The following is a 60,948-nucleotide window of genomic DNA, read 5'->3' as shown; positions in this document are numbered from 1 at the left end:
ACAGTCATCTTGCCATTAGTTTATTTACAGCTAATGTGTATATACATAGAACTGAGGATATTATTTTACTGCAACACCCTGTATATAGAGGTTATGCAACTAAAAAATATATATTTTGTATCAAGAGTACTTAATATTTGTAAATATTAAGAAACAAACATTCCCTTTCAAAACCTCTAGCTGCTGTTTGCTCACTATTTTCAATTTCATCTTTTATTTATGCATAAATATATTTAGAAATGTGTCTATATCATAAATAACAGATTTCACACACTGAACAGGCCTGAGTGACCAATGACCAGACATAGACAGAATATTTTAGCACCCAGAAACTCCTTCCATACTCACTTATTACCTACACAAGTTTCTGTTTTATTTTATTTTGTAGTCATTGTAGGTGTCCTTTTTTGGGAGGTGGGAGGTGGGAATGCTTACTATTTTTTAAGGTGAAGGTTTCTGTTTCTCATTTATGCAATGCTGAGCAGATTCACGTGCTCCCACTACCGCCTTAAGCAAGCAATTTGTTCTTTGGGCATTATCACCTCCTCAGTCTGGGTATTTCCTGAGCACCCTCTCAGAGGGGCTCACTCCCAGGCAGTTCTCATATCAAGATTTGAGAATGACTTTAGAGTAATTGTTCAGATTTGGAGGCCGAGCTGACTTCAAATTTATGTTGTATACCGTATTTTTAAAATCAACCCTGGTCTCCCCTCTATGCTTTCCATAACTGGGGGAGGAAGTGTGTGTGTGTTTGTGGTGCGACTAGAGTAAGTACAGTGCTAGCACTTGCTGGGGAGCCACAGGAGCAGGTTTAGAATTGCAGCTTGCCTTAGAAGGTTCTCTTCTCATGACACCTTAAAGCTAAGAACGGAGGAAAGAGCATTGAGGCAGAACTGATGGAATCTCAAAATTATTAACAATACCACGTGTCAGGCATTATGCTGCTACTCCTTATCAAATCGAAATGTCCTTTAGCTCTTTCTGTTCTATAATGTAAGTTGGCCCCAAGTGCCCTGTATTTCCTTTCCCTTTCTTCCTGCCCCTTGGCTTGGCCGGTCTCATTATCTGCTGCATCGTTTGTTCCTTGACTCATCAAAGGCACAGAGGTGGCACAAGAGAGAATACTACCCTGTGTTTAGTCCATTAAACTTGCTATAATAACAGGAGCTAAAAAGGAAAATAAAAAAAGAGACCAGAGATTAAGCAGAGACTTGTCATCCAGAAACTTGGGGCTATTGATAATTATGAAGAGAGATGACCATTAAGTATCATTCTAAAGAGCTTAAAATTTGCATATGTAAACTAAAGGTTTGCCTTCCCTCATAGGGCTCATTTAAATTCTTTTTTTAAATGTAATTTTAAAAAATTGTTGTTCTATTACAGTTGTCCCAATTTTCCCCCATTGCTCCCACTGCCTTGCACCCTACTCCCACAGTCAATCCTCTGTCGTCCATGACCCTGGGACATTTATACTAGTTCCTTGACTAGACCCTTTCCCCTTCTTTCCCCCGTCCTTCCTGTGTGTTCATTAAGTTGTCCATCTTGAGTGATGATATCAGTATCTTCATTCAAGATCTTCTAGGCTCAGCTTCTAGGAACCTGTGAGGATGGTCTCTGCCATTACAAAGACAGTTCCTAAAAGGCAGGCTTCACTCTCATTTGAGAAAAAATGGCATTACACACAGTACTGGCATGGAGAGTTTGTGATTATTGGTATAAAACAATGATAGTTGTCAAAACTGAGAGAAATATTAGAGGAAAGTATCCATGGTAATGACTTCCTGAAGAAAATGTGATCCGACCTTCAACTGCTGGGTAAATTACTTTCATTTTTGAGATGTATTGAGAAACTACGTTGATATCTTGGTCACCTAGAAAAATAAAGATATTATTTTAATTACAGAGGAGGAATCATTTAACAGTAAGATTGGGGAAAACCAATATATTTCTCTGAAGTTCTTTGTAATTACAAGGGGGAAGATAACCTATTCATCAGCAGAGATAAAGTGTCACAGAAAAGAAGTAGTGATTACAATGCAAAAAATTTGGTTGCTTTCTTGTGCTTGAGGTGTGAATGTGCCCATTGGTTACTATTGGATAACTGAGGGAATAGTCAGCTCTGAGATGACTCAGGAAAGAGGTTGTTCACACCATTGCCTTGAAACCACTCCAGAACAAGGGCCTGAGGAAACTGGATCAAGAGAAAATAGTTAAGACATACAATGACTTCCTTTTGCTTGCCTGCTCCAGAATCATTTTCACAAAATTGCTGCACAGACAATGGAGACTTCATTTCCAAAAGAAGAAAGCTGATAAAGAAATACTAATTGCCTATAACTACAACAAACACATAGGAACCTGGCAAAATTTTATTTTAAAAATACCACTCTGGGCCTACAACCAAGAATACTCTACCCAGCAAGGCTCTCATTCAAAATGGAAGGTGAAATAACGAGTTTCCAAGACAAAAGAAGGCGAAAAGAATACATCTCCACCAAACCAGCATTGCAAGAGATGCTAAAGGGTCTGCTTTAAGAAGATGAAGAAACAGAGAGAGACAGAGAGGAACACGAGTACAAAGGGGGAAAATGACAATGAATAAGTACTGAAAGAAAGAAGGAACTTCTGCCATTTGCAACAACATGATTGGAACTGGAGAGAATTGTGCTTGGCGAAATGAGCCAGGCAACAAAAGAAAATTACCTTATGCTATCACCTTTTGCAGGAAACTGATGAACAACACAAACAAATGAGCGAAATTGAACCAGAGGTATGTGAACAAGGAGTAGACTAACGGTGACGGGGGGGGGGGGGGGGGAGATGGGAGGGGGAGAAGGGGTAAGAAGGGGAAGGGTCTAGTCAAAGAACATGTGTGGATGACCCATGGACATGGACAGCTGGGTGGAGACTGGATGTGGGGGGGGGCAGGGTACAGGGAAGCAGGAGGGGGAAAAAAAGTAAGACAACTGTAATGGAAAAACAAAAAAAAATTTTTTAGTGGGGGGAAAAAATGAAAATATAAAGAATGGAAATGCAAGTTCAGTGAATATTAGAAGGACAAGGATTTTCCTTCCGATAAGACAGTCCTACAGATTTAGAGACATGTATGTGGGTTATGTTACATAAATTAACATGTATTTTCTGTTTTCAAAGGGCTTAAGCCTACGATCTCATTACCTGAGTGATTGTACGTATAGGCCTCACTTAATGCTGTCTGCATTGCTGCCTCCTGAGACTCAATGCTTTGGCTGAACTAAGTGGCTGGGTTGGTGAAGAATGGGGTGGTTTGTGGGCTTCACTTTAAAACTGGTTTCTCTTTTCTATCCTAATGGCTTGGACAGAAAGAGCCCAGAGGCCTGAGAGGGGGGAAACCTAAAATATTTCCCTCAGTCCAAACTAAGTATAATGGGCAAAAGGGTTTTGGACAGGTGAGAAGTACCTGGCATACCTTCCTCCAAAGAAGCCCTTATTTTCCCTAATGTGGGACATTGAAAAATTAATACCTGTCTTTTGTCATCTAGTGGTTACGGATTGAATGATATCCTTTAACCCTGTTGTCCCCAGAATACAACAAGGATGCCAACCTGTTAAACCAAGCATGCTGTTGTCCAGAGACAGCTAACCAACCTGGAGTCTGCACGATCCTTCCCCATGTGGGAAGGCCACCCTCCCCTCCACACCCCCACTCTTATTAGGGATTTCTTGACCCACGGGTAGGTAGGACGACGACCTTGTCCAGCTTGAAGCAGCTAGAGGAGCTCGAGACCTTCGTCCATTGTCCTTTATAAGATTGTAAAGGGTCTTAAGTCTGAGAGGGAGGGATTGTTATTTTTTATTGTTAAAATATTTAACTAATTAATTAATTATTTTTAAAAAAAGAAGAGGAAGAATATATGAAAGGGTGAGGCGGGAGAGCTTGTATGTACGACCCATGGGCATGGACTTGGAGAGGGGATTGTTGGGGAGGGGGGGTGCTGGGCGGAGGGGAGCAAAGGGGAAAAAAAATTGGAACTATTGTAACAATATAATCAATAAAATATACTTAAAAAAAAAAAATACCACTCTGGTCCTGGCTGGTATGGCTCAGTGGATTGAGCATTGGCCTGCGGACTGAGAGGTTGCCAGTTCAATTCCCGATCAGGGCACATGCCTGGGTTAGGGGCCAAGTCCCCAGTTGCGGGTGTGTGAGAGGCAATCAGTCTATGTTTCTCCTGCACATGTTTCTCTCGTCTTTCTTCTTCCTTTCCCCCCTCTCTAAAAATAAGTAAATAAATAAAATATTTTAAAAGTACCCCTCTGTAACTCATATATCTCATAAAGGGGGTATATATATATATATATATATATATATATATATATATATATCTCATACAACTCAGTAAAATTTTTTTGATTTAAAATTGAGCAGAAGATTTGAATAGACATTTTTCCAAAGAAGACATACAGATGGCCAACAGGCACAAGGAAAGATGCTCAGTATCACTAATCATGGAAATGCCAATCAAAATGACAATGAGGTATCACCTCACATCTGTTAGAATGGCTAGCACCAAAAAGACAAGGAGTAAGTTGGTGAGGATGTGGAAAAGGGAAGTCTTTTGCATTGCTGGTGGGAATATAAATTGGAAAGCCACTATGGAAACCTTATGGAGGTTCCTCAAAAAGTTAAAAAATAGAACTGCCCTGTGATCCAGTAATTCCACTTGCAAGTATTTATCCAAAGAAAACAAAAACACTAATTCAAAAAATATGCACTCCTGTGTACAATGCAACATTATTTTCAGTAGCCAAGATAAAAAAGTAATCTCAGTATCCATCAATGGATAAATGGATAAAGAAATTGTGATTATACATATTATAGCATATATATATTCACATACACACAGAGTGGGGCAAAGGTAGGTTTACAGTTTGTGTGGAAAATGATACATACAATAATAAGTAATAATACAAGAATAAACTGATTCAAAGCATACAACTGTAAACCTACTTTTGCCTCAGTCTGTGTTTACACACTTCATCCATTAAGAAAAATAAAATCTTGCTATTTGGAACAACATGGATGGATCTTGAGAGCATTATGCTAAGTGGAATAAGTAAAAAAAAAAAAAAATACCATATGATTTCACTTATATGTGGGATTCAACAACAAAACCAACCTAACATATTGAGAACAGATTGGTGGTTACCAGAGGCAGGGGGCTGAGGGGTGAGAGACATGGGTAAAGGGGATCAAAAGGTAAAAACTTCCACTTGTAAAATAAGCCTTGGGAATGTAAGGTACAGTATGGTGACTATAGTTAATATTGCATTGTATATTGAAAATCACTACGAGAGTAGATTGTAAAAGTCCTCATCACAAGAAAAATATTTTTTGCAATTATGTATGGTGATGGATGTTAACTGGACTTATTGTGGTGATTTCACAATGTATATACAAAGATCAAATAATTCTGTTTTACATCTGAAACTAACACTGTCAATAAAATCTCAATAAAAAATATCACTAATACTTAAAAAAGAACTCTCTGGTCTCACCCCTGAATATACCTGAGAATCACTGGAAAAGGCTTTTCTTCAAATCCAGTTAAATTAGAATCTTAAAAGTTGGGGCCAAGGTATTGGTATTTAATTTAAAATGCTCCCCTAGTGATTCTAATGTATATCCAGGGTTGAGAAGCCTTAGGGCCAAGGCTCCCTGAGCCTTCAGTGTGAGCTCCTTCTCTCCCACACCCATCAGTCTGGGCTTGGGTGCTGCACAGCCTCACCCTCTTTATCTCATGGGGGGGCTGATGGCTGTCGGGCTACAGAGAACGCTTTGTTAAGCTTGTCCTTACATTTTCTATCATGGAATGGACAGAAGCAGCTAGTGCCCTCTTCCCAGGAAGGGCTGCCTCCTTTGCCGACTCCGCTCTCCACTTTTCTTGGATAAGTGGTTAGAAAGGCAGGTCTACCATAGTAAGGCTGTAAGGCTGAGGAAGAAGCCAGCTGAACTCCATCCCACAGATTCAGAAAAGCTGTGCATGTGTCTTCTGCCCTGGAGAAGAGGACAGGGTGGTATAGTCTCTCAGTGGACTTTATGCACATAGATTTTTTAAAAAGATTTTGCTTACATATTTTTAGAGAGAGGGGAAGGAAAGGAGAAAGAAAGCCAGAGAAATACGTGAGATCGATTGGTTGCCTCTCACACACCCTCAACTGGAGATTTGGCCCACAACCCAGGCATGTGTTCTAACTGGGAATCAAACCTGCAGCCTTCCAGTTTGCAGACTGGTGCTCAATCCACCGAGCGACACAAGCCAGGGCTCAAATAGATTTTTAAAAGGTCGGGGTCTAATGACCCTCAATGCTGACAAAAATATAAAAATATTGACTGGGTCAAGTGTGGTTCCCATAACTTGGTCTACAAATGCACTGTGTTGAAGAGGTGTGGTCATATCCCATGCACCCCTCGACCCATTCACACTAAAAGCTTCTTTAAGTTGAGATGATTTACTATGGTGATTTTCCACATTCAACCTAAAGTTCTAGAGGAATGTTTTCTCTGTAAGTGCAAAATGCATTTTTCACAATTTAAACAGCTGTTTATATGTACATAAAAGTTTTAAAATATTTTTGATTTAAAAATGTGTTTTCCCTGGGCTTGGATGGATGGGCATGTGTGCTGGGAAGGGACAAGGCAGGAGGGAGTTGGTCGCATGGGGCAGGCTCTGGTTTCTGGCCTCGCTGTCCTGGCATCATGAGCAACTTCCCTCTTCAGACCAGTACTGTTGTTCTTGAGTACCTTCGGGACGTGGAGAGGAATGGGCACTTGTGCTTACCTGAGTTATGTTGTAATGCTTCTTCTTTTAACATCTGGTATCCATCACCACCATTGACAAGGAAGCTCGGGAGAACCACGTTATATACCCCCTCTGTTCTGAGAGGCTCGTACCTGGGGACTCGACACTGGGTGCAAAGAACATCTAATTTGACTACCCTGTCCCCAGGGTGTCGGGAAAGATCATACACCACGTGAATTCCTAGAAAAGAAATGAGTCTGTATGTTTTCACTGGATTCAAATGAAAATTTCTCTTTTCTAAGAAAGATTTTTGGCCAAAACCTAGAATTGGGATGCTGGGCTTAGTTTTCATATAGTTTGTGCTTGAGTAGAATTTCAGCAAGAAAGTTGAGGTGACATTGCGGCTTCCCTTTCTTGGTTAAGTGGAGTCAGAGCCACTGGGAGGAAAAGGGGCTCTGGCCCAGAATGGGCAAGGAACCACTCTGGGGAGAAACCACATCTTTTTAAAATCCTGAATGTTTTGGTCCAGCAACTCAGTTCAGCAGTTTTGGAAAAAAAGGCATAGATGAGAGGAGGCAAGCGTTTGCTACAATTCTGAAGCCTACAAAATGGTAACAATTGGGACTTGGGCAACTTCCACAAAACATACAGCTACCCAGCACCGTGTTGGAGCGTCAAAGCCTGGCTCTTCCCTCCACTCTCTCCTGGAAAATCGCGAAATCTTTGGGTTACCCCACAGGAAGCAGGCCCCAGCCTCACCACCTTCTGCAGCCCCTCTGCCCTGACAGGGTTCTGCAGAGGGAGAACCCCACAAACTGTCATACCCATCGAGTGGGGGCCCACCATCTACAGTCAAAGGACTGAAGACATGATATGGTTTTAGAATCAAATAAGAATATTAATTTAAAGGTTAATTTATTGGACTGTAGAATTGACAAAAGTGCTTCAGAAGTCCTTTGCATTTTGGGAAGCATTTATTTTCATTCCATTTTCTCTGGAATCTGTGAGATAAGCAGGACAGGTTTTCTCTGCATTCAGAGAACTCGAAGACTTGCCCCAGGTCATGATGGAATCAGAACCACTGTGAGGGTGAGGCTAGGGTTGTATCCTGCTCTGCCCAATTGGAATCCCTTTGCTTCAATAATCAGGGATGTCTACAGAGCAGGGCGCCCCCCACCAATAAATAATTAATTAAAAATAAATAATCAGGGATGTCTACTCAGCAGACTGCCCCTCCCAGGAGTCATCATGTTAATAACTGATAGACACTGCATGCCTTTGACCTGCATGGTTCTAGACAATATACATTTTTTTTCAGTTAAAGAATTGATTTATTCAAGTATCTGAAAACATTCTACAATGTAAACTGTTACTAGGTGCTGCTTGTACTGTGCTATGAACTATGCACATACTGCCATACTGTTTTCAGAAGACTTGAAACGGCACTGATAGTTTTAAAACTACACCTGCTGGAGAAGTGAGGAAGACAATTTAATGTTTCATCTGGACCCAGATTTGGAACACAGGAGGGATATATATATATATATATATACTTTTTTTTTACAGGGTATTGAATGACTAAACATCTAAGATTTTAATTGAAATGATTTCAGTGCAGCTGACCTGCTTAGTTTGGAGGGCTAGTTACTGCAGAGGGCCCATCTGATGTCCAAGTCAGACTCGGCAAATACTGCTCATTGCCAGGGCCTTGGGGCTTTGACACTGACCTAGTCTCAGTGGTCTGGGAGTCCAGGGCCATTAAAAGACTACGCACTGGTGTTGGCTTGTGGAAACCTGAGCAAACTTGGCCACAGAGGTCCTGGTGAAGAGGGAGCTAGGCCTACTAGCCGGAAATCCCACTTCACCTGGGAGTGTGACTTACCGCCCACCTGCAGGAACTCTCCAGAGGACTGGCCATAGCGGTGCACACTATGCTCGAAGGCTTTCTTCAGGGTGGAGCCTTTTAATTGGATAAGGTCAAATGTGCCTCCAAAGGGTAACACAGCAGCCAGGCTTTCCCATGTAATTGTGCCTGAGGGTAGTCACAGATGAGGCAAGAAGGAAAATATCTTGAGAACAAGCTTACCCCAAAACCAGTTTTTTTTTTTTTTTTAGGACTAGTAGAGGAGATGAAAAGGACATGAGACCACGAGAGGCTGTTAGATCAGCATCAGCTGTGCCTAAGTGCCTTCTGACACTTTGGGAGGGAATAGGTTCCAAGAGGCTCAGCTGTACCCTCTACCACTGAGCAAGACAAGCAGGAGCTGTGGCTACAAAGTCACCTGTGCCCTGCCCTGGATCTCCTTGCTTGAGGCTGGATCTTCAGTGGGTGTTAAGCATTGCTCAGGTCCTCCAGACAGGCGGTATTCCCTGCTGCCTGTCCCTGATAAACACAATGAGATGAGCTTGGAGCTTACACCAAAGCTGAGTGGTTTTGACAGTATATCGGGGAAGACAGCAACAATGTCTTGAGTATCTGTCTAGTTGGTTTATTTTATCATGTAACATAATCCTGGATTTCTGTAAATGCACTAAAAGAATGTAATCCAGTGGTATGTTCTCCCGTACAGAAGACAATTTTGACTTTCTCCTTCCAGAGATCAGGGTGGAGGCTGTCAATATTTTGCATAAATCGGCAACAATTTCTCTTTAACTTGTGAATCAGAAGTTTAGATCAAGCTTGGGTTCCACCAACCTTAACCTGCTGCCGCTGTGTGCAAATACACATGAGAACCCATATGTAAGTGTGTGCCCTTTGGACAAGGCACTGCCTGAGCAGTGGTTAACTCAAGCTGAAGGACTGACACTGTGGTACAGGGTCGGCAGCAGCGATCAGCTGGGGCTGCTCATGCACATGCTCCAAGAGAGGACTCTGAGCTGAGGACGCGGAGCCTGGGGAGCATACCATTGTTCCGCTCGTCGATGGGAGACCGAATGCCGCCACCATTTATAATGCACATGGACACGTGGTTCCAGGACATTTCATCCAAGTGTCTAAGGTTGTTGTTAATCTGCAACAGTAGCATGAATTTACATTACTTCTTCTGAGTCTTCTACCTTAGGATCAGTTCTAGGAATTTGATTGGCTCTATGAGGAAACAGAGCTGCTTTCCCCTGCTTCTGGGTTCCCAGAGATTTCTCAAGTATAATTAGAACTAGTTTTATGCTCTGAGAAGCAAAAATAAACACTGTGACCTGTCCTATGCTCTGAGCCCCCACTCCTAAGATGCCTGTGACCTCAGTGGCCCTCAGTGAAACTGGCTCTTCTGGTGTCAGGATGCAGCCTCCATACAGACTGGCCTGTGGTGCTGTTCCTCCAGGGCAGGCCCCACACTTGCTCCTGAAGGCAGGAGCTGCAAGCCTTTCAACTCCAGGCTTCATGCCAACAGGAAGCCTGGTCTTACCCTGACTGGTGTGGCTCAGTTAGTTGGGCATTGTCCTGCAAAGCAAAGAGTCTCCTGTTCAATTTCTGGTCAGGGCACGTGCCTGGGTTGTGGGTTTGAACCTCATTTGGGGCATGCGCGAGAGGCAACCGATCAATGTTTCTCTTTTACATTGATGTGTCTCTTTCTCTTTCTCCCTCACTCTCCCTCTCTATAAAAATAAATAAAATCTTTAAAACAAACAAACTCACCATCAACAAAAAACCCCTGGCCTTCATGTCTGAGTCACAAATAGGCAATTTTGAAGGCACAGAGACAGCCTACTAAAACTGGGGAGAATCAGCAGCATTCTTACTTTTATTTTACAAAACATATATTTAGTTACAAGAAATAAAATGAATACATTCTCATTTGAAAAAGAAATAGTGCAAACCTGAAAATTTTTTTATACTTGCCCCAGTCTATTAATAGAGAGGAAGCACTCCTTGTAGACTGGAGGGTTTCCTTCAGGACCTTTCTCTAAACATTCACACATACTGACGTCTCTTTAACTACTTTTCTTGCATCGGTCAGTCTTACCTTGGAAAGCGTGAATATTGTCCCTGTCATTTTTTACTTGGCAGACATTTATTGAGTGTGGCTATGTCCCAGGCACCATGCAGAGCACAGACCAAGAAACAGACCCTTGGGTACAGGCTTTGAGCCTGAGCTGGGAGATCTTGGCTCAGCACAGCCCCAGAGGGCTTCCACCCAGTCTTCCCACAGACGGGTGGACGGAGGCGTGCTTTTTCATGGCCAATGTTGCTCAGCCACAGAACTTATTATCATCATTATAAATGTGTGGTGTAATTCTCTGCTTGTGAAGGAGGTTCCAGTCACATGAGGCCTAGATCTCTGGAGCCAAGTTAGACCCAAGTAGATGTGTTTTATGTCTACATCTTCATAGTAGTAGAGTTTGTGTATTCAGATCACTTTACAGGAAAAGCAACACCCAAAATTCACACATCCAAAAATGAACACCCTAAAATAAAGGCTTCGGTTCTTGCAGATCAATAGAATGATGGTCAGCTGGTCTAGTTCACGTACCTTACCAAAGTGCTCAGTATGAATCCATGCCAAGCTCTAGATTGGGCACTAATTTCTTTTTAAATGTTCAGTTCTAACTATCATGTTGTCCCTCCAGCATCATTTCTCCTTCCTTCCTTCTCTCTCTCCTCCTCCCTAGGCCTAGCCCCTGCATTCCTGTGGACAACTCACCATAGCATCACAAATCAGGTTGCCCATGTTGCATTCTTTGAAGCGGCATGATTGAGTGGAGCCATCCAGGTAGACAATTGTTTTCCCCAATTCCTGGGAAGAATAATTATCTAGTTTTATCCGCCATTTGTTAATTTCTGCTTTTATGTTTGGATCTAGAAGAAAGCAAAATAAATAACAACAACAACAAAAAAACCAGTCTGCCTTTAAAACACATCTTTCAGTGACCTAGATTTTGGAAAAAGAATCAAGCATCATTTAGCCTACCTGTGTGAGTATACATTTCTTTACTATACTTCTGTACATTTTGATTTTGACTATGACATTTCCTTAGGAGCCTCTATTCTGTTTACTGGTACTAAGACCTGAAGTGGATTCTAATTGGAAGACATACTGAGTACCTGAACATCAATTCATCACATCTATAGGAGTACCTGTTGGCCCACTTGGGATAGCATTGGTGGTTGTGCTGGGTGATGAAAGGCCCAAGGGCAAGCACAAAGGGCCTGCTGAGGTCCTGCTGTCTGGGTGGTCCTGGCCCCTCTCTCTGGCTCTTGAGAGGTGTGTGTTGAGGCCATCACCCTTCAGGGCCCCTCACTGTTCATCCTTCCCTGACCTGATCATCCTAAGTAGTAAATGTCAGGTGAGGAGATGTGCAGGAGTGTGTTTATGTATACTAGATGAAAATGGATGACATAAAATATATATTTACTCTGAGTCCCAGACCAAGAAGGGAGAAAGACACTCTTTCATTTGATAAACAAAGAAACTGAAGCCCATGAGACTGGGCAATTTGCCATAGGCACACTGCTGCTGGGGGTAGGGCCAGGGTAGGAGCCTTGCTCTGCCCAAGGTGAACCCCTTTGTGTCAATCATCATCTCTCCTCTGGACCTGAGCTGAGAGTGGCCTTCTCATGCCAGGGCTAAGTTTGAAAAGCACAAGAGACAGTGGCAGTGTCTGATGCTAAAAGGACCTGAAGAAGCAAATAGGGCCTTGTGGCATTTGGGTGTGTTTTAAATCTCTTTATCCATGAAAATGATAAACTCAGGGAGAAACCCAATTCTTCAAAGGTATTATAGTCTTGTCCTGAAACATTAACAAAAAAGAAAAAGGAGGAAAAATTCAGCCATTGAATTTTTGGATTAGTGGAAAATTGCCCTGAGTTTCACATACCTTCAGGAATGCTGCTGTTAAGAAGAATGGGATTTCCATGTGAACTGATGACATTTCCTTTTGCATCAAACTCAACCTTCAAATAGCCTAAGTATTTGCCAAAAGCATAGGCCTGGACCACAGGAACCTTCCGTCCATCTTCAGAGGTGACTATGAATGGGTAGTCCCCAGCTGGCACCTCTTTGGAAGGTGGGTTGCCTAAAATAAAAGGGCCAAAATCGATCAAGTCAGCCTTGCCTGCAGGCCAGCAGGCCACTGGCCACTTGACAGTGAATTCTGAAATGATGACTTGCCAGCTGCTGCTCTACACAGCTGGACTTTCAGAGCTCCACTCGGACACCTGCCCGTGTTTCCAAATGCCCTTTTGCAAAGGAATCCTTAACATTCTCAACTTTCAGCAGGCACTTGCTAAATTGTTCCTGAGTCCAGGGCACCACGCCTGGTGCTGTGGGGGACACAAAAATGCAATACTACTCAGATTATCCTACATCCTTCATCCTGACCCTCGCCTCATTCTCACTGGCCAGGAATAGCCTCTTCACTACTTCAGTTTTCTCACCTGTAATATGGATGAAATAATTCCTAGTTCATAGGGCTGCTGAGATAATTAAATGACTAAACTCCCAAGCATAGTGCAAGGCACATGGTTGGTACTCAATAAAGGTGTATTTCCTTCTTTTATGAGGTGATGGTAACCTCTAGAAACACTAGACACACCCTTTCAGAGGTTAGAATCTATAACGAGACATGAACGGAAATGACAAAGGGCTGTTTTCAGGTTTTGCTACTAAATCTTGTGTCCCCTCAGGTGACTTGGAAGAGCCACATTCACCCTGCTGGCTGACCCACACTACCCACCCCAGCCAGACCTCACATATGAGGTTCTGCTGACCTATCTGAAAGGGGCCCTGGAGACAGCATCCAGCCATTCATCACCCAGAGGCTGAGGCCCACCCCAACACTGCGTCTCGGACACATGAGTGCATGAGGATGGGGAGCCTGGCCACGGAGCCTGGGCCCTGTCTCATCACCTGGCATGTTTCAGTTCTGTAACTGTACGCCTCCTACATGCACGCTGCAGTTCCCATCTTACCTCCTCAGAGACAATGACCTAGTGTGGGTTGTTTTGATAGAACAGACACTCTTGACCCACTATGTTTTTATCACCTGCCTCACTGCACCCATGAGCAGTCCTTCCTGTCAGAGATTCAGGGGGCTCAGGGAACTTCAGCACGGGTTGCTTACTTACCTGAACCAGTTATTAGAGTCAAATAAGAGCCAGGTCTGGGCTATATCTCATTTAATTCTCCAAGAATCTCATGAGACAGATCCCATTATTATCCCCAGTCTTCAAACTAGTAGACTGACTGTCATAGGCAACATGCCCTAGGTCACACAGCTAGTATGTGAAGAAGGGCCCACTGAAAAGCAGGACTGAGAGGCATTGGAACTTATCTCCTCTCTACCACCCAACACAGGCTACGATGTATTGTTCTCTTAAAGTCTGTAAGAGCTGGTTGTCGAAGGCCACTTGCCAAGTCAGTTGCAAGCCTGGGGTGGTACTGCGGTGCCCTACGCTGTTTCGGGGCTTGTCTCTACACTTGAGACAAGTGTAGTGAGTGTAAGGGAATGCCCCTCCTGCCCCCCCCCCCCTCTACTCCTGTTCAAGAACAACCTCCTCCAGTTCAATAACCACAGAGCAGAAGTGCTCCAAATGCCGGCACTTTATAAGAAGGAAGGAGCTGTTGCCAACCTTAATACCCCATTTTCTTACTCCTGCTGGAAAAAAAAAGAAAGAAAAAGAAAAGCCTTGTAACTTTATTCTTACAAAAACACCTGATTTGAGATGCCGTGCAGACCTTATCCCATCTGCGGCGTACAGCTTTATGGGCTATGGCGGCTGTAGATGACCTGAAGCACTGCATCTCCTCCTTCTGTTCTGTGCTGGTCCTCCTCTGGGCAAGCCTGGAACCCGCTATTTACCTTAGGAGACCAAGGGACCAGCTGGGGATATAGTAGTAGGTAGTGGTTCTCTGAGCCCAGAGAAGCTTGGGGAGGTGCAGTTCCCAATACATCCACAAGATGGCGGAGAACACACGTCCAGAAGGAAGCAGCATTAGTTTAGTTTCAGAAAGGAAGTCTGACAGTTTCCTGGAAATCCAAGAGAAGAACGAGCCTGACTTTTTTTAGCCTGTATTTTTCTGCCTTCCATAGACATAGATGAACTCCAACAGAATGCAAAAGTTAGCAATCTAACAATTGGTCAAATGCCTCATCAGATCAGCATGCACTCTACAAACAGGAGCTATGAATCCCAGCTCCCACCTGACAGGAACATCCTCCAGTACTGACAGTCGGTGATGCTCCTTTTCTTAGAACAAAAGACATGTCATCTGTGTCTTAAATGAACTTAACCATGTACCAGGAGGATACTTTCCATGTGGCTAATCTCCGTTTCCTCCACAGCTGAGCCCTCTCTGCCCTACCACCCTCAACTTGGCAACCCAGAAACCACAAGAGAAAACAACCCAGGGCTTCAGATTTTCCACACCATTCTGTCTTCTGCCAAAGATACCCACGTCTCACATATTCTCCCCACATGGAGCCACACATCTGGCTTTAGAAACCCAACTTGTCATCTTGGCAGGAGAGAAGTTATTCACTAGAACTCTGTTCCAGTCATCTGAGAACCAAACCTGGAGAAGCCGTGAGGTTGTGGGCTGACATTTAGGGCTGGTAAATGGGGCATTTTCTAGCAGAGCGGGTGCCTGAGTGAACCGAACAGGGAGGGCTGTGCCCCGGGAAACTGACCACACCAGCTCAGGAGTGTGGTGGGTCCTAGGCCAGACAGTGCCGCCAGGGTGGATTACATGGTGTCAGAGGTGCCAGGAAGCAGACCTTTGACCTGGTTTTCAATAGACTGAATGAATTACAGAATATTTTGACATAGTACATGTTGTGGGTTTTAATGTGTTTGGGAACTGATTTAAGATATTCCAAACTTCCTATAAAGGACTGGATAGAAATAATCGGTAATTAGCGTATTTCATATCATTGCTTCTAAGGGATTTGAGTCTTTTAAATTATTTGGAAGTTGCTCACTTCCGCCAGACACTGCTTTTATCTGTCTGCCCCTTGCATCTCAGGCAAGCCACAGTGTTAGTCACCATTATCTTATGCCTGGGCTACTGCGATGACCACCTACCTGGTCTCTGTACATTTCTCCTTCCTCTCTTTCTAATCCAGGCTCCACACGGCAGCCTGAGTGATCTTTCTGAAACATAAACATGATCATGTGATCCCTGGTTTAAAATATTTCCTACTGGCCTTAGGCAAAACACTACAATTTTTGGCGTGAATATCATAAACTATGACAGCTACATGATGTGGCTCTTTCTTTCTCTGCCAGCTTCGCCTAGACCAACTCCTCTGCACTTCAGCAATCTTAGCTCATTCCATTCATCGACCACATCCACCTCCACAGCCTTTGAATAAGGAGTGAGACCTGGAGCTAAAAACCAACATGTGAATTACATCGTCTTGCTTCAGTTCATGTGTCCTAAAATGAAGAAAGTAACAACACCTGCCTTACAGGGTTGTTGGGAGGATTAAAGAAGTTAATGTAACAAATGAAGCCCTACTTAGGTAAATGCTCACTAAAGATCAAATATAATTATGTATCAAGCGAACTCTTGGATGTCTTTCTGATCTTAGCCCAAATGTCATTTTCTCAGGAGAACACCCTCTGATGACCCCCAGACTTGGTCAGGTTCTTCTATGCAGGGTGGAGCAAAAGTAGGTTTACAGTTGTTGGTGTGGACAATAATACAATAATTGAATAAATTCTGTGTTTCGTGTATTTACAACGGTAAAGCTACTTTTTGCCCCATTCTGTATATGTTCTCATAGCATCTTTTTTTTTCATGAATCTTTTTTTTTAATTTATTTTTATTGTTTTTCTTTTACAGTTGTCCCACTTTTTCCCCTCATTGCTTCCCCCCACCCTGCCCACCCCTTCTCCCACAATCATTCCCCACCACATTGTCTATGTCGATGGGTTGTTTATACTAGTTCCTTTACTAAACCCTTCCCCTACTTTCTCATAGCATCTTGTATTTCTCCCTTTATAGGATGTTTTGAAATTATATACTGTAGGCGTTCAGAATGAGTCACCCCAAGATGTGCCTCTGTGGCATGGGGATTATTCAAAGCTAAAGGCAACTGAGATCCTCTGGGTTCAAGAGAAACTTTTGCCCCTCCCCTAACTACCTAGAAGAGTTTGAATCAGTGGCCTTGCCCATAATAAGCAATTATCAGAGATAACCTTTATTAACCTATCTATAGGGCAGGGCAAGCTTCTAATCTGCTCTTCTGATCATCCTGAGAATGACTGCCCTCCTCCAAGGTGCCTTACTTCATCTTTAACTCAGAATGTCATCTATACCCATGTTTCCTTTCTGTCTCTGAACTTTTCATGTATGTAGGGTCTCTGACTCTCCGATCTATGTGGGGTTCCCATCTGTATGCGTGTTAATTAAATTTGGTTATTTTTCTCTTGTTAATCTGTCTTATGTAGATTTAATTATTAGATCAGCTGAAATAATCTTGAAGGTAAGAGGAAAGTTTCTTCAGCCCCTATAATATAATATGATTGGTTTATTTGCATACTTTAAGAGGAATCTGATCAAGGTCAGTGAGGAGGAGAGACTATTCCACCGCTGGACGCACCAGCTAGATCTAGGCCAGAAGAGATTTTTCCCTGAAAATCCCATCAGAGACTGATTGACCCCTCTTCCATGCCCCAGGCATGCTGGTTCCTTGCACAGACCATTACCCTCCCCCAGGCAAGTATGCAAGTCACTGTCCCCTTACCTGGGGCAGGCCACTCCCCAGTGCTCTTATCCATCCTGAGTCTATATAACCCCTAAGCACCTGACATGTTGCACTGAGGATATCCACACCATCCTGCCATGGCCCAAGATGAGTCTCCCTCCTATGTAAATTCCCTTTTAATAATAAATATTCTTGATATAATGATGGAGTTGTCAAACTCTTTCTTTGGTCTCTCAGCCCTGGGAAATTTTACTTAACAGTCAGCATCTCTTTTAAGACAATGAGTTCCATGAGTGCAAAGTCTCTGGAGTTTGCCTAGCACATAGTATATGTGGTCGGTAAATGTTGAATGACTAAGCTTAAGTAATTTAGCCAACACTTTTCTACAGATCAGACAAGGTTTTTATGCTTCCCCTGTGGTGGAATCCATTTGTAGGGAGGAGCAAAGCCTGTGTACCCACCCCAACTCCCCTCAATTCAACTTGCTCAACTAATGAACTTGGTGGGGCTCAGGAATTGAGAGTCAAGAGAATGGATTTGGTGCTAGCTCACTTTCAGCCCGGTTTCATGACCTTGGAAGAGACAATGAGCTCCTGGAGCCTAAATGTATTTCCTAAATTTGTAGAACAAGAGATTCGGTTAGCAGTTTAAACCAAAAGTGATTTAACATTTTTGTTTGTTTGTTTGTTTTAAAGCTCTCAGCATGTTTTGCACACAGGAAATTTAGTGGCAATGTGAACCATAAAGCAGGCTGCTCAGGCTGTGAAGCATGAAGCGGTGCTCATGCTGGAGTCCAGCTTTAGGCTTCCTGCCACGGCATTTTTCAGGGCACAGTGTGGAGACTGCTAGCCAAGATGCCCTCCGTGCCCAGCCAGTAAGGCCAGCTGCCGTGTCCCCTGCCTCTGGTACAGGAGCAGCTCCAGGTGTCCAGGGCTCCCTCCCATCTTCACAACAGAGTTAAGAGGTGACTGGCAACCAGAGACCTGAGTCATGGTCTCCCTGGCCATCTCGGCACCCAGCCATGGTGCACCCACTGTCAGTCTCTTCTTCTTTTGCATATGCTTAGATTTACTGTTCAGATTTTTGCGCTTGGACATTTAGTGACAACTGAGAGGTCTAAAAGAGATTATGCATCTTCGAGTAGTGCTCAGGGACGATGATCTAGGGCAGTGATTTTCAACCTTCTTTGTATCATGGCATACATAATCTAATTACTAAAATTCTACAGTACATCAAAAATATAGTCTACTACCATAGCAAGCAGAGAGCTCCCAATCTCGTCTGATCTCAGAAAAAAATTTTTTTTTTGCCAATCTAACAAAAAAATAGGCATAATTTCAATTCATTCACACCCAATGGCTACTGTGTGTTGACTGTTGTCATTTTTTAATTTGATAATCTAAGGGAAAAGAGGTCAGTGTCACTGGTCTAAATAGTCAGATATTGCATGTTTTAAAAATTCTTATAGCACACTGGTTGGAAATCACTGGTGTAGATGAAGCTGGCCTGAGATCCAGTCCAGGCTGTACTCAACCCTGACTGGTTTGGGAAAATCAGGGAGACCTGCAGAGAATGAGCTGCCACCCGTCATTCACTTACTCAGCAAACACACGTACAGAGCTCTGAGTGCCCAGTGTTTGGATGTCCTCTGCCCCATAGGGCCAGGCCTAATGTCTGTGCTTCATCTTTATGGGGCTGCTCAATGGAAATATAGCAGGGAAGGAGTGTCTGTCACTCTCTTCTCTTCTATAGGATCTAGCCATCCCCGTGGCTAGTATCCTTCAAGACATGAGACTTCTACACTACAGAACAGGGTTTTATAGAACAAATGAAAAAAATAAAAACAGAAAACAACGTAGCCATCCTAAAACTGAGGGTCCTTATGATTTTGATTAAATTTAGTTTTAAATACTAGGTCTAGAAATCATATCCCCTTTCCTCCATACCTCTCAGAGACCTATCTAGCCTTTCCCCCAGATAATCAGCAAGCCCGAGGCAGCAGAAGATAGTACCTAGGACCTGACTAATGGCCACAAGATCCATACATCTAGCAAGCTAAAGATAACATCGTGACCTAAGTTATGTTACAGTTCATGAGTCCAAAGGTGGAATGGCTCCTTGTGTACTTTCCCATGAGAACAGATTATCACCAGAAAAGACCTCAGAACTGTCCTTAAAACTTGAAGAAATAATTTATTACCCTTATCTCCCCTCCAATGAGCTTCCAGCATGATGTTGAATCCCAAACTTCACAGTGTCTTGTGATTTTGCCCTATATAGTCTGCAACCAACAAGCTGTTGGGGAGTCAGCTCTTCAAAGCATAAGCTCTCAGTCTCTTTATTGGCCAATTCAATTTTAAACTACTTTTTCTTTTGACTTCTGGTCAAGATGGTAGTCTAAGCAGACATGGCTCCCCTCTTCACACAACCACATCAATTACAACTAAAATATAGAACAACCATCACTCTGAACCATCAGAAATTGAGTTGAATGGAAGTCTGACAACTATGGAATTGTAGAAACCACACCTATCCAGGCAGTAGAAGGGTGCAGACGTGGACAGGCCAGTCCCACATGCATGTGGTAGATAAAAATTCTGGAGGGATATCTTGGGAGTGAGGAGTCCCAGTCCCACTCAAGTACCCGAACCCAGGGTTTCAGTGCCAGAAAGATAAGTCCCCAAAACGTCTGACTATAAAAAACAGTGAAGATTGAGTCAATGGAAGAAACTTCTGGAGTCCCATGCAATTCCTCTGAAAAATCCACACATGGACTCAGCTACTCAGACTCACTCCCTCTAAACTCTAGCACCAAGGTAGAAGCTTGAAAGGTACCAGTAGCATACTGGGAGAAACTGAAGTGTCTGGCATCAAGGCAAGCAGAAGCCATTGTCCCTTTTTAAAACCCTCCCCCGACAGAGCCATAGAACCAGCAAGCTGGTGTCATATCTGAGACTCCATCAACTTGGCTAACACTGTTTGATCCACTTTAGAGATCCCCAAAGACTCCATCCACCTAACTTATGGGCCCACCCAAGCTACTTTTCCATATGAATGGTTGGTCTTGACTCGTGCTTCACAACTTCCTAAATCCTCTCAAATAAGCAATAGCAGGCCTCACTGAGCCCCAGGCCCAGCACTAGCAGCAGCCAGCCTAGATTCACAGTTTGGCTTTACCTGGGAATCTCCAAGCTCAGCACAACTAGCAGCCATCTCAGATTACTTTATAGCTCAGACAGGGTGCTTCCGACAGAACACAGGTGGGGGCTGACCATGGCCTGCACCACCTGGAAACCCAGGGCGAGCATACCCAGTAGACAGCTACAGATCACATCAGAGCACCACCACCCTGCCCCTGCATAGCTGATCCTACACAGAGGGCAGAGGTTTGTGGTCAGTGGTCACAGCCAATCCTTGAAGCTGACTAGCCTTGGTCATTAAATATGCATTAAATTTAGGATAGTAAGCTGTACAGGGACTATAGCTAGACTACATATTAAGTACGTTGCGTGTATGTGTGCGTGTTTGTGTCTGCATTTCCCCTCTTAGACAAAAGGCTGAGCTGACTTTTCAGAATGAAATCCTTCCTATTGATCTGCCAACAGCAACCAAGGCTCAACTACAAGAGGAGAGTATACTCAGCTCATGCAAAGGGCATACCTCAAGTGCCCAGTTTTGGTGACAGGGGAGTCTGTGCCTATGGACCCTACAGGGCACCTACTACATTAGGCCACACTACCAAGACACAAAATCAAAGCAGCTCTTCCTGATACATAGAAACAAACACAGGGATGTTGCCAAAATGAGGAGACAAAAAAACATGGCCCACATGAAAGAAGATATCAAAACTCCAGAAAAAGAGCTAAATGAAATGGAGATAGCCAATCTATCAGATGAAGGGTTCAAAGCACTGGTTATAAGGATGCTTAAGGAATTTAGTGAGGACCTCAGCAGCATAAAAAAGATCCAGTCAGAAATAAAGGATACACGAACTGAAATAAAGAACAATTTTTAGGGAAACAACAGCAGAGTGAATGGAGCTGAGAATCAAATCAAAGATATGGAACATAAGGAAGCAAAAAACAAGCAATCAGAACAAGGAGAAAAAAGAACCCAAAATAATGAGGATAGCATAAGCAGCCTCTGAGACAACTTCATTCATTCCAACATTCACATCACAGGGGTGCCAGAAGGGGAAGTGAGAAAGCAAAAAATTGGAAACCTATTTGAAAAAAATGATGAAATAAAACTTCCCTAATTTGGTGAAGGAAATAGACATGCAAGTCCAGGAAGTACAGAGAGTCCAAAACAAGATGGATGCAAAGAGGCCCACTCCAAGACACATCATAATTAAAATGCCAGATGTTAAAGGTAAAGAGAGACTCTTAAAAGCAGCAAGAGAAAAGAAGTTAGTTACCTACCATAAAACTGTCAGCTGATTTCTCAAAAGAAACATTGCAGGCTAGAAGGGACTGGCAAGAAATATGCAAAGTCATGAAAAGAAGGGACCTGCACCCAAGATTGCTCTTCCCAGCAAAGATATAATTTAGAATGGAAGGGCAGATAAAGAGCTTCCCAGACAAAAAAACCTAAAGTATTTCTTCATCACCAAACCATTATTATATGAAATGTTAAAGAGACTTGTTTAAGAAAAAGAAGATCAAAACTATGAAAAATAAAATGTCAAAAAATACACATCTATCAACAATTGAATGTAAAAAACAAACTAAGCAAACAAGAAGAGAGACAGAATCATGGATATGAAGAGTGTTTTGATGGCTGCCAGATGGGAGGGTGGTGTAGGGGAATGGGTGAAGAGGTGAGGGAATTAAGCATCACAAACAGGTAGTTACAGAATAGCCATGGGGATGTAAAGCACAGTATAGGAAATGGAGTAGCCAAAGAACATATATGCATGACCCATGGACATGAACAATGGTGTGCAGATTGCCTGAAGGAGTGAAGGTGCTGGGTGAAGGGAGGCAAAGGGAGAAAGATTAGGGCAACCATAGTAGCATAATCAATAAAATATATTTTAAAAAGAAATATCCTAAAACTAAAAAAACAAAAAACAACATTTTTTTTTTCCTATACTGTACTGCAAACTCCTGCTTGTGAATTTCTTTGGGCCAGTACATGCAGGCAGGCAGGTTCCAGGTAAGAACACTGGGGTTCTAGTAACTATCCTCTGGTTTTTATCACTATGGCCTCTTAACATGCAGAGTCCAAAGGAATGGGATGGAGAGAGAGAGACTGATTTTCATCTTAACATGCCACTGTGGTTCCATTCACCAACAATGCTCTTTCAGAAGTAATAGCTAATTTCTTGAAATTAATAAGGAGGTACACATGGCCATAAATTGATATATATATATATATACATATATATATATATATATAATTTTTTTTTTTTTTAGGAAAAATCAGCATTAACTGGAGAAGCATTCCCAGAGTAGTCATGCCCATGGTCCAGTGGGAAATGTTGTGTGTTTATACTCAGTGAGGGATCTTAACAGCTGATTCTCACAAATTCCTTTCAGTCACATTGGTTAGCAAGGGAAAGTGCGGTACACAGTTTAAATAAGCTTATCAAAGAGAACCTGGAGATCACCTGGCCTGGAAGACTCAAGTTCTGTTTTTAAGTCCTGACAGAGTATTTAGAAGTCCCTTATAGATGAACACCAATTCACAACCATAGGAGTTTCTAGGCCTGGGGGAAATTTATAAACTGAGGACGAGACCTGACTGAGATACAGACTAGCTATTTGGGATAAAGGACTGTATTTCTGCTTTCTTATCTTTCAAATGTAACAAGATACATTTGGTCATATGTGTATTTAGCTCAGATTCTCAAATTGAATATCATTTTTTTCAATATAACAGTAATATTTATAACAACCCAAGTTGTTAAAGTAACCAAATTAGCCCTAAGACGCCCTTGCTCACATTAAGCCCCATGTCAGCAAACCAAAACTTATCTACATTCTTAGAGAAGGATGACCTGGGCCAACCAATCAGCCTAGTCTGTTTGCACAAGTTACGTGTTACGTGACCCGCTCAAGATTTCCCTTTGCTCCATAGAAGGAAAGTAGCAAAGACCCAGTGTTTCTTCCTTGTTTTTGCTCACTATGGTCTATAAAATGCTCTGTCCCTGTACGGCTCTTCAGAGCTCCTTTTTATCTACTTAGATGGGACCTGCCCGATTCATGAACTGTTGAATTAGTCTACTAGATCAGTAATTTTCTGTGGAAAATTTTTCTTGTAATAAAGTGTAGAATCATTTATAGGGTTTCCATTTACATTTATAGGGTTTAAAGAAGTTTAGAAATTTTTTTTTAAAGTAAAAGCATGACAAGATTTGACAAATAAAGAAGAAAAAAATTATTTGTAGTCCTACCAACCGATGGCAAAATTTTTAAAATTTGTTAATATATATTTATGTGGATTAATGTATATATCTATGGATAGAAATGAGAAGAAAGTGGGTGGCAGAATGCAGTTTAGAGAGAAACTATTTTCTGTTTCATAAAACACCCAGGAGAGGACAGGGGTCCAGGTCATGGGGGTGTGTGGTGGTAGCAAAGGTGCAGGCAGAGAGTCCTTATCTGTATAAAAGTAGTGGGAGAAATTTTGAGTTTTGGGTAGCCTTCAGGAATGGGGGTGGGGAATAAAGAAAGAAAAAGGAAGTGGGAGGTGGGTGGAGACTGGGAGGAGGAGTGGGCTGAGGAAGAGTCAACCAGTGTTGCCTGTGCAGGCCTATTCTGGCCTGTTCGTGATGGCAGTGGCAGGGGCTTTGAAGACAGCGGCTCATTCCAGATTTTAGGCTATGCTGTGTGGTGGCCAGCTCCCTGTGGTGACTGCAAACATGGAGGGAAACTGCCTTGTTTGGATGGAGTTTGGGGAGATCAAAATGAAAGATCAGTTTTCCATATTTGGGTCTATGTTGCATGGATAGAAAAAAAAAAAAAAAGTGGTTTGAAAGAGTCAAGACCAGAGGTGACTGAGAATTCAACAGAAGTAAAAGTTAGAATCAAAGGGACCAGGACAAATATGGGATCTCCAAGGAATTGTCAGATTTTGGAAGGAGAGGATGAAAAAATCCCCAGTATTTTCCAAGATCGGTGTGACAAAAGAGCCTTTAAAAAAAAAGAAATTTTTTTTAACTGAAAGGAAGAGCAACCCCGTAAGTGAGCTCAAAGATCTGTGACTCTCACTCACATGGTTACAGCCTGGATAATAAGTTTTTATACAGTTATAAAATTTTTTTTGTATACTCTACTTTTTCATTTAATATTACATGTGTTTTCCTATGTTGCAGCATATGCTGCACGACCTAGTTATGTTCATATATTACCTCAATTAATCCCTACAACACTCTCTGAGGTAGCTGTACCGCAGTAACCCATTTTTTTAAATAAAAAGCTGAAGCCCAGAGAGGTTCAGTAACTTGTCCCTGGACAGAGAGCCAGTAGTGACCAATCCCACTTTATCTTGGAGAACAGTTTCATGAGACAAAGCAAAAAGTGGTCAGTGTTATGCAGCTGCAAAAATCACTAACCAGAAGAATGGGGCTGGTCAGAGTCCAAAGCCCTTTGCACGACTCCATACAGGTAGGAGGGTAAGAGAAATGAGCTCCTTCTTGGAAGACTATCAGGCAGCAAAATTAAGCCAACAAAAACTGCAGTCCTGGGAAAATATTTGTACCTTGTGGTAGGAAACAAAGGTTGGCCATCAGCTTTCCTTATAACTTGACCCCACTGATTTACCTTGACCTTGTTTTATGGTTCTGCTTATTAGATTTTGGGTTTGGCTAGCCCAACTTTATCTTGGAAAACAGTTTCATGAGACATAGCAAAAAGTGATAAGGTATGTAGCTGCAAAAATCACTAACCAGAAGGCTTTGCTCCACGAAGAAGGCTATTGCTGTGGCTGGGGTATATCTAGAAGTTGACTCAAAGGTCCTGAGTGCATGACCAACTGCTGAAATAAGTAAGTTTCTGTGCAACCAAGGACCTCATCTTTGAAGCTATGAGCCACATGTCTGCCTTCTGGCTGATTCTCCCAGCTGACTTAACAAACCACAGCCGTCAGCAGTCCTCATCGGGGCCGAAAGGAGTGGTTCTTTTTGGAGAGCTTCTCTTTGTCTTGCGGATGTTGTAAATAATAAGACCACTTTCTTGTTCTAAAAGGCAATATTATCTAAATTGCAGGAGTGAAAGTTGGTGGAGAGATGAACAATGATTGCAAACAAAGTCTTCACCCTTCTTCATTCTGCTGAAGCAGGGAGGGTGTCCATCCCTTTGCACTGTGCACTTGGCCACTGGCTGAAGTAGGAAGAACCAGCCTTAGGTTTTTCTGCTCTGTCTTAATTTATATTTACAGTGCAAACTACATTTATTTTGAGAATAAAATTTAGCACTCATTAAAATCATTTATGTTCTCTACATAAATGAAAGGTCTGAATTTCATATTCAACCAATGGGTGCCAAAATCCAGAAGCAATGAAAACTGGGTACTTAGTACAAAGACTGATCAAATAAAGGAATCTTGCTTTTAAAAGAGCTGCGTCTGTTAACAGTCATTCAACAATCCTGGGCACCTGCCTTTCACGTGTCAGCCATAGACGTGGTCAAGAGTCTGTAACAGACACTTCCAGGCTAATGAGGAAAGAGAAGTGCAGCCTGCTGAACTGGGAGGAAAAGAGGAGCTCGTGAGACTGAAGGTTCAGTATGGCTGAAAGCAGCCAGCTCGCAAAGGAATAAGAGGCGAGAAAGCTTTAAGGCTAGGGGGCTCTGGCTCTGACGAGGGTGGTGAGTAGTGTTCGGAGATTGAGCTATTCTGGATGACGACACGAACAAGTCTCAGCCTATGACCCTAGGAGTGAAGATACTTAAAAGGAGTGGAGGTGACAGTCATGAGATCAAGGGGCCCTCAACCGTGGGTCCTGGATCAGCCATCCACATGGACACTCAGCCAAGATGAAAGCAGGAGCTGGAGTGGAGAGGAAGAAAGGAAGTTGGGTGCTAAATTCTCAGTGATATTGGGGAGTGGTTTGCAGGCCATTCAATGACAGTGACAGGGAGGGACACATGGTAGTATAGCCAGGAGGCACGAGTCTCAAAGGAATAGAGGTAAAATTAAATTCACTGCAGTGACCTCAGGAAGTTAAAAGGTGTTCTGACAGAAAACGTTTTATTTTTCCAAGTTTTGGGACGTAAGCAACCAGGCTGTTTGCATGGATGACTTTCTAGGGAACAGGATGTTAGAATGGAAGTAATTGTAGACTTACCACATCTCGCCCTGTTGTTCTGCAGATATAGAAACTGATGTCTGCAGTCACCCATGGCCACAGCTGGCCAGACAGGCTTGTATAATCCAAAGCTAAGTTAAAATGGTGGGAGGCAAACAGAGAGGCAGCATCTTAGGAGTTTGTCTGCCTTCAAGGACTGACACAGAACAAGAGTTCCCTGGAATACCTCCTGCCACTTACAACGTGCGCTCACTTTGCTACATTTTTCTCCACAGGCAACAACAGAGAAGATGTATGCATACTAGCCCTTGTCCTTGCAGCTTTAACATTTTGTAAGTCTGGTGGAGGAAAGCCCTCTTCTCTTCATTTGGACATGACAGACGATATATCTGCACGTGCACTGCGCAGTGGTTGTAATCAAAAGAACCTAGAATGATGTTCAACATTTGGTGAGGAACTGTTTATGTACTGTTTTCTGTCATGCCTCATTTAAAGCGGAGTTAGAATTTTTTAAAATTATTTTATTTTTTTAAAACTAAATTTATTGGGGTGACATCGGTTAATAACAGTATATAAGTTTCAAGTGTACACGTCTGTAATACATGGTCTGTATACTGTATTGCATTGTGTTCTCACCATCCAAAGTCTAGTATCCTCCCGTCACCACATATTTGATCCCTTAAGGGGTCAAATGGACACTCCAGGCTTCAACCTCCTACCACCCTAAAGCTGAGTTTTCAAAAACATGGGCCAGCTCCAATACAATAAAATTAATTTAACAGGTGGTAACCAGTATTAAAAAAATTAAGTAACAAAACAGGAAAAACATTAGGTGCAATCTAGATGCTTTGTGAAAATTTCAGGTTTGTGCATATGTGTGTGCGCGTGCGTGCTGAAATGATTCTCAGAAAGACTTAAAATTCCAAGCGGAGTATGATTTTTAACTATATTTTTATTAATTAATAATATTTAACTTTAATTTAACACTATATGAATTCAATTCAAAACAATTCAGTGAAGGTTTTTTTTGTTTGTTTGGTTTTTTTAGGCTGGAAAAATGTATCTATTTAAATAAGCAAATATGCCTCATCCCTTATTGTATCCTGAAATTACCTATTACCTTTGTAAGCTCATTCCTCAAAATGATGAGTATCAAAATGGAATATTTTCACAAGAACAAGTTTATTCTTGGTAAGCAATCAGGAAATATGAAATAAATGACTAAGACTCTAGAGGCAGTTTTTTCAGAGACTGTAATTATCTACTTCAAGATTTATGGGTAAGCAAATTATAATTTTATCCACACATCTTTCTTTCACCCATTCATTATTAACTAAATTCATCTACTTAGCAAAAGGCATGTATTATTTTGCAGGACTTCATTGGCTGGAACAAAATGACAAGAACAGAAGGACAGGTCGCAGAACTAATGGAAGCCAGGCAGAGCCACCAACCTTTTGAGACCTATCAGGGCACACTAATTGATGGCCACACATCAAAGCTGCAGATGACCAGTTGGTTTTGTAAGAAGGCATCAAGATGATATAAAGTCAAGTCCTTAGCAACGGGGGGTGGGGGGGTGGGGGTGACTTCAGCATCTGAATGGAGGGGTAGAGTACTATGACTGTTCAGGCACAGTTTTGATCATGTCTCATTTAAAGCTGAGTTTTTCAAAATATGGGCTAGCTACAATATGAATAAATTAATTTAATGGGTGGTAACTGACACTTAAAAATGAAACAGTAGAAGAGAAGATATGAGAGTGCATTATACGTGCTCTCAGTTTGTGTGTGTGCGTGTGTGTGCATACACACACTTATGTGAGGATGCACACACGTACAATGACTTTCTTACTATGGATCATAATAAAAAGAGTTTGAAATCACTACTCTAAAGGATGAGAGGTGAGAAGCAGATATCTAGCTCCCACTGTGTGTCCTAGGGTTCTGACATCGTGTTAGAGAAAAGCTAAGGAAAGGCTCCATGGAAGGGTTTTTCATGGGTCTTGTCTACAAAGTTGGGGCATAATTGAAATAAGGACAGCTAAAGTACTAGGCGCTGTCCCGAGGCTCTTCACCTGCATCCATGCATTACACATAGGAAGTCCCAATGACCCTTTATAACAGGTTTCATTGTTCCCACCCTCATTCTACAGATGAGAGAAGTTAGGCAGAGACAGGACTGAACTTAGGTAATGCCACAGCTAGAGCTAGACCGCAGAGCACTTCACCCAGTGCTGCTCTGGATTTTTCCTGGCCTTGGTACAATTGGTCCATCTGACTCTCTGAGGTTACGTTAGTGGCTCTCTGATGTTTGCACCATTACCAACACTAAGAAAGTTCACACACTGTCAGTGTCCAAAAACATCCTCGCCACACTTGTAGATTGCCTGCTACGTGCCTGGAGCTGTTCTCATCATTTTATATATATTTTTTCTTTTTTACACTTTATTTTTATTGTTGACACTGTTATAGATGTTACCATTTCTCCCCCCGTTGCCCCCTCCACCCAGCCCCTGCGCCCCTTCCCTCTGGCCATCACCACACTGTTGTCTGTGTCCGTGGGTTGTCCTATATGTTCTTCAGTTAATTTCTTCACTTTTTTCATCCAGTACCCCCCCTTCCCTCTCACCTCTGACACCTGTCAGTCTGTTCTAAGTTTCTATTGATACAGAGATATCTGATTAAGATCATTGGGGAGAAGTAGGAGGCCATAGGAGTAGTTTGACAAGGCAATGAAAAGCAGTCTGGGATGGGATTGGCCGAGAAGCTGAATACCTGCCTAAGAGAGCCAGTGGGAATAAAAGGGGCTGGATCTTTGGCTCTGGAGCTTTTCTGGCTCCTGAGCTGGCTCTCTCTCATGCTCTGGCTCTGGCTTGGGCTCTCAGGCTCTTTTTCCTCGAGGATGCCTGGATGATTGTGCTGCAGCTCCCTGCGTTTCCCAAAGGACGGTATTTTGTGTGGGAAGGAACTCCGGGCACAGCCTAGGATTGGGCTGGCCTGGAAGAGGGTGGCATGTTTATTCTTTGGGTGTTATAGAGGGAACAGGCTCTAAGGCAGAAGCCTGCCATTCTTCCAGAATTGTGTGGCTTTTGTGTCTTATGTTGTTTTAGTTTGTAAACGAACCCTATAGAAACTAACAGGGGAAAAAATAGGAGAACCCAGGTGTTAAAGAGTTGAGCCTTAATTGGTAGGTTTAGGTAATGAAAACTGTGACTTGATAGGCTTAAGTAACTGCTTTTGAATAAAGACTTCTTTATCACCTAACGTTGCCTCTGGAATTTTGCCTAGAGGGTGGCGGTGGGCAGCAGGACCCCAATTGCTGTTTGGTAACAGAGAGAGGGGGAGAAGAGGAAAAGAGAAGGTGAGGGAAGGAGAAGAAAGGTGGGGAGGGAAAGAGAAGGGAGAGGGAGGGGAGAGTGCACTCTCTCCAGAGGGCCAGCCATGGTGTGGCTCCAGGACACTTATGGTCCTGGTGTGCAGCAGGTCAGGACTTGAACCCAGGGTTCCAGTTTCTGTTATGTATGAACCTACAAATTAAGTCTTGTCACTTTGAGCTGTAAAGGCCTTATTTACAGTATTTTGTTTATGCTCACCTGAGGATATGCTTATTGACTTTAGAGAGAGAGAGGAAGAGGGCAGGGAGGAGAGAGAGAGAGAGAAAAGAAACATCAGTGTGAGAGAGAAACATCAATTGGTTGCCTCAGGTACTCACTCCAACAGGGGATCAAACCTGCAACTTAGGTATGTGCCCTGATGGGGATTGAACCCACAACATTTTTGTGTACAGGATGACACTCCAACCAATTGAGCCACCAAGCCAAGGCATGCTTAAAAATTTTTATATGACACATTGCCTTTTGATATAAACTGACTTTTGGTTGACGCTCAGTAATTTTTTGTGTTATATATATATTTTGTACATGTTTTATATATATTTACAATGTACATAAATGGAATTGACATAATCATGAAAACAATAAATTATTCTTAGTAATGTCTCTGTGTAAGATTTACATGTTACCTTTTAATGTATACTGCATATATAATATATTACATATTATATAACTTATATAATATGTTAAATAGTAAAAATAATAACAACAGTTGCAAAGGCAAAAGAGATTAAGTTATACAGACATCCTGGCTGGTATAATCCTTTGAAAACAATTACCTGTGTAAAGAAACGTGTTGGAGTGTCCTCCCACCACGACGTCCACACCCTTCACTTTCTGAGCGATGAGTTTATCCATTTCAAAACCTGAGTGTCCCAGTGCAATAATTTTGTGCACATTTAGAGTTGTTAGCTTATCTACTTGATGTTGCAATGCAGTGATTTCATCTTCAAATACTAAATTTGTTCCTAAAAGGAACAAAACAAAATGGACATTTATTAACCAAAATTTTTATACTGCTTATTATACACACTAACATGCCAAGTAAAAACACCTCATTCTATTAAAGCTCTTAAATTACTAAGGCTAACATGTATTTTTAAGTTAAATATAAAATCACTACAAAGCCAGCTCTCTCTCCTCCCCAACCAAGGTTATTGATTCTTATTTACACTCACTTAATGTTGCATTAGTTTAAGGTTGTGGATGATAGTATGTAACTCAAATTCAAGCTCAAGCTATAAGGAGGCTTCAGACCTGCAAGTCTATTTTTTTAATATTCTATTTTTGCATTTAAACTTTCATTACATCAATGCAGGGAATGCCTGCACACATAAGCATAAAGTAAAAAATAGATTAATAATTCTAAGGCTTTGTTTGCAAATTTAGGATAATCAGCCTTAAAACTCTGTCAGCTACTAGTTCTTCAATGCCAATCTTAACATGCCAGTTGACAGCTCTGTTTTGTTCACTTGATAAGGTTGGCATTAGAGTAGTAAGCTGTGCATTAGTCATGGGTCCATTCTGAACGCTGCTGCACCAGGAGGTGCACATTCTTCACTGGCTTCTTACTCCCCACACAGAGGTAACAGACCATTGCTTGTTGGTGCTGGTGGGGAATGTGGGTGTGACTGCACAGCCCGGGTTCTCTGTGGGCTGCAAGCATGTGCTAGTAAGTGTGGCAAGACCTCTAGTCTCTCTGGAGTTAAAGCTCAGCAAGCCTTTAAGTCTTATGGCTTTTATTGGCACAGAAGTGACAGCAAGCAGCGACAGGCACATTGCCCTGAAAGCATGTCCAATACTCAGTGACAAGAGTCTTCCAGATGATCTCAACTCCTTTATGCAAAGTTTCGAAGAATCATCACTAAAACGAAATTACCAAAACATGAATAATATCTTGTAAAGAACTTTCAAAACCCAGGAGCCTGACAGCTCCAGTTCAATAAAGTATTCATCTCTTCAAAAATCCAGCAAGACTGTGAAACACATTTCTTGTGACGGGAGCAGCTTGAGACTGTCAGTCAGGTCCTTCTGGTGGGACCACATCCTTCTTAGTCAGAAAAGCACTTCTAACCTTTTCAAAAACCGGTGACTTGTAGGCCATTTTCTGGCTCCACAATGACCTCAACAACAGCTATTGACTGTATGTCACAAGTGTGCAAAGGCTTGGTCACCCGTGCCCAGCTATCTACCTGCTGCCTGGAGTACCTGGCGAACCCCAGCTCCCCTCAGTGGAGAGCAGCCAAGCCCCAAGCTTGCCCTGCCCCGAGTTGGCTGCAGGACCCTCTCCTCTCAGGAACAGCCATGCTGTTCAGGGTCAAGTACAGCTGACATTTTTGTTGTTTCCAACAGCCTGGACTTATTTTAACAACAACAATAAATATATTACTTTTCTAATTGTTAAATAATTATATCTCCATTGTCAGTTAATTTTTTTTTAATTTTAATTTTTATTGAATTTATTGGGGTGACATTGTTTAATAAAATTATATAAATTTCAGGCATACAATTCTATAATACATCATCTGTATATTGTATTGTGTGTTTACCACCCCAACTAGTCTCCTTTCATCACCATTTATCCCCACTTTATCCTCTCCTATCTCCCTTTATGAGGCCCCCTTTTTTTTGCTTAATCCCTCCATTTTTTTCACTTAGACCTTCAACCACCCTCCCTGTGACAGCTGTCAGTCTGTTTTCTGTTATCTATGGGTATGCTTCTATTTTATTTATTTTGTTTATTAGATTCCACATCTAAATGAGATCATATGGTATGATTGGAATAATTGGCTTATTCCACTTAACATAATGTTCTCCAGGTTCATCCATGCTGTGGCAAAAGGTAAGATTTCCTTTTTGACGGATGAGTAGTATTCCATTGTGTAAATGTAGCACAACTTTTTTTATGCACTCATCTACTGATGAATACTTGGGCTGCTTCCAAATCTTGGCTATGACAAATAACTCTGCAATGAACATAGGGGTCCACATATTCTTTTGAATTAATGTTTCTAGTTTCTTCAAATATATTCTCAGAAGTGGGATTTCTGGGTCATAAGGCAGCTCAACTTTTAATTTTTTGAGATAACTCCATGCTGCTTTCCATAGTGGCTGCACTAATCTCTATCCCTACCAACAGTTCCCTTTTCTCCACATCCTTGCCAACACTTGTTTGTTGACTTATTGATGACAGTCATTTATGACAGGTGAATCAGTTTACTTATTAATAAAAAGTCCTTGATTCTACTAGCTTTTAGTTTCCCTTTTTTTCTTCAAATATGGAAAGAAAGTTAATCTGGATAATTTAGAAGAAAATGTCATTTTTTGTTCTGATAGTGCTTTGGTGAAAGTGTTTCTTTTGTAAAAGTGGCTCAGAAATGTTTCTTGAATAGTCTTAGGAATATATATGTATGTTTGTGTATAAATGGATATATAGATATAATAGATATATATTTTCTATATATAGATACCATGTGACAATTCAAGAATATATACATATTTCCCAGAAAGCAAGATATACAAAGTCATTAAAACTACAAGAGATGAATAATGCAAAGGAAGAAAGGAGAGTTAACTAGATATGTAATAATCATACTAAAAAAAAGGGAAGATATGGTAAGTTGAGGCAGAACCCTGGCTCTGGGCACAGGTAAAAGGGCAGTGAGTTACATGGCTCTCATATTCCAGTAAATGTCCCTGCACCATTTAGCCCTGGATTTAAATGGACTTCTTCAATTTTGAATGCACTGAATTAAACAAAGATGCTCTCAACAAAGAAGTACACTGAGCAGAAGAGCGAACATCTTTAAGAAGTACCTTAGAACAATGTGGAAGCTACTAGACAGGTTTGATCAATGTCATCCTAAGTACACCATTTGCCCAAAGCACATGTTGTTCCTGCTTTTACCTGCAGTCCATAAAAATAATGCCAAGCTTTGATTTGATGCATCTATTTTCAAGCAATGAAGTGCTATGAAAGTAGAAAATACCTGGATTTGAGAGAATAGGAGTTTCTTTTGAGGTGTATCCAACAATTCCCACAATTTCACCACCAACAGAAAGGTTTTTATATGGCAAATAAAGATTTGCTATTTGAGATGCTAGCGGCTCCTTTGCTTTAATGTTTGCACTCAGAATTGGAAATTTGGCTTGTTTGAGGAGTGGGTCAATCAGACCTTCTGCACCATTATCAAATTCATGATTTCCCAGTGCCTAGTAGAAAAAGAAAAGAGAAAAAGAATTAGGTACTCTGGAATTTCCAATAAAAGCATATTTCAAAGAATATTGCAATAGCCCAGTGGCTCCCAAACCTGGCAGGGATCCAGGAGCTGATCACATGGTCTCTGTTCTCCTCACGCCCAAAATTTACTCAGTCATCCTGGAGTTGGGTCCAGGGACATCTAAATCATCAGGCGGATGTGAAAACTGCTCCCATATCACCTGCTATAGTGAAGGCGGTACCAACATAAGTCACCCAGAAAGCTGGTTAGATGTCCACTGTTCTGCCATCCCAGATCTGGGGCAGGGTCTGCATTCATCAGGTGCTGCCCAGTTTTTTACCATCTGTGTTCTCTCAGAAACCCACACTTCAATCCACCAACCCAACTGTTCCACCCTCCATCTGCCAGGGAAAACCATTAAAATCAACGGGACTCGAGAGCAAAAGGTGACTGGAAAAAAACTATTGACAGAGACCGGGGGCCTCTCTCCCTCATCACATCCCCACACCTCCTTGGTCATGGTTCCCTTATGTTCCCACCATTGTTTCTTGCCAAGGACTCTGTGGTCCTCCGATTCTTCTGGGGAAATGAAGATTCCCAAAGGTAAGCAGGAGAGAGCATTCTCCTCATTGTACAGGGTGGCCCCAGTTTCTTCCTCTGTCCGTTCTGGGCTGCCCTGTATTTCATTTCCAGCAGTTGTCTGACTGAGAAGGAACAGGTGAAATGACTGCACCGGGGTTGGGGTTTCCGGGCACGCTCTGAGCACAGGACTCTGAAGAGCTGCCATGGTTTAACACAAGCCTTGCCTCCCACCTTCTTTGCTCTCTCCCATTCCCTACTGCTCTGGGAGTAGCTACACGGTGCAAAACAACCATTTTTACATCTGACAGCTTCCCCTGGAATGATACTGACAAAACACAATATGCCAGCCACCTACCCTGACAAGCCTGCACCCCTTCATTGGCCTCCTGGAATTAGTCTGTCTCCTCTAGGCACATATCTACATGCTCTGGTTGCCAAGGCTGTTTGGCTAACTTAGTATGTGAACCAGTGAGTCTCAAACTTTATAAATTCCACACCCAATTTTGCTTCACTTAACTGGTCATCTGGGAACAGGCCTGGAAGTGCTGGCTGGTGATCCCTCAATCTAAATCAGCACCCCAGCTGTATTTTCTTACAGCCCCCGCCCTCTTCCTTCCTAGCACATTCCACACTCTAACAGCATGTTTGTGGGCTCCTCGCCAGACTTGAGTCCTGCCCCTTCCACCCTGCTCCAGGCTGTAGCTGCTCACCTGCCGCACAGGCACTCCCTGAGCATCTGCTGCTCAGATGATTGTGCATTATGTCCTGAAGTGGATACATTTACACAGAGAAAGCAACACAATGTCTTCACATTCCCACCTACCTGCTTCCTCCATTAAACTCAGAATTTCTGAATTTGCCTTTTCCCCCATCTCTGCATATCTATTCATTCTTACTTCTTCCTCTTACCTAATTACTTCCCTCTTAAAAGCGAACCTAGTCTTCAAGTTTCTCCCAGTCTTAACTGTCTTTTTCTCTTCTATTCTGAGAACATCGTAATTTCTTCCTATAGTTAAACGTTTCCATTATGAGATTTCAATAACTATCTTGAGAAACTGTAAAGTTTTTTAAAAGGAATGTTTCTGTAATTCTTCATGGAAGAGTATCCAGTGTGTCAGCCACCTTGCAGTTTACCGACCAGCATTACATGGCTGGAATTGGACAATAGTTGATGTTATAGTTTTCATTTACTCCATCTTGGCCCAAGCTGCCACCATATACCCAGTCAATAAAGCCAGAAACCCTGAGCAGCCAGATGCTTCCCACTCCCTCCGGCCCCCTCTCCTTCCACCAACCTCCCTCCTTTGCCTAAATGCTTGATTCCTGTCCATCCCATTGCTACTACCTGCGTGCAGCCCTCGCCCTTCTCTCTGGACCATGGCAACAGCTTCCTAACTGGGCTTTCAGCTATGGCCATTCCCACCTCTAAACCATCCTGTATACTGCTGTCAGACCTTTCTAAAAGACAAATCTGATCTTGTCAATCTTGACCTTGAGGTCCTACAGAGGCTCTCCACTCCCTTTGGGATAAAATTCAACACCTGAGCACTTTGAACCACAAGGCTCTTTGAGATCTGGTCTCAGCCTCCCCTCCAGCCTAATTTTTGACACCATCTGCTAATGTGCAAGGCTGGCTCCACCATGCATGAGCAGTGACCTGAGCTCATTTCTAAACCACAGCTCCCTCTGGAAGGGCAGTGAAGGCAAAAATATTGGTATAAACATGAACCAGCATTTACTAAGCACTTGCCTCACACCCATATCACATAATGTGATTTCATACAGAAAACCTGGTTTTGGGCTGAGAGGTTGCTATTATGACTATTCTCATTTTACAGATGAGAAAAACAGATCTAAAGACATTACATGAATTGTTCAAGATCACACAATTAGTAAGTGGTGGAGCTGGGACTGTTACAGAAACAGGGGAGTCCAAAAATCCCCGGAGTTTGCGGCTGGGGGATGGGGAGAAGGAAGCAGCTTTCAGAATGCCTCCACATGCCTGAGGCTGATGGCTGGTGTCTTTCATTATGTAAAATTGCTTGGATGCTTCCAAGGCCTCAGGTGGATGGGAGGAGTCTTGAACCAGGTGATGGTATGGAAAGCACACAGAGCCCATGTGGGGTTCTGTGAATGGTCAGAACTATTGGCAACACCCACTGCGTCAGAGGACACGGTCAGGGATATATAGGCAGCTGCAAACACTTAAGGGGGGGGTGTGCGCTCTGGGGCTGTCTCCCTCGCTAGTGGGTGTTCGCAGAGGTGCTCTGGAGAAGGAGAGGAGATCCACGCGGTTTACAGAAAGAAGACAGTTTGCAAGGATTCTGAGAATCCAGGTGGTCCTGCATTGAGAGCTGGAGGGCACCACAGCACAGAAAGGACCTCCCCAATCAGAACTGAGTGATTGGCAGCTGCTGGTAAAGCTGAACTGTGCCTAGGAAGTAGGGAAACGGTGTTTCTGACCTCCCTAAAACTGGCTAGGTTTGGTAGAGGGGAGGCAAGGATATGTGTAACTGTTAAATAAACAATTTTCTTTTCACTCAACTATAATATTCAGAGTTGTAATTCTGGCGGCGGGCAATCGGACCCCTAACTAAAGAGTCCATGGGTTTGTTTTCAAGTGGAACAGCCCAGGGGTTCTATAACAATTTGGTGACTCTGGTGGGACTCTGTAACAATTTGGCACCCCAGGTGGGACTCTGTATCAGGACTAGATCCCCTTCTGTTTGACTCCAACCTTCTCAACTTCGATGTAAAGGGCTTTGTATAAGGCCTGGTAAACAATGAACAGTCAAAATCAAATCCTAACTACTTGCAGCTTTGAAGCTCTCACTTATCTTTCTCCCTTTGGATATGATTAATGATGACTGACTGATACACAGATAGGTGGAACAGAATATTCCTTCTTCATGCCATGCCTTTACTACCTTATTTAACCATGGCTTCAGCTTCTTAAGTCTGATGATCCTTCTAGAAGAGAGATTTCCCAACAACTCTTCATGGCATTCCCTTAGATGTCCTTCCTCTGGCCCTTGGTCTCCTCTATGCAGCCCTAGAAGACCCTGCAGCTGCTCACTCGGCCCCCTAATACCTAGCATAGTCCCTGGAGCAGAGCAGGGACACACTGTCAAATGAACACCTAAATAAGCAGAAGTATTGATGGAGGAACTCGAGAGCTGGACAACTTTTATTTATTTGTTTATTTATTTTTGAAGTTGATTGGTTAGTTTATTTAAAGTTAAAATTTATTTTATTGTTTATGCTATTATAGTTTTTCCAACTTTCATGCTTTGCCCCGCTTCATCCAGACCCCCTCCACTCCCGCAGGCAATCCCCACACCATTGTCTATGCTCATGGGTTGTGCATATATATTCTTTGGCTACTATATTTTCTTTGCTGTACTTTGATCCCCCTGACTATTCTGTAACAACCAATTTGTATTTCTTTATCCCTACACCTTTTTTTGTCTGTCCCTCCAAACCCCTCCCATCAGGTGACCATCAAAACGTTCTCTGTATCTATGATTCTGTTTCTGTGCCTCTTGCTCATTTATTTTGTTTTTTAGATTCAGTTATTGATAGATATGTATTTATTACCATTTTATTGTTCATGTTTTTATCTTCTTTTTTATTTTTTGGATTTTATTTATTTATTTTTAGAGATGGGGTAGGGAGGGAGAAAAAGAGGCAGAGAAACATTGATCGGTTCTATCTTAAATGCTCCCAAGTGGGGACTCAGCAACCCATGCATGTGCCCTGATTGAGTGCAGGCCAGCACTCAATCTACTGGTAATTATGAGCTACACACCAGCCAGGGCTTCTTCTTATTTTTAAAGAAGACCCTTTAACATTTCATATAATATTGGTTTGGTGGCGATGAACTCCGTTAGCGTTTTCTTGTCTGGGGAGCTCTGTATCTATCCTTTAATTCTAAATGATAGGTTTGCTAGATAATCTTGGCTATAGATCTTTGCTTTTCATCATTTTGAATATTTCTTGACAATCCCTTTTAGCCTGCACAGTTTTTTGTTTTGTTTTGTTTTGTTTTTGTTTTTTTTTTTAGAAATCAGCTGATTTATGGGAACTCCCTTCTAGGTAACTAACTACTAACTGCTTTTCTCTTGATGTTTTTAAGATTCTTTCTTTATCTTTAACCTTTGGTATTTTAATTATGATGTGTCTTAGAATGGGCCTCTTTGCATTCATCTTGTTTGGGACTCTCTGTGATTACTGGACTTGCATGTGTATTTCCTTCACTAAGTTAGGGAATTTTTCTTTCATTATTTTTTCAAATAGGGTTCCAATTTCTTGCTCTCTCTCTTCTCCTTCTGGCACCCAAATGATGCAAATATTGGCATGCTTGAAGTTTTTTCAGAGGCTCCTTACACTATCCTCATTTTTTTTTTTTTTGGATTTTTTTTTCTTGTTGTTCTGGCTGGGTGTTTTTTGCTTCCTTGTATCCTAAATCACCAATTTGACTCTTGGTTGCATCCCCTCTATTGTTGATTCCTTGCAAATTATTCTTCATTTCAGTTCGTGTATCCTTAATTTTTGACTGGTTCTTTTTTATGGTTTCAATGCCCTTTTTTATGCTGTTGAAGTTCTCACTAAGTTCTCTGAGCATCATTATAACCAGTGCTTTGAACTTTGCATCTAGAAGACTGCTTGTCTCCATTTTTGTTTAGTTCTTCCCCTGGAGTTTTGCTCCATTCCTTCATTTGAGCCATGCTTCTTGGCCTCCTCATTTTGGCAGCCTTCCTGTTTTTTGCTATGTATTAGGTAGAGCTGCTATGACTCCCTGGCTTGGTAGAGTGGCCCAGTGTAGTAAGTGTCCCGTAGTGTCCAGTAGCATAGCCTCCCCTATCACTCAAGATGGGCACTTGAGGTGTGCCCATTATGTGGGCTTAGTACAACTCCTCCTGTAGCTGAGCCTTTGTTGCTGTTGGCAGATCAATGGGAGGGATTTACCCAGGTCAGTCAGCTACAAGGACAGCAGTCAACACTGACCACCAACCTCTGACCAGTGTGGAGGATCGGTTGTGTAGGACCTCACTCCACAGAGTAGGACTTACTTCATCAGGGCTCTGGTGCCCACTGAGTCTGCCCCCTGAGTGTGTTTCTTCTGGAGGGGGTTAGGTGGTGGTGCTCTGATGTGGTCTGTAGTTGTCCACTGGGTGCACAGGCTCTGGGGTCTCTGGGAGGTTGAGGCTAAGGTCAGCTACCCACTGTGTTCTGTCTGGGGTCACCCAAATGAGCTACAAGTCAATGTGCAGTTGGCTGATACTTGTGCTGGGCTTGGAGGTGCCCAAGCAAGTTCAAACTGTGAACCAAGACTAGCAGCTTTGCTGCTAGTGCCGGACCTGGGGCTACTTAGCAATAGGCGTGGGCATGCTGAGGCCAGATGCTGTCTGTTTGAAAGAATTTAGGAAAATATGAAGCATGAGCTAAGACAAACCGTTTGTTTGGAAAAGCCACTGGAAACAGCCTGGGTGGATCCAAATGTTGGGTGGGGTGGAGCCTCAGGAAATTACCAGGGTGGGGCAAACAGTGTGAACCAAGTTGATGGAGTCTCAGATACAGTGTCTGCCTGCTGGCTCTGTGGCATTGTGGGTGGAGGATCAGAAAAGGACCAATGACCTGTGCCAACATTTTTGTCTGGGAGTAAGCTGCCCCTCAGCTCTCAGCCTGATGCTAGACAATTCACTTCCTTCCTGTATATCTCTAGTGCCTTTCAATCTGCTGCCCCCATGCTGTAACTCAGAGAGGGGGAGTCTGAGTAAGTCTGTGTGCAGGCCCCTTAAGAGGAGCTGCCTGAAACTCTAGCAGTCTGTCTTTCACTGCTTTAATCCCTGCTGGTTTTTACAGCCAGAAGTTATGGAGACTTATCTTCTTGGCACTGGAACCCTGGGCCGGAGGGCCTGGTGTGGGCCTTGGATCCCTCACTCCTGAAATATCACTCCCAATATTTTTCCACCACATGTGGGTTGGGACCAGCCCATCCTGCATCTCCGCCCCTTCTACCAGTCATGTTGTAGTTTCTTATTTAATTTTATAAATTAAAGAACTTCCATTCAACTCAATTTCTGGTGGTTCTGAATGATGGTCATTCTGTAATTTAATTGTGATTTTGATGTAGTTGCGTGAGGAAGTGAGCCATGTTTACCTATGACACCATCTTGACTGAGATTTGGAAAATTTTTAGTTTTAAGTTGTAGTTAATAAGGTTAGTAATTAATGTACTTAAAAAGGAACCAAAGGTATGAACCACCCTGACTCCAGGAAACTGCAAACAATCCCACCTTTGTGCCCTAGGCGGACTGCAGGTAATCAAGATGGTATCTGAGCCATTGTGCTCCAGAGTGAGATGGCCACCACCAAGGACACCCAATAAAGAATTATTGGTCAACAGAAGGATGCTAGGGAAATGGCCACACTGCAGCTTTTATCTGATTAAACTTTTACCCAAATTCCAAACCTCTTTCTTACTTTTCCCTTGATCCCAAACCCCTTACCTTCACTTTTCTTCTCCTTATAAAAAGGGTCAGTTTGAAGTGAAATATAAGAGTTTCAGGATGCATAACCCACTGTCTTCTCAGATTGGCAGTCATCTGAATAAAGTGCCCATAAAGATTCAATCCCTGTTTCTACTTATTGGTTCTGGTGGTGACAGGCAACATGAACACTGAATTTTCTGGGTTCAGTATCTAGCAAATTTCTTCTACACACAACTAATTATTCCTACAAAAATTCATGCAGATGAGGGGGTTGGAGGGTGGAGGGATCGAGTGAAAAAAAAAACTTAAGGACATGGACAACAGTGTGGTGATTGCAAGGGATGTGGGTGGAGGTAGAAGAGCATATAAGGGGGATAAATGATAACGGGAAAAAATACAATAAAAAATTTGGGGAGAAAATTCCTTTAGAAACTCATAGTTTCACTTCCCCACCGTGACTCTCTCCTGTTTGTGTCTTCCCCCAACCTCATTATTCCTAAGCTCTTCAGAAAGAGGATCATGCCACTCACCTGAGCACACCACGCTTCTACCACACTGCTGGCATGCAGCAGGAGCTCAAGGAATGTGTTAAATCAATTATTTGTTTCTATTATTTTTATTAATAACTTAAAAATCCCTTAGGAAGAGTCTGCTCATGGGACAAACTTAAACAATAAAAGATAGAATATAACAGCAGATCACTGTTCCATGTTCTTTTACATATTATAGAGCATTTGTATCTATAACACACACACACAAGAGAATTTAAAAATTCACACTGTAGTGTTACTCTTCCTTTTTTTGTGTCTTCTGAAAACTGCCATATGTGTATGCTTGCCAATGTTTTGCTGCTCTGCCCAGCTTCCCTCATGCTTTTAACAACTAATACTGATCTGATCTGTTACTTGATGTAATCCTCATTTCAAGCATGTGATTCCCCTGACCCTAAATCATACTCTCATATCCTTTCTCTCTTATGTTTCTTTGCTTTCCAAACATTTCATTTCTACTATTGGGTTCATTCATTCACTAACCCTATTCATTCACTAATTCTAGCCCTATGACAACCTTGTATATTTTTACTACAAACACTAAATTTCACTGCCCTACCCTCACCTCTGTCCATGGCAGAGGCCAACACCCTTCTCTGTAAATTAAGAGAGTTGAGCCCTAGTAAATGACCTTCTTCAGTATCTCCAAGCAATTTCCTTATTTAGACAAATTTTCAGGTAATTATGAAGTGATCACATCTCTAATCATTTATTTCCAATGCACTGTATGCTAAAAGGCATTTAACTTAACATTCAGTTGTCATTTTTTGGATACCGCAATCACAGAAATATAATGTGAGCATCTGGCTAGACCCAGTTCCTCACACTCACTCCTTCCTTTGTTCAGGAGAAGCATAAAAGATTATTTAAAAAACTCAAACCTGATGATTTTATATGAAAGAAACTTTCCACACTCTTCATCTAGCCCCATCCAGGATACTGGACCACCCAAACACCTGAAATGTTGCTTGCTGCTTAGTGCTAAAAACTAATGAAAATGTAGGGACATGAGATTTGCTTTTTCTGTGACTCAAAATCCTGTTGTTGTTGTTAAATGAACCATGAGGAATATAGTCTGGTATTTTTTCACTCCTTCCCCTGGTATCTGTCAATATTTACAATTGATGTGGCTAGTTTCTGAAAGGACAGTGGCAATGGAGAAACTCTCTGTTGACTAAGGATAAGGCCCAGAAGGCTTTTGAGGTCATATGAGTAGGCAATGGAAGAATGGAGATATTCTAAGACCTCTGACTCCAGATTTCTTGTTTTGATTATTAAAAATACCCTGCTGTTTAAGAGTGAGGAAAAGCTTGTGTCTAAACCTTGGTTTGAAATTCTCACAAATTCCGAAAACAGGCCAAAGTCTACTTTCTCTTAGGCGATAAGCAATTTCCTTACTTAGACAAATTTTTAGGTAACTATGAGGCGATCACAACTCTAATCATTTATTTCCTATGTACTGTATGCTAAAAAGAATTTGACATTTAGTTATCATCTTTTGGATACCAAATTAAATGGAAGGTAACTAATATTCAAACAAATTGAAGTGAAACCAAATGTATGATATCATAATACCATTCTCCCCTACATCTTTCAGTATCTCCAACAACAGAATCATGGAAATATATTATGTCCACGGCAGATGCTAATACATTGATTGAGTCAGTTTTTCCCACTGAGTTTGGACTGAGCCTCAGAATCTTGCTTATCTTGTCCCTGCAGGGAATTACTGTCAATCAACTAGACACTAACACTTGAGATGAAATTTGTTTTTCATGCTTACACTATGATAATAATTATAAGTGTGGAATCTCTTTATTGACTTTTAACAACAGTAAAACATATTGTCAGTGAGTAACAAATATTGGAGGCAATACTTCCAAATAAAGAAGAAAGAATCCTTTCTGACTTTTCTGTCTTCACCAGTTTGTTTCAAGAATCATGTGGATGGGATCTGCAACTGAATTCAGCAGTCACTCAGACAGTCTGCTGCCTGACCACACTGTCCTCTGAGACTACATGACAGTTTGAATGTTTTTTGATTCTTCAAGCTCTTCCTCGGAGGAGCTGCCATTTAATTCATTTCCTGCTTTCATCCAGAAATAAATGCCCCCATTGGTATTGAGTCAATAGGTGAATAGAAGAAATAGTGAGGACACTCCTCAGGGTGAGAGGAAGAGAAACAGAGCATGCGGTGTGAGAGTGGGTCAGTGGGGCGGGGGTCTACAGTAGCGGGGTTCAGGGCCTGAGCCTTGCTCATGGTCTGCAGGAGGGGACACAGAACAGTGGCCATCCGACAGCCTTTTGTGAAGGCCTTTCATGATTCTGGAGTATTTTGTTTTTATGGAGAACTCTTCCTCTTTCTGATTTCTCCAGTTACAGCTGATTGATCCAAGTAATCCTCTTTCCTGTTATTAAATACTATGCATTAATTGGCCCCCCCAAATCCATTAAAAATGTACTTAATATAGGGGGGAAATCAGTAAATACTTACTGAATGAATGAACAAGGAAAGAAATAACTGGTGAGCAGGAGAAGAAGAGAATCAATTCCCAATGCTGGAGTTACTGGTCCTCAGCCCCTGGGCCAGTTGCCTGCACAGCCTCTTCCACAAAACCTGGAATTCTGGGCCCGTGCCATCTGTCTATGAGAGCCGCGATGGGAACAAGGCTACAAGACACAGTCTCTCTGGCCTCTGGTACCAAACTGGTGAACAGTTCTGTTTTGAAAATCTCTCATGAATGGACACAGCAGCCACAGAATAATAATTTCATCAGGAAACTGGGCCACAAAAGGCAAGCAGGCTGCAAAGTCCTGAAAGCTGAAAAAGCCTCCCAGGCCAAGAATCTGGTAGGCCCCACTGAAGACAGAGCCTGCCTTCTCAACTGGGAAATGTGCTCCCAAATCAATAAACTGTGAGGCAGTCATAATGCCCCAGCTCTGATGCACTCCTGATGCAGCACCCTTGGTGAGTCTGCTTCAACCTGCAGCAGAATTTTTATTACACATTTAGCAGAAAATAGATTTTTTTCCCCAAGTTTTGAAGGTTCCCCTCCTCTTCTCCATTTCAGACCTGCCCGGCTTGAAACCAGGCCAGCGGGTTACAGACACTGTGAAAATGCACGGGCCCGGGAGGGAACTGCTGGAAAGAGGCCTGGACCACTTCCCCATTTCTTGTATCAGTTGACATTAGATGGAGTTGTCTGGGTGTGTGTTGGTGATCACTGCCCTTTTCCCCCACCCCTTCCCTTGGCTCCCCACTCCTTTCTCTCTGCTGGCCAGTGAGCCCCCTGCCAGGTGGAACACCAAGAAAAGGGCTCTTACTCCCAGCAACTTAATGAATGAGACACTTGTGCGGATGCATGTGGTCCCAGGTGTTGGGAAGGAGCCTCCACCACCACAGAGAAACACCCTGAAAAGAAGCAAAACAGCTGGCAGCTCTCCCCTTCTCCCCTTGGCCCGCCTTCATGGCCAACCAGTCTTGAGGTTCTGTTGCTCATGCTCCTGCCCCGCCCCCCCACCCCCACCCCGCCCGGGTCGCCTCCTTTACCACAGTCCACTGCACCCCTCTGACTCAACCAGCCTTCCCGCTGGTCCCCTGGCCACCAGGCTCCCACTTCTCAGCCACTCACCCCGGGCCATCAGGCTGCCCTTCCCCAAACACCCAACTGCTTCCTGCTCCAAGTCTCTCCACCTCCTGCCAAAAGCTCACTCCTTGGACAGCCCCTCCTTGATCTCCCTGAGCTTCCTCATTTTTCAGTCAAACTTCAAGTCCTCTGAGTTTCAGGAACACTAAACCACTCTCATGCAATGAGCTGCTTTAGATGCAGCTCAAGTGTGACTTCCCTGAGAAGCCTTCTGTGGCAGCTCCACTGTGGATGCCCGCCTCCCTGTGCATCTGTCAAACCTTGCACACATGTCTCTACAGCATTTGTCCCCGCTGTGGCTGGCTGTCCTCACATCTTTCTCCCAGAAGCAGGGGTGGTGGCGACTGTCCTGTATCCTTGGTGACACCAAATGAGCGCCTGGCACCAGTGCTCAGCAGATGCTTACTGAATGGATAATAAAACCACCCACTCCCTGGCTCCATTTAAATGGGCTCCATTTTACTCTACTGTTTGGTATGTGAGCCATTAAAACTCTTCAAAGAAGGCAGGATATAAAACAAACTTAATAAAGTAGTTAAGCAATAACTCAGCTGTAACAGGAGAGGAAACCAAGTTGCCTGGAAGTGGGTGAAGAGCTTAGGCAGCTGCGTCACACCTCATAGCCTGAGCTTCCGCAGCCCCTGACAGGGCCACTGGCCTGGTTCTCTTCTCTTCACTACCTGCATTTTTATTTATATTTCTACTAATACCTTATTGGCACTCGACTGTGAATGGAATAGGCACTTACAAAAAAAAAAGCTTGTTGAATTTTTCTGTGTGTCTTGTGTGCACACACATGTGAACATTATTTAGATTCCATGATGGCAGTTAGGGAGAAAATGGAACTTTTTGAACAGCCTCTTTCTGTTGGAAATCTGCTAAGGAGACCTACTGTTCAAAATGTAGGACACTTATTTTGAATTAAAAGGGGGTATTTCATAGCTTCAGCTTTGTTCACAGAAGACTGTAAACATTAGCAGTGAATTCGATATAAGGAACCATAAAAAAAGAGAAGAATTTTTTTAAAGACAAAAAGACATGATGAAAAGAAATATTAATAGTTATGACTTTCATGCTACATGGCCAGGCCCTGTTGATGTATTAACTCATTGCATTCTTCCAATGAAATGAGGTAGGAGCTATTACTTGTCCTTTTCTGAGCTGGGGAAACTGAGGCATGGAGTTCACACCACAAACACATGGCAGAGCAAGGTAGTGAACAGGGGTAGTGAGGTTCAGCATCAAGGACCTTAACCACTCTGCCAAACTGCTTCTGATGGAAATACCTGGAAGGGGTGGGTATCACTGAAAAACACTAGTTTCTCACAGGGTCCTAGAGTGCCAAGAAAGGAGGCCATGGTCCTGTCCTCAGGAAGCTGACAGGGAGAGAGCAAGACATAGCAAGCACATCAACCCATCCATCCATGCACACGTAAACCAAGTGGGAACCACAGAGAGGTACATGTGTGAGACAGCCCGGCAAAGATGCAGGCATGCCCTGTCCATTAAGGACGGAAGGGGCTCAGAGTGTGAGCTTTATCTCCATGGTGCCAGTCAGGGGAAGCTCACAGGCAAGTGGTATCAACTGTGTAAACAAATGAGGAAATGAAAACAGGAGGGCTGAGGTAGTCAGAAATGTTTCCAGTGAAGACAAAAGGCTTAAACACAATGTCAGAAGAAAAACAAAGGAAAGAAGAATTGATTTAAGAGCAGTGCAGTTTGCATGATGCAGAAGGAAAGAATTTGTTTTGATCCACAGATACTAATTGTAATAATGTCAAAAAGCCATTTGTCAGAAATTTGCAACACATGAATTTAGTCATTTACACTCTAGCTCACCCCATTAAGGACTGGAAGTTGCAGTCTACCCTATGATTTGAGAGTTAGGGGAGAGCCTGCTCTATTACACAATGGGGCTCAGTTCCTAATCACTCAGGAAGACTCAACAATAACTTTAGGAGGGGAGGATTACAAATTAGGTTTGGTTTGGATGATGCATTCTGGCATTGTAGACCACTTCTGGTTTTGGGGCATGTTCCATCCTTCAGTCTTAGGCCAGGGCATGTCAGCCCTGGCAGGTGAATATAGCTTCTGATTGAATGGCAGAAATAATTGTTGGAGCTCAATTCAGCTTATCTGTACATCAGTGTTTGTTGAAATGAATAAATGAATAAGTATTGAACAGACAGTATTTCACATTTTCCATATCAGATGAAAAAATTTACAAACTCTCCATACATGCAAAATATGCATATCAATGTTACATTAAGAATTACCTGCTCAACTAATTGAGGTTCAGACAGGTTTAACTACATCTCTGAGGGGCTAGAGGGTCCCAGCTAATGTATGTGTTATGTACAGAAGCAATTACTCAGGTGAGGGAAAAGAAGTAAGGAAGGAATTTACACAACATTCAGACGTATTTGTGAGTGAGTTTCAGGAAACTGCCAATTCAGTGTGTGATTTGTTGGGCTTTTTCCAATTTTCAGTAAAGCGAACACAGATGCTAGAATGAGGACAAGACAAGCTCTTGAGGTTAGTTTAACCCAGCCCAGCCCTGGTGTGGAACTCAGATAGAACAGGGGAGGCATAAGGGCCATGACTACATACACGGGCCCACATCACTGAGGCCTGGGCATCCACAGCCCCAGAAACTTTCAACTCCTGAAGTCTGAGCTTCTTTGCCTTTTTAAAAATACAGTTGTCATCAGTATATCTCTTTCAGGCTAGCCTGTCTTCCTTGAACCCAGCTTTGTTATTGAAGATAGGAATTCTGACATTTTCCTTGATATGAGAATATCATATTCCTTTGTAAGAATTTCATTTGTAAAGCACTTAAACGTAAAGTCACTACTCTTTAGGGAGTAGGTTTTTGGGGAAGAGAGGAAACGCACTCGCTGTCACAATCCCTATGCACAGGAGTTAGAATTTCAGTGATTTTTGCTTTGCTTTGCTTATCCCCCATTCTTCATAGGTCTTACCCAGCTTCTTTATTTGGTTAAGAAGGGGTTGAATGGGTACTGCCCCCTTCATCTACTGAAGAGCAAGTTTCACCCTAGCAGGTCTTGTTCACTGTCCTCAGTACTTAGCACTGAACTTGGCACATGGTGGTGCTTAGTGAATATTTGTGAACTGAATGAATAAATGAGCTGCAAAGACAACAGGCTTGAAACTAGGCTCATCCTCCTCCCATTTCCTTAAGCATCATTTTCTGTTACTAATAGAGTAACACTCCATCCGATATCCTGGGGTTCTCTTCATCTGGGAACAGTTCAAGAAGACCCAACCCACTTCCCTGCAAGGCAATAGCTGCTGTGAAGGTAACTGTGAGGGAGACATAAGAGAGCTAGCTGTCAAGCAAACTTAGACCTGTGTGTAAAATTAAGTTCCAGGGCAAACCAACTTATGCTGGAAGATTAGAAGTCAGACAGAGGGTTGGGGCAGGGGCTGAGATGCTGAAAAATGACATGCAACAGACCGCCTTCTCCAGTTCCCCCATCCTATTGATGAGGAATCCGCCGAAAACTTAGTGCTGATGAGCCGGAAGAGGCAAGCTGTAAAACCTGAGTATCCTGACATCCCATCCAAATCCTTTTCCGCTGCCCAGATCTGTCACAGCCACATAGGGGTCCCATCATGTCCAATAAGCCCAGGAAAACCTTTAGATTGCACCTCTCTGCTGCAAATAGCAGGCTTAAGCTGTCAGGGTAAGCTTAAATAGAAGAATCTGCATTCCTGGGTAGCAGTGTCAAAGTCTGCTGACTCTCCCGGTGCCCTGGCTTGAACCCTCTTAGTCATCTCTTGATTACACCCTCCCCTGAGCCACTCCTGCCCACACAAGGTGATCATGGCCAGCACTTACTGACCCCTGACTGTGAGTTTGCCCTGTGCTGAGCACCTGACATGCGTCATCATCTTCTTTAAACCTCACAACAACCTATGGGATGAAGGCTACCATCACACCCACCTTACACATGTGGAAATGGAGGCTTCGTGAGATTAGATGACTTGCTCACAGTTCATAGATTCTAAGGGACAGAAACAGGACTTGATCCCAGACACAATCACCAGGGAGTTCATCCTTTTAGCCATAGGCATTACTGCCTGCCTATTAAAACTGGCTCCCCTGGATTCAGCCTTTCCCCATCGCCACAGTTCGGTTCTTAGCATCTCATACCTATACACTGCCCTGCCTCTTCTCCCAGCCTCTTCTATGGTGTCTTCTCCTTTCATCCATTTCTGCTCATTTTCCAAACACGTGATTCTTCTATGTTGCTGAGAGTTTTTCTCACATTAACCAATTCTCTGCAGACACCAACGGGGTGTCTGAAAATTCTATTCAATTCTGATACTACCTACCTGGAGTGGGCAGCAGATCCCACAAGGTAAGGGGTCAGTCCTCCAAGACTGCCTCCACTTCAGATGACAGTTGGTAGTCTGGGCCACCTGGACTTCTGACCCATCAGCTATCAAACCTCCACAGGTTTGATAGTTTGTTAGAATGACTCACAAAACTCAGGAGAGTGCTTCAGTTACTATTACTGGTGTTATTGTAAAGGATACAACTCAGGAACAGCCAAGTGGGAGACATGCATAGGGCGAGGTATACAGGGGGTCAGGGGTGTGGTTTCCATGTCCTCTCGGGGCACACCACCCTCCCAGCACCTCAATGTGTTCACTATCCCAGCAGCTCTCTGAACCCCATCACTTAGGGGCTTTTTAATGGAAAGCTCATTACATAGGCACAATTAATTAAATCATTGGCCGTTGGTGACTAGCTCAATCTTTGGTCCCTCTCCCATACCAAGAGGTTGAAGGGAGGTTGAAAGTTTGAACCCTCTAATCATGGCTTGGTCTTTCTGGCCACCAGCCCTCATTCTAAAGCTATCTGAGGGTCCCCAGCCATCGGTCACCTCAGAAACTGGGGGTGAAGACCAAATATTTCCTTTTTCTTATACCAGAGTCATGCACTACTCAGAACTCCCCAGTGGCCCCCCTGACCACAGAGGAGAGCCCAGACTTCTCCAGGCGGCCTATAAGCTGCACACAACCTCACCTCCCATGGGGCAGACTGCTCCACCTTCCAGATTTCTGCCTCTGCACTTTTGCCCCATTCTCCTACCCTTCAGGAGAATTGAATCACTTCTTAGGACACTGTTTGTTTAAAGATGCGAGGGGGATAGAGGGCTCCATCCCTCGGGAAAGCAATCTGGCAGTCCTTGGTCAAAATCAGTATACACATGCCTGTGGCCAACAATTCTGCCCTTGTGCATGGATCCCAAAGAAATTCTCACAGGCGGGACCTGCAGGAGACTATTTGGAGCAGCATGTTTGTGGAATTGTGGCATAATCTGTGTGATTTCCAAGTGGACCCATCGTTCAGGGGTGGGTGGGGAGCAGGTGGGAAAATCTGTGGAGGTCTCTGTGGAGCCTGATGCACATTATATGTACACGACACAGTGACAGGGACAGTTTAGGACAAAAGTAAGAAGCAGAATGAGTTAACAGGATGAGTTACATAATTTAAAAATACAAGCACATCAAACAATAACAAAGGTTCTGCAAGTACATATAAAAACAAAACATAAACATCTACTACATTGGATGGTTAGCTATGTGGGACATGAATACCTGACTAGTGGTCCCCTGGGTGAGTGAAATACAGGGTCCACGGTTCCCACCCCAGCTGCTGGCTCAGGTACCCGGGAGCACTTTGTGAACAGAAAGCGGGCTCAGGCCAGGGCCTCAGAAGCAGGGGCAGCTAGAGAGGAAGCTGTACTGTCTACTGAAGCTATCTTTCTCACAGCCCATCCACCTTGATGGTGATGGCGAGGATCTCATCTTTAGCAGTGAATTCATTTGGCTTTGTACTTTGCGGGTGGTGGATTTCATAAGGCTGCTCAATGAGTAAACATTAAGGATAGTTTAGACAATGGGACTTAGAAAAGATGGTGGAGGTGGTGAAGGAGGGAGGTAAGGCTGTGCCAGGCAGTCAGAATCAGATAAGCGAATAGCTGCAAAACCCAAGCCTTCCCTTCCTCTAGATTTTTTTTTTTCCCCTGTAGAGCACCTGGACTGAAACCTCTACAGAGCACTTACAACAAGCCAGCAGGGTGCTGGGGAGTTTCAACTTAATTGCCACATGTATTGTTCAAAAATAACCTATCCACGGGGGTGGGTGTTATCCTTCCTGTTTTACAGTTGGGGAATCTGGGGTCAGAGAAAGTAACTTGGCCACACTGGCCCACACCGTGAGTGCATTCATGTCGTCTTTCTACTGCCTGGCCAATACCAGCCTTTCCACTACTACAGCCACCAACTAGTGGCTTTTGACATCCTCTCTCTAGAGCTTTCTGCCTAGCCGCGGGTCCAGGTCTGCAGTCTCACCTTGGGACCCCCGGGGCTATGAGAACTGCTCCAGCAGCTCTCGCTGGAATGTAGCATGTCTAGAAAGTCTACACCTTCTTAGACACTTGTGCTGGAGGGAACTCCTGGGGTTAAGCTAGGTTCTAGTAACTTCCTGGTTGCCTCTCACACCTTGAGTTCTTATTTGTGGTTCCTCTAACTAGGTCTAGTTTTTAAAGAACTGGAGATTGCCCCTCCACAACTGCTTTCCACTCTGATCTGAATCTCCAGCTTCCTGAGATGCAAGATGTGGTAGGGGTAAGGGGTGGGGGGTGGGGGTTCGGGGTGAGGGGGGAATCCTTTAATAAATTCCTGGAGACTAGTATAAACAAAAAGACAGTGAAAAATCTCTGTAAAACAAGAATATGGATGAGTTTTACCACATGCTAAAACATTACAAGAACTAGGATTTTTTTCAGGTCAAATTATGCTTGTCAGACCTCAGAAATGCATAAAGTCCTGACGAGATGGTATCAGAAAGGTGACTTTCAACCAGGCTTACCACTGGAGCTCCTTACCCTCTTTACACCCTGCCAACTATGTAAGTAGCCTATTTTCCCTCAAGCCCCAGGCGAGTCACCTTGAGTGAAATTTAAAAGAAACTAATTCCATCCGACATAAAGTATTCTAAAATTTCTGGTGGTGATTATAACACGCAGATTGCCCAAGCCTCACCCACAGTCTTGTCATAAACACTTGATGAGATGCTAACACCACACACTCAATTTGACTTAAATAGGAAAAAAGTATTATTAGAGGAAACTGTGAATTTTCCCTCTAAATTTTTTTTTTCACCAAAGGAGTTTACACAACTTAAAGAAAAGGGTGTCACAAAAAGAAAAGTTTGCAGAGTTGTGGTTTATATATGAAATCAAAACAAACTTATGTAGGGTTTATTTTACCCTTCTGGAAGGGAAATGGAGATGTAGGCTAACAACCATTCAATTAAATAAATATTTACTTTGCCATTACCGTGTGCAAAGCATGAGGCAGGTTGATCTGTGGAGACATCAAATCTGAGATCACACAGAGTTCTTAAGACCCACAATTCTTCTGTGGAGTCAGGGGCTGGTGAACCTCCCATATAAACTCTGGGACTTAGGGATCCCTTTGAATTGCTGCATCTGTGGGTGTTGCTGATAACCTTAAAACCAACAATCAGAATGGAGAGGAGCTCTCTGACCTTCTTTCATCTCTCTGAAATGAGCTTTCTTGTTTGGAGGGGGAAAAAAAAAAAAAAACTAAACCAAACAACTCTACTCTCTTATCATCTTTTCCTGTCCTCCTTTCTCCAAGTTTCCAGGAAAAAATACAGCATTGTGCTTTGCTGACCTCTGTGCTCTTCTCATACAAAGTATATTGTTAGGCCTCTGTATCTCAGGCTGGACCACACCTCTCCTTCCGTTCCACATGCGTGGACTTGACCGATCTCTCTGGACCCTTGTTCTGTTCTTTCTCTTCTGAAGCTCCTAAGATTTATTGTTCCAGTTTTTTCTCTAGGATTTTACACAGGATTAAACTTGGGTGGTGGCGGTTTGCTCAAACAAACAAACTGTATATATCTTTTATTTATACTTATTTATTAATGTGTAACCCCTCTTTGCTCCTTTTCTAAAATTCAGTTCAACAAATAAGGCGTAACCTTAACAGAGTGTTTGGGAGCTTGGACTTAAACTTTTGCATGTGTTTTAAGAGTCCCTCATCTCTTAAGTTGGATTCTTCCAAAGTCTCTGCTGCCAAACTGATTTTATTGAAATCCTTTGAAACCCCAGTGTTTTCAGAATTTTGGTCCTCTCTGGAGCTAGCTCGCTTTCTTTCTTTCTTTCTTTCTTTCTTTCTTTCTTTCTTTCCTTCCTTCCTTCTTTCAATTTATACAGCAGTATCTGGTAATAATAACTAACATTTAGAGAGGCTGTAAGACTATGAATCAGGCAACCCTTTTACGTAGATAAAAGAGTTCTTACCCCATTTTATAGAGGCTGGAACTGCGGCACAGACAGAGTAAATCTGCACACAAAGGGTAGCTGAGCAGAGAATCTTACCCAAGGCTGTGAACTTAATTGAAGTCAAGCTCCAGAGCCAAAGGGCTCTGGAATCCACACTTACCCTGTCTACCCCTTTGGAGACTGGTGTCCTGGATAATGTACTCAACCTCTGACTCTGAGTTTCCCTTTCAATAAAGTCGAGATAAAGCATTCTTCGATAGCCGGAGCAGTAAATGAGACCCCTGGCAGGTCTACTTGGGTCCCTGGCACTGGATAGTTGTCTGTCTCCTGCGCAGCCCAGATGAACCTTCTCATACGCAGGGCTAGGTGCTGCTCCTCTAAATACCGCATCTCATGGTGGAGTCCCAACTTCAATACGCTTAAGACTAATCATCCAATAGACTTCTGCGTCTGCATCTAGCCGGCACACTGGCCAGAGCCTCCCTTTCTCCCCACATCTCTCCCAGGTCTCCGGTGTGCCACCTCTCGCCACGCCATCGGCTCCTCAGCCTCCCCAGCTTCTCTCTAAGTCCGGACTCCCATCCTGGGAGCCTCCGCGCTAGACACGGGCTTACCATGGCATCGTAGCCCAGGGCGTTCATGAAGTGCGCCACCTCAGCTCCCTTGTAGACGGTGAACCAGATGGTGCCCTGGTACTGGTCGCCAGCGTCGAGCAGCAGCACGTGGGGCTCGGCGGCGCGGATCCGTTGCACTTGAGTGTACAGCCTGGCCACACCGCCCACGCAGCGGCTGGCGTTCACGCACTTACTTGAGTCCTCGCTGGTCTGCTCCAGCCGGCTGTGCACGTCGTTGGTGTGCAGGATGGTGAGTTCCCAGGCGCCGCCCGCCCGCCACAGCAGCGCGCACAGCGCTAGGAGCCGCGGCGCCAGCGCACACGCGGCTCGGGGACACATGGCTGCGGCGCGTGGAGTGGGTACGAGTGCAGGCGAGCGGAGCGAGCGGCGGTGAGCAGCGGCGAATGCAGGCGAGGGGAGGAGTGAGGAGCCTAGGAGAGCGGGGCGGGACCGGGGCGGGCCCTCTTTCAGCCCGGAGTCCATCCCCGCGGCCAGGAGCACGCCCGCGTGGTCACCCGATACGACCCTGGCAACCCCGGCGCCCCGAGCGGCGCTGGCGGCTGGCACTCGCTCCTGCAGGAACAGTGAGGAAGTTGTTCCCGGTGAGGAGCAAGCACCGGCCACGATCCCGGGACGACCCAAGAGCCTGGACGCCCGCAGGCCCACTGCTGGCGGAGTTTACCACCTGGCTGGTTCTCGCCTCTTTTGAGGAACGAATTTTTCTTAAAAGAAACCGCGCAGTTTGTGTTGGACTTGTGGTTGCTTGCGCGAGCTCGTCACTGGAAAGAGCGAAAGAGAGTAAAGAAAGGTGGGCGACATGGGGGGTGTAGGGTGGGGAGAAGAGTAAGATCCAGATGAAGGAGAGAGAAGCGCTTTTCGTTTTTGTATCATGGGAACAAAAAACGATTGTGAGACGTAACCAGACGCTCTCTTTTCCAGTCACTGTGACAACTCACTAAGTCTACCTTGTGCAGATGTAGAGTCTTAGAAGCTAAGAAATAACCCACATCCAGTCCGCGCTTATTTACGATTAAAACAGCGATAAAACAGCAATGGTGAGTAGAACCATTGGAAGCTAAAATGAACCATGAGGAACACAATTAGTAGCTATAAGTGCGTGATTCAGCCTTCTGTTGCTTTCGTAGGCATTTTTTCTTTCCGTTCTATTTTTGAGGGTTTAATGTGTTAAGAATGGAGCAGCATCTTTTAAGACAAAGCTTTTGACAAGGAAAGCAATAGGAATGTATACAAGAAACGAATCATCATTATAATCGAATTTTAAACGGCAGATTTCCCTCTGTTTAACAGATTGATTTCTTATTGCAATTAATAATCTAGCCGCTTTTACTGGAGACTGGGGTGAGTGGGTGGAAAAGGTGAAAGGGATTAAGAAGTGCAAGCCACCAGTTATAAAATTAGTCACGGGGATGTAAAGCACAGCATAGGGAATATAGTCAGTAACATTGTAATACCTATGCATGGTACCAGATGTGTGCTAACCTCGTGGTGATCACTTTGTAAGTACATAAATGTCTAATCACTATAATATTGTATATCAATTATAATTTTTAAAAAGTAATCTAGCCACTACAGGGAGGGGAGGAGAAGGGCATTAGTTTGGAGTTCCTGCTAGGTGTCCCATGATTTATGCTTTACAGAACAGCATGTATAGTCCTCACACTTCAAAATGCAACAAGCCAGTCCTGTTTTGTTTCCTTTTTTAAGCATTTTAGCATGAAATATACATAGCAAGATTTACCATTTTAACTAGTTTTAAGTGGGCAACTCAGTAGTGTTAAGTATATTCACAGTGTTTTACAACCATCACCACCATCCATCTCCAGAACTTTTTCATCTTCCCAAACTGAAACTCTGTAGCCATTAAACAATACGTCCCCCACTCCTGCTTTCCCTCAGAACTTGGCAATCAACATTCTACTCTCTGTCTCTATATGTGAGTACTTTAGGGTTCTCATATAAGTGGAATCATACAATATGTGTCCATTGGTGATTAATTTCACTTTGTGTAATGTCCTCAAGATTCATCCATGTTGTAGCATGTGTCAGAAGTTCCTTCCTTTTTAAGGGTGAATAATATTCCATTGTATGTATATAATATATATTGTTTATCTATTCATGTATCAATTCACTTCTTTTACCTTTTGGCTATTATGAATAATGCTATTTGAACATGGTGTAGAACTATCTTTTTAAGTTGTTACTGAATAAACAGGTTCATTTGCCTGCATGCATCAAAGCCCAGTCAGATGTGAAAAGGAGTTTGCAGCAAAGAAAGTAAAGGCTTATTTTTAAGAAAATGGCAGCAAGTCTGGAGTCACAGGAGACCTTGTGCTCAGACACCTGACTCCCAGATAGCACAGGGATGGATTATATATGGGAAAAATTATTAATCATGGTGATTAAGTGAGTTGAAGTATTAAGCTCTAGTAATTGGTTTGGGGCCAGGGTAGAGAGTAGTTGATCATTGTACTAGGTCCTGATACCAACCATGGCGTCATTCTGTCTAGTTTCATGAGTGTGGTAGGTAGGGTCAATGTGGTCTGGGGCTGAAACACTTAAAAAAAAAAGATGTTATCTTTAGTAGCACAAACGTCTTTTTATGTAGTCAACAGACCTGAGGTTTTGTTAATAGTTTGATGCTGACCAGAATCTGACATCCTAAGGACTTAATGACCAAGGATGGGAGTGAACGAACATAAATGAGAAAGGGTCATATTAAACAAATGAAGTTTCTGCATGTTTACAAAGTCTGTGCTTTCAATTGTGAAAAACAATGTAACTGAATGTAGGTCAGCTGGGACTCCAGGTCCGGCACTCCAGGCCTTACCAGAGCCCACATTGTCCCAGATGAGTCACCAAAAACTGTAACAGAATGCAGGTCCAGCTGTCTGCTTCTTTAAAAGCCAATAATTGAGAGGCAGGTGCTAATGTAAAGTGTTTTATTCAGATACTTACCATCTGAAAGATGGGTTACTCATGTTTCAAAGCCCATCTCCACATCTCAGTGGAGGCAGGTTTTTATAAGGAAGGAGAGGGGAAGAGAACACAGAGATCAAGGGAGGGGGTTGCAAAATTCTTTACATGCAGATAAGCACAGTCCATTCAGGTAAGGTAAATGATGGTCCACTGTGCATGATCCTGGTTTAGTCATCCTGGCTTTATGTCATCCCAGCTTCACATCATGCTGACTCCACATTTGAAGGTCAGCAAATCTCCCGAAGCTGGGACACCTGAAGGTCAGAGTCTGTATCTTTTGAAATTAGTTCCTAGGATTCTTATACAAACATTCTGTTCATCTACAAGCTACATATTAGGCGGAGTCAGCATTTACAGAAACAATGTCAAAAGAATGATGGGGAGGATTACAATTTCCCACTGTTACAATTTTCCACTAGTACAATAATATAAACAAAACCACTCCAAAATGGAGTCAGAGCTTCTGTGCCTAGGAACTGCTTTGTATGTCTTACTCCTCTAACCTTTGGAATATCAAAACTGGGCAAAATACCAACCTTGGACTGGGCCTAAAGCAACATTGTATCCCAAGCCACTGTTTGCAAAGATAACAAGAAAGCCGATATTATGACTATCGAACTGAAGGTTAAAACTTTCTTTAGAATTAGCATCACTATGCTAGTTTATCTGAACTGATAGAAATGCCTTCCTTGTATTGATAAAATTATTTCTCTTCCCTTGCTCATAAATACCCCTTACCCTCACCTCCTATTTGGAACACTATTTGAGTTTCTGCCTAAATCATTGATGGCCAAATAGCTCTTTTGGATCTCAAATAAAGGACTGTTGTCTCTCACTTTGGCCTTTATCTTTAGGTTAACACATTTTCTGGCATATACTCAAAAGTGGAATTGCTGCATGATATAGTGGTTCTATTTATTTTGTTGAGGAATTGCCATTCTTTCTTTTATAATGACTGACCTTTTTAACACTCCCACCAGCAATGCACAGAATTCTGATTTCTCTACATCTTCCTCAACACTTGTCTTTTGTTTTTTGATAATAGCTACTTGGAAAGTAGTATCTCTTTTATCCCAAGGTTATTTGAGAAGTAGTATCTAATTTTGGTTTAATTTGTATTTCCCCAGGCTATGGAGCCTGGTATGGGGCTGGGAGCCCTTGTGCCTGGCAGGGGGTGGGGGGCCTACATAGCCAAGTTATCCCTCCCATTTCATCATTGCCACACATGGGTGTGGGGCCTGCCCGTTCTGCATTTCCACTCCTCCTACCAGTCTTGACATGGCCTTTTCTGTATATTCTTAGTTGTAGGACTTCTGTTCATCTAGTCGTTAGGGCGATTCTCAGTGACAGTTCTATAGTTTAGTTGTAAATTTGAAGTGGTCATGAGAGGAGGCAAACATGGTGTTTACCTACTCTGCCATCTTGACTGGAAGTGTCCAAAGATAAATCTTTTACTAAAGAAGTTATATGTCTGAGGTGGGACTACCTACCATGACCTGCCCAGTTAGGAAACGTTTTTTCCTCCCTCACACCTCCAGACAACAATTCTAACTTTCTCTCACATTTAATAGTAGATCACATTTAATAGTAACTCAAATTTAATAATAATAAATTTATTAGAAATTATAACACAACTCTATTTGTCAAATCACAGTTGAATCGGGACCACAGGTTAACTATGGATTAAAAAGTTCTGCAAAAAGCAATGAAAGTGTTCTGTGAGAACCAATTAATTGTATGGCATGTGAAATAAAGATTATTGCTTATTTTATTATTTGTAAATTCTATACTATAGTTCTTTATATCAGTAAAATTTGTAATAAATATTATGTGTGTATAAATGCATGGTTTCTTTTTGAGAGCAGCTGTTAATACATTTACCAGCACACCACTTGACCTATCTAATGCGTAATTTGTTAAAGTTTTTTTGGTGATGTGAACTTATTTTATATCTTAACACAAGTACTCAATAAAATGTCCATGTTTCTTTATATGTGTTGAGACATTACATTTATTTTGGTTGAGCTTTGACGTGAAAACAGGGGAAGTCTATTTGCCCATAAGCATCTTGCCACACTTGGGTTACACTGTTCATAGTGTATTTTTGTTTTACTGGAGAGAAAACTTAACATGATATGTAACCTGGCTAAATAATTTGTCCAAGAGCATTTAACTAGTAGGTAGCAGACAGATTTTGAGTACAACTGAACTCTTAACACTCATGTTAAGTTATTCAGTCCTCACAAAAATGTAAAGGGGTAGATGTTATTATTCCCCTTTTATAGTAATAAAATAGAGGTTCTGTTTGTTGAAATAATTGTCCAAGATTCCACAGGCGAGCAGCTTTTACCCCCTTTCTATACATGTACCTTTGCCTACTCATCCACTCTGGTACCTCATCTCAGACCCACCTGCTGCACCACTCGGGACAGACAGAAGTTCAATCTGCAGTCTCTGTCACGCCACTCATGTTATCCCAAAGTTCCCTTAAACTATCCTTGATCTTTTTAAGTCATTTTCCTTTTTTTTTAAAGTATATTATTTTGATTATGCTATTACAGTTGTCCCAATTTTTCCCCCTTAGCCCCACTCCACCTAGTACCCCTCTTCCCTCCAGCAAAGCCATCCCTTAGTTCATGGCCATGGGTCATGAGTATAAGTTCTTTGGCTTCTCCATTTCCTTTACAAATTCTTTTTTCTTTCTTTTTGAAAGTATTCTTCTTTTTAAAAAATTTTTTATTGTTTTTCTATTACAGTTGTCCCACCTTTTCCCTCATTGCTCCCTCCTGATGCAGCCCGCTGCTTCTCCCACAGTCAATCCCCACCCCATTGTCCATGTCCATGGGTTATTTATACTAGTTTCTTTACTAAATGCTTCCCCTTCTTACCCTCTTCTCTCCTTCCCCCTCTCCCCCCTGATAACTGTTACTCTGTTCCTTGTTTACATGCTTCCGGTTAAGTTTTGTTCATTGGTTTGTGTTGTTCATTAGTCTCCTGTATTAGGTGATACCATATGGTATTTTTCTTTCGTTGCCTGGCTTATTTTGCTAAGCATAATTTTCTCTAGTTCCATCCATGTTGTCGCAAATAGTAGAAGTTCCTTCTTTCTTTCTGATGTATAGTATTCCATAGTGTAAATGTACCACAGTTTCTTAATCCACTCATCTACAGATGACCACTTAGGCTGTTTCCAACACTTAGCTATTGTAAATAGTGCTGATATAAACATAGGGGTGCATAAGTTCTTTTGAATTGGGGTTTCAGAATTCTTTGGGTATAATCTTAGCAGTGGAATTGCTGGTTCAAAAGGCAGCTCCGTTTTTAATTTTTTGAAGAAATTCCATACTGTTTTCCATAGTAGCTGCACCAGTCTGCATTCCCACCAACGGTGCACTAGGGCTCCCATTTATCCACATCCT

The 60,948-nt window shown here is 42.8% G+C and overlaps 1 protein-coding gene across 1 annotated transcript; it reads right to left on the bottom strand.

The window, feature by feature from the left end:
- Nucleotides 1–1,329: 1,329 nt before the first annotated feature.
- Nucleotides 1,330–54,954, bottom strand: NT5E (5'-nucleotidase ecto). Its single transcript, XM_090279635.1, has 9 exons — nucleotides 54,533–54,954; nucleotides 34,063–34,285; nucleotides 30,853–31,041; nucleotides 12,597–12,794; nucleotides 11,423–11,577; nucleotides 9,688–9,793; nucleotides 8,665–8,814; nucleotides 6,822–7,022; nucleotides 1,330–1,871 (listed from the first exon to the last, which is right to left on the bottom strand). Exons 1-9 carry the CDS (start codon nucleotides 54,869–54,871, stop codon nucleotides 1,708–1,710), a joined length of 1,725 nt encoding a protein of 574 aa, XP_090135761.1. The 5' UTR covers nucleotides 54,872–54,954; the 3' UTR covers nucleotides 1,330–1,707.
- Nucleotides 54,955–60,948: the final 5,994 nt, after the last annotated feature.

This window comes from Furipterus horrens, unplaced genomic scaffold, assembly GCF_987537825.1.
Source record: "Furipterus horrens unplaced genomic scaffold, mFurHor1.1.pri manual_scaffold_6, whole genome shotgun sequence".
NCBI lineage: Eukaryota > Metazoa > Chordata > Mammalia > Chiroptera > Furipteridae > Furipterus > Furipterus horrens.
Note: the sequence above shows the minus strand (reverse complement) of the source record. Positions and strands in the feature narration are given on the sequence as shown.

What these genes read in the sequence shown, in the direction of transcription:
- NT5E (XM_090279635.1), bottom strand. Translation starts at nt 54,871, where the DNA reads ATGTGTCCCCGAGCCGCGTGTGCGCTGGCGCCGCGGCTCCTAGCGCTG. An exon ending in TCCTATTCTCTCAAATCCAG is followed by an intron (nt 31,042 to 34,062) that starts GTATTTTCTACT and finishes TGTTCCTTTTAG; the next exon opens with GAACAAATTTAGTATTTGAA. An exon ending in AGCATTACAACATAACTCAG is followed by an intron (nt 1,872 to 6,821) that starts GTAAGCACAAGT and finishes TTATTTTTCTAG; the next exon opens with GTGACCAAGATATCAACGTA.